Source organism: Solanum pennellii, chromosome 3, assembly GCF_001406875.1.
Source record: "Solanum pennellii chromosome 3, SPENNV200".
Classification (NCBI taxonomy): Eukaryota; Viridiplantae; Streptophyta; class Magnoliopsida; order Solanales; family Solanaceae; genus Solanum; species Solanum pennellii.
The window spans coordinates 9,916,731-9,971,695 of NC_028639.1; the positions used below are offsets into that span (position 1 = coordinate 9,916,731).

At 35.6% G+C, this 54,965-nt stretch overlaps 4 protein-coding genes across 4 annotated transcripts; 3 read left to right on the forward strand and 1 right to left on the reverse strand.

The window, feature by feature from the left end:
• Positions 1-27,307: 27,307 nt before the first annotated feature.
• On the forward strand, positions 27,308-28,319 carry LOC107013971. Its single transcript, XM_015213846.2, has one exon. The coding sequence runs from the start codon at positions 27,435-27,437 to the stop codon at positions 27,873-27,875; it is 441 nt and encodes a 146-aa protein (XP_015069332.1). The 5' UTR covers positions 27,308-27,434; the 3' UTR covers positions 27,876-28,319.
• Positions 28,320-32,140: 3,821 nt separating this feature from the next.
• LOC114076386 (jacalin-related lectin 34-like) lies at positions 32,141-32,976 on the forward strand. The gene is made up of 2 exons (XM_027915315.1): positions 32,141-32,708; positions 32,782-32,976. Exons 1-2 carry the CDS (start codon positions 32,235-32,237, stop codon positions 32,974-32,976), a joined length of 669 nt encoding a protein of 222 aa, XP_027771116.1. The 5' UTR covers positions 32,141-32,234.
• A 2,706-nt stretch (positions 32,977-35,682) lies between these two features.
• On the forward strand, positions 35,683-36,582 carry LOC107013184. Its single transcript, XM_015213159.1, has one exon. The coding sequence runs from the start codon at positions 35,683-35,685 to the stop codon at positions 36,580-36,582; it is 900 nt and encodes a 299-aa protein (XP_015068645.1).
• Positions 36,583-52,130: 15,548 nt separating this feature from the next.
• On the reverse strand, positions 52,131-52,487 carry LOC107013185 (uncharacterized mitochondrial protein AtMg00300-like). The gene has a single exon (XM_015213161.1). It carries the CDS (start codon positions 52,485-52,487, stop codon positions 52,131-52,133), a length of 357 nt encoding a protein of 118 aa, XP_015068647.1.
• Between the last annotated feature and the right edge of the window lie 2,478 nt (positions 52,488-54,965).

Genomic DNA, 54,965 nt, shown 5'->3' on the forward strand with positions numbered 1-54,965 from the left:
TATATATATATATATATATATATATATATATATCGAGTATACGTAGACCCTTCGTATAGGAAGGTTACATAGCCTTCTACTCTTATTGCACATACATATATTTAAAATGGCAAATAGTCTCAAAGATTGTCTCATTTCATACCATCTAAGCGAATCATAACAATTTGGGCATAGCCCTACATCAAACGTAAAGAAGCACATATAGGCTTATACAAGTCGTACACAATGAAAGTGGAATGAACATAAAATTCTTAGAAAACAAAGCAACTTCATAAGCAAGATATTGACATCGTCCTCGAAAAGTGAGGACCTACCCACTTTGATGATAGAGAATATCCAAGCCTTCTTCAAGTCGTCTCAAATGAGCCTTCAATGACCAGAACCTAAAATGTTTTTGGGACAAAAGTAGAAAATGGGGTTAGTACTCCACATGTACTAAGTATGAGACTATATGCATATAAAAGCAAAACATGATAAAAAGGGACATTTAGTCAAAACATGCCATTTTACCCTTTTTAAAGTCTACAAAATCAAGCAAGTCATACCAATCAACCAAACATGCTTACTAACTCAAACAAGTAATATGTATCCCAACATACTTGAACCCATGATTTGCTACAACCCTATCATTAAGGAATAACATCACAAACATGGCTAAGAGTCAACTATATCATGATAAGCAAGACAACTACCCATGAATCCTTATCAAGTCAACAAGTGCAATGAACAAGCAAAGCCCCATAACCTTACTCAATCAAGTAGCCTCAACAAGAAACCATAACCAATGTCCAACTTCACATAATATAACATTTAGATATACATTCCATCTTATTTTAACAACAAAACCCAACACATACTTATAACTGAACTAATCAACATAGAGTACTAACAATGTGCAAGTTCATCATGTACATATCATATACCATCATAACATAAACATATATAAGAGCATCCTCCAAAGAGTCCCCTCAAGGCTAACTAGTGCAATGTTTAGGTAGAGTCCCTGTCACGTATGGATTTACCCCCTAGACGTAACCGGTGTCGTCGTCCTCTTTGAGGACTATGACTAGCCTCTTAGTCTTACATCATTACATTCATAGGTCAAAAATACAGAAGAATTTAAACTTTCCTTTAACATCTACTTGGAGGTTTACATAGACCTCTACATACACAAAATATTTATTCGCATCAATTTACATAGACCCTTCATATAGGAAGGTTACATAGCCTTCTACTTTTGTTGCACATACATATACTTAATATAGTAAATAGTCTCAAAGATTTTCTCACCTAATACCATCTAAACAATCATAACAATTTGCGCATAGCCTACATCAAAAAGTAAAGAAGCCACATATAGGCTTATACAAGTCGTACACAATGAAAGTGGAATGAACATAAAAGTCTTAGAAAAAGCAAAACAACATCATAAGCAAGATATTGACAGCGTCCTCGGAAGGTGAGGACCTACCCGCTTGGATGATAGAGAATATCCAAGCCTTCTTCAAGTCGTCTCAAATGAGCCTTCAACGACCGAAAACTAAAATGCTTAGGAAAAAGGGAGAAAAATGAGGTTAGTACGCCACATGTACTAAGTATGCGACCCTATGAACATACAAGACCAAAACATGCTAAAAAGGGGCATTTAGTTAAAACATGCCATTTTACCCTTTTAAAAGTCTCATGCATAGCTAAGCAAGTCATACAATTCAACCAACATGGTTACTAACTCAAACAAGTAGAATGTATACCAACATACTTGAACTCAAGATCTACTACAACCCTATCATTAATGAATAACATCACAAGCATGAATAAGAGATAACCATATCATAATAAGCAAGACAATTACTCATGAACCCTCATCAAGTCAATAAGTGCAATGACCAAGTAATGCCCCATAACTTTACTCAATCAAGTAGCTTCAACAAGAAACCATAACCAATGCCCAACTTCACATAATCAACCTTTAAGAATGCATAATGACATACTTTAGTAATATAATCAAGTTACATGCTCCAAAGGATAATCATCATCATACAACACTATTTATATTATACATCATCATATTATCATCATTTACATCATTATCATATACATACATAATATTAAATTCCTAAAGCTCCCATCAAGGCCAACTAGTGCAAGACATAAGTAGAGTCCCATACCTCTACCTAAGCTAATATAAACCTCTCAAGTCACCTTAGTTAGTTTATACTTCATTACTTCATTTTAGTTTAGGGAACACTTGCCTTAACCGACATAGACCATATCAGCTAAATGTGGAATCCGGTGTCATAAAATCCCACACCGATGGAAGGTGGTCTACCGGCCAAGGTAAAACCTAACATAAACATAACTTTCTAAGGGATCCACTAGCAAGTATCCTATGGTGGCAACATAGTTTATGGAACTTGGGGGAATTATGGAAATATCACTCTACATCCTTTTTGTTCGTGAGGCTATCCACCCCGTGAGAACCGTAGTGAACCCTACCTTTCCTACTTGGAAAGGTGTAACTCCCTCACATACAAGATCACTCGATGCTAAGCTAAGTCCCTTTATTGAAATGTATTTAGGTCTTTATTAACAATCATAACTTAGTTTAGGTCATAGGGTCTAGCCCTTGTATAATCATCATCATCATAGCTCATTAAAAATTGCATGAGTATAGTCCTTTCATCACAATTCATATAAGTGAGGTTAACACATTTCATATCACCTCATAATAGGGCACATTGATAAACATCATTATTCTTATAACATTTACACCCTAATCAACCTCACAACCAAAGTAAAGACATTTCAATTCAATCATCATACCATCCTATCAATTCTAGAGAAGGTATACTCCAACACAAAATCATGACTTAACCACAATTAACTATAAATTGAAGTAAATATAGAGATTCTAAGACTCACCAAGTCTTCTTAACAATTCATGACCAAGGTCTTACCATCAATCCATAACTCAACCCAATTTGGGGAGTAACACCATCACACCATGATAACCAATAAAATAACAAGGTCAATTGCATCTCTATATCACAATTCAACACTAGATCATAGCTTAAGACAAGGTAATTAGGTCAATTTCACAATATACTTCATAACCTAAATCACATCTCAAGAACTAGCATAATAGACCTATAATTCATCTTAATTTTTTCGTAATAATACAATAGGATAGTAATCTAATCAATAATCAAGCCACTTGAATGATCACAATACAATATAGATTAAGATCACAACCTAGGGTTAGGGGTTTAGGATCATGTTCTTCAATTTAGACCAAATCATAAACAATTACCATAATAAAGTTAAAATACATGTTAATCTACTCAATATAACCTAAAATAATCATCAACAACTTAATTCATAACTTCAATTTCGTAATTGGATGAGACCCACATGAAAACTCAATTTTTGAAATCCATTTTGAAGGAACCCTTTGAGGAAACAACTCAAAGGTGAATAGATCCCATACCTTAAAGTTTGATGAATATTTGATGGTGAATTCGTCCCTTTCCAGCCCCCAAACCCTTCTCCTTGATAGTCTTCAATGGTGAGTTCAAGTAGAGAGAGAAAGAAGAGAGAAGGAAGAGAGTTTGTATTTGAGAGTTGTAATTAGGTTAATTGGGGTTGGGGCCTTTATATGGGAGTTAGGTTAGTTAATTAGTTTACCATTAATCCCTAACTAACCCATAAACCATTTAATTAATTTGTTGGATTAACATTTAAAATGTGCAGCAACTCAAGACCCCTCATAGACGGAACCCCGCCAACGGGCCGTTCGTGAGTCGACGGCTGCCTCCCCCTCCGTCCTACACTCCGTAGGTGAGTTAAGAGACTGTGCAGACGAGGGTCTTACTCAACTTGTCTAACTGTGGGACAAAGGTGGCATCGACGCCCCGTCAGTCCACACACGGGCCATTGACTGCCTCGTCGATGCAGACCGCTTTAGGCAGTTTTGCCTCAACTGCAAAGGTCCTCCTCAAGGGACCTTGGTTGGTCCTTGGGGAGTCGTACCCAGACGTTTCAACCATGAAACAACTCAAAAACATATTAGATACCTTTTTACTGATATTCATACATTTTCGACTCCTAAAAGCTAGTCAAATAGGCTAAGGCTTGCTAGTACCTCTTTGAACCAACTTCCGGATGTCATGGACGTTCTTGGACATTTTGGTTCTTAAACTTCATAAATGACCTATATTTATTAAAATGGACTTGTAACAGTACTTATACCTCATTAAACCTATGTTAGGATCTAAGAATCGTCTTGGATTTTCAAAGTGTTACATTATCCCCCCCTTAGGAATATTTGTCCCCGAATGACATTAAAATTCTTTTGAAGGAAGGAATAGACTAAAGACTAGCATCCCAACCAAATCAACAATATTAAATCAATATAAATCATATCATCTCAATCAAGGCAATGCAAAACTTCAATTACCAAATATAAAACTCAAACATAACTTCATGAGGCTTTTCCTTCTCACTACAACACATAAGTTCAACATACATTACATGAGCTAATTAGCACAAAGTTCAACTTATTAACATGCTACATATCATTTAATAAAGACTCACCATATCAAAATGCACTACATAACTCAAAACAAACAAAAGAAAAAATTTCAAGTTCAAAGGCATTATTCACTGTAACTTCACTGTGAAGTATTCAAAAATGCATGTTTAGCAAAACTTCACCCAAAAATCAAGACACTTCAATATCTAATCATATTTATATAATTAAAAGAATGAGTAACCTTAATTTTCAAAAATATGAGGGTAGCGGGACTTTATGTCGGCCTCGGCTTACCATGTTGCACCCTCAACTAGGTGATTCTTCCATAACACTTTTACGGAAACCACCTCTTTGTTCCTTAACTTCTTGACTTGTCTATAATGAATTTGAACCGGAACTTCCTCATAAGAGAGGTTATCCTTGACACCAAGACCCTCAATAGGAAGAATGCACTCGGGATCACTGATCCACTTCTTCAACATGGAAACATGGAAAACCGGATGAACTGAAGTCAATTCACTAGGGAGCTCCAATTCATAGGCCACCTTACCAACCCTTTGAAAAATTTCATAGGGACCCACATAACGAGGAATTGATTTTCCTTTCTTGCCAAATCTAACCACTCCTTTCATTGGCGAAATTTTCAAATACACCTTATCACCCTTTTCAAACTCCAAATCCCTTCTCCTATGATAGGCATAAGACTTTTGCAACCCGTTCCTTATGATATGAACCTTCTCTAAGGTCATATAAATCAAATCGGACCAAGAAGCAAAGGCTCACCTACTTCAAACCACCCTATAGGAGACCTACACCTTCTACCATAGAATGCTTCAAAAGAAGCTTGGAGATGGATGAATGAAAACTATTATTATAAGTAAACTCCACCAAAGGCCAATGCTTATCCCAATTCCCTTTAAAATCAATAATGCAAGCCCTAAGAATATCCTCAAGGGTTTGAATAGTACGCTCCGCTTGACCATCCATTTGGGGATGAAAAGCGGTACTCAACTTCACCTTAGTACCCAACCCTTTTTGGAACGACCTCCAAAACCTAGATGTAAATTGTGCACCCCGATCTGATATGATGGATAACGGAATACCGTGGTGACATACAATCTCATCTATGAAGATCATAGCATAATCTTCCGCCGAATAAGTAGACTTGATGAGAATTAAGCGAGCGAACTTAGTCAACCTATTCACAACCACCCATATAGAATCATATGACTTTTGAGTCCGAGGTAAACCCACTACAAAGTCCATATTGATATCTTCCCACTTCAAAGTAGGAACTTGGATCTCTTGTAGTAAGCCATTGACTTTTGATATTCGGCTTTTACTTTTTGGAAATTTGGATACTTAGCAACAAACTCCGCTATGTCCCTCTTCAAATCTTGCCACCAATATATTTCCCTTAGGTCATGGTACATTTTTGTCGAACCCGGGTGAATGGAGTAGCGGGACCCATGTGCTTCTTCAAGGATCCGGTCCCTCAACCCATCAACATCGGGAACACACAATCTCCCTTGGTACTTTAACACACCATCCCCCCAAGGAGAATGACTCATTTAAGTTACCGAGGACCGATTCTTTCAACTTCGTTAGTGTATTATCAAGGTGTTGCTTGGACTTCACCTCAACCACTAGAGATGACTCGGAGTTATGATGGATTATAGCACCCCCATTCGGAGAACCTTCCAACCTCACTCCCAACCGAGCCAACCTATGGACTTCCTTTGCTAGGTCCTTCTTGGCTTCATCAATGTGGGATACACTACCCATAGTCATACGACTTAGGGCATCCGCTACCACGTTAGCCTTGTCAGGGTGATAGAGAACACTTATGTCATAATCTTTCAACAACTCTAGCCACCTTTGTTGTCGGAGATTCAACTCCTTTTGGGTAAAGACATATTAGAGACTCTTGTGATTGGTAAAGACATCAACATGAACCCCATACAAGTAATGTCTCCATATTTTCAAGGCAAACACCACGGCCGCTAACTCAAGGTCATGAGTGGGATAGTTTCGCTCATGTACTTTAAGTTGCCTAGAGGCATAGGTTATCACCTTCCCATGTTCCATAAGCACACACCCTAAAACCACATGGGATGCATCACAATACACCACAAAACCCTTTGTACCCTCCGGTAAGGTCAACACTGGCGCGGAGGTAAGCGTATTTTTCAACATTCAAAAACTTCTCTCACATGCCTCCGACCACTCAAATTTCTTGCTCTTTTGGGTCAAAGTAGTCAAGGGAGATGCAATGGATGCAAAACCATCCACGAACCTCCGATAATAATATGCTAAACCCAAGAAACTCCTAATATCCATCGGAGTCAAAGGTCTAGGCCAATTTTTCACTACCTTCGTTTTCGTTGGATCAACTTCAACTCCTTCACTAGAGATGATATGACCAAGAAATGTCACCGACCTCAACCAAAACTCATGCTTGCTATATTTGGCAAACAATTGATGTTCTTTAAGGGTATTCAATACAAATCTCAAATGACCCATATGATCACTTTCGTTTTTCGAATATACCAAGATGTCATCAATGTAAACAATGACAAATGAATCTAGGTAATTTCGATAACCCTATTCATTAGGTACATAAATGCCGCCGGAGCATTAGTGAGACTGAAAGACATTACCAAGAACTCATAGTGCCCATACCTAGTCCGAAAGGTCGTCTTTGGTACATCCTCACCTCTCACCCTAAGTTGATGATACCCCGACTTCAAATCTCTTTTTGAAAAGTATCTCGCCCCTTGGAGTTGATCAAACAAATCGTCAATTCGAGGGAGAGGATACTTATTCTTAATAGTAACCTTGTTGAGTAGGCGGTAGTCAATACACATTCTCAAGGACCCATCTTTCTTTTTGACAAATAACACCGGAGCACCCCACGGAGAAATACTATGCCTTATAAAGCCTTTGTCAAGCAAATATTTGAGTTGAACCTTCAACTCATTCAATTCGACCGGAGACATCTGATAAAGAGAAATTTAAATGGGATTCATTTCCGATAGCAAGTCGATACCAAAACTAATTTCCCATTCGAGAGGAATACCGGGAAGGTCATTAGGGAAGACCTCCAGAAACTCACTCACTACGGGGACCGACTCAATGGGCGGAATTTCGGAGTCCAAATCTTGGACTCTTACTATGTGATATAGACAACCTTTTGAGATCATTTTACATGCCTTTAAACAAGAGATGATACGACATTTAGGATTAGAATTTTCACTCTTCCACTCAACAACGGGTTCATTTGGGAAATTAAATGTCACAACCCTTGTCCTACAATCAATAGTGGAAAAATTAGCATGTAACCAATCCATACCCAAAATGATATCTAAATCAAGCATATCTAGTTCTACTAGATCCACATTAGAAACTCTATTGGGCAATATGATAGGACAATTCCTATACACCCTTTTTGCAACAACCGATTCATCCACCGGAGTAGACACTAAAAAAGGTTCATGCAAGGTATCAGGTAATGTATCAAACTTTTTAGCTACAAGAGGTGTAACAAAAGACAAGGTAGCTGCCCGATCAAGTAAAGCATACACATCAATAACAAAGATTTTTAACATACCGGTCACCACATCGGGAGAGGTCTCTTGCTCACCCCTAGAACGAAGAGCATAGAAGCGATTCTTTTTAAAAGCATAACTCGAACCACTAGCTTGCCCACTCTTCTCTTGCCCCTTTGCATTAGGGAAATCTCGCATCTTGTGCCCAAACTTCCCATAACCAAAGCATTTGTCCGTCCCAAGGAGGCAAGCACCGTGGTGCTTCTTTCCACATTCACTACAAGTTGCCTTCTCATTTGGCGAGTTCCCACTCCTTCCCTTTTTGGATCTCGGCTTAGGCACCCTATCATCACGGGGCACAACCTCCCAATTAGCTTGGGCCGGCATAGCTTGGGCTTGAACCGTTGCGTCTTGGGCTTGAGTAGTAATGGCTTGGGCAATTTGAACAAGGATAGCCCTCATGTCACCCTCCGCCAAAGGTGGAGGATTTGCCGGATCTTGATCATCAACAACATCTTCTTCAAGTGGAGGAACTTGATCACCACGGGGAGGAGCTCCCGCATTAGCAATCTCTTCCTCAAGACTCCGAGTCGCATTCCTCCGAGTATTCATATTTCTATAACCAAAGTACAAGTTTACGGTGAAATCATATAACAAGTACACTATAGAGGCACGATGTTTGATTTCGAGGAAGAGAGTGATTCCTAAGCATCACATAGATTCCTATTCATAAGTGTGGAGAGCTTAATAATTATGAATACAAACCTACATAGACGTTGTACAGAGAGAGAGAGATATAAACTAAAAAGGTATTCAACCTCATGCTCTGATACCAAGTTTGTCACATCCGGGTTTATCCCTTAGACGTAACTGGCGGCGTCGTCCTCTTTGAGTCCTATGACTAGCCTCTTAGTCTTACATCATTACAGTCATAGGTCGGAAATATGGAAGAATTAAAAATTTCCTTTAACATCTACTTAGAGGTTTACATAGACCTCTACATACACATACTATTTATTCGTATCGTGTATACATAGACCCTTCGTATAAGAAGGTTACATAGTCTTCTACTTTTATTGGACATACATATTCTTAAAATAGTAAATAGTCTCAAAGATTGTCTCATCTCATACCATCTAAACGATCATAACAATTTGGGCATACCCTACATTAAAAGTAAAGAAGCCACATATAGGCTTATACAAGTCGTACTCAACGAAAGTGGAATGAACATAAAAGCCTTAGAAAAAGCAAAACAACTTCATAAGCAAGATATTGGCATCGTCCTCGGAAGGTGAGGACCTACCTACTTGGATGATAGAGAATATCCAAGCCTTCTTCAAGTCGTCTCAAATGAGACTTCAACGACGGAAAACTAAAATGTTTGGAAAAAAGGGAGAAAATGGGGTTAGTACGCTACATGTACTAAGTATGAGACCTATGCACATACAAGATCAAAACATGCTAAAAAGGGGCATTTAGTTATAACATGCCATTTTACCCTTTTAAAAGTCTCATGCATAGCTAAGCAAGTCATAAAATTCAACTAACATGCTTACTAACTCAAACAAGTAGAATGTATACCAACATACTTGAACTCATGATCCACTACAACCCTATCATCAAGGAATAACATCACAAGCATGAATAAGAGATAACCATATCATAATAAGCAAGACAATTACTCATGAACCCTTATCAAGTCAAAAAGTGTAATGACCAAGTAAGCCCCATAACCTTACTCAATCAAGTAGCCTCAATATGAAACCATAACCAATGCCCAACTTCACATAATCAACCTTTAAGAATGCATAATGACATACTTTAGTAATATAATCAAGTTACACGCTCCAAAGGATAATCCTCATCATACAACACTATTCATATTATACATCATCATATTATCATCATTTACATCATTATCATATACATACATAATATTAACTTCCTAAAGCTCGCATCAAGGCCAATTAGTGCAAGGCATAAGTAGAGTCTCATACCCCTACCTAAGCTAAGTTAAACCTCTCAAGTCACCTTAGTTAGTTTATACTTCATTACTTCATATTTTTTTAGGTAACACTTTCCTTAACCGACATAGACCATATCAGCTAAATGTGGAATCCGGTGTCATAAAATCCCACACCGATGGAAGGTGGTCTACCGGCCAAAGTAAAACCTAACATAAACATAACTTTCTAAGGGATCCACTAGCAAGTATCCTATGGTGGCAACATAGTTTATGGAACTTGGGGGAATTATGGAAATATCACTCTACATCCTTTTTGTTCGTGAGGCTATCCACCCCGTGAGAACCGTAGTGAACCCTACCTTTCCTACTTGGAAAGGTGTAACTCCCTCACATACAAGATCACTCGATGCTAAGCTAAGTCCCTTTATTGAAATGTATTTAGGTCTTTATTAACAATCATAACTTAGTTTAGGTCATAGGGTCTAGCCCTTGTATAATCATCATCATCATAGCTCATTAAAAATTGCATGAGTATAGTCCTTTCATCACAATTCATATAAGTGAAGTTAACAAATTTATATCACCTCATAATAGGGGACATTGATAAACATCATCATCCTTATAACATGTACACCCTAATCAACCTCACAACCAAAGTAAAGACATTTCAATTCAATCATCATACTATGCTATCAATCCTAGATAAGGTATACTCTAACACAACATCATGACTTAACCACAATAAACCATAAATAGAAGTAAAGATAGAGATTCTAAGACTCACCAAGTCTTCTTCACATTTCATGACCAAGGTCTTACCATCAACCCATAACTCAACCCAATTTGGGGAGTAACACCATCACCATGATAACCAATAGAATAACAAGGCCAATTGCATCTCTATATCACAATTCAACACTAGATCATAGCTTAAGACAAAGTAATTAGGTCAAATTCACAATATACTCCATAACCTAAATCACATTTTAAGAACTAGAATGATAGACCTATAATACATCTTAATTTATTCATAATAACACCATAGGATAGTAATCTAATCAATAACTATGCCAATTTAATGATCACAATACAATATAGATCAAGATCACAACCTAGGGTTCGGGGTTTAGGATCATGTTCTTCAACTTAGACCAAAACATCAACAATTACCATAATAAAGTTAAAATGCATGTTAATCTACTCAACATAACCTAAAGAAACCATCAAAAACTCAATTCATAACTTCAATTTCGTAATTGGATGAGACCCACATGAAAACTCAACTTATTGAAATCCATTTTGAAGGAACCCTTTGAGGAAAGAGTCTCAAATGTGATTAGATAACATACCTTAACGTTTGATGAAGATTTGTTGGTGAATTCTTCCCTTTCCATCCCCCTAACCCTTCTCCATGCTAGTTTTCAATGGTGAATTCAAGTAGAGAGAGAAAGAAGAGAGAAGGAAGAGAGTTTGTATTTAAGAGTTGTAATTAGGTTAATTGGGGTTTGGGCCTTTATGGGAGTTAAGTTAGTTAATTAGTTTACACTATATCCCTAACTAAGACCTGAACCATTTAATTAATTAATTGGATTAACATTTAACATGTGCAGCAACTCAAGACCCCTCACGGACGGAACCCCGCCAACGGGCCGTCTGTGAGTCGACGGCTGCCTCCCCCTCCGTCTTACACTCCGTAGGTAAGGGTCTTCCTCAACTTGTCTAAGTGTGGGACAATGGTGGCATCGACGCCCCGTCAATCCACACACGGGCCATTGACTGCCTCGTCGATGCAGACTGCTTCAGGTAGTTTTGCCTCAACTGCAAAGGTCCTTCTCAAAGGACCTTAGTTGGTCCTTTGGAAGTCTTACCCAAACGTTTAGACCATGAAACAACTCAAAACATATTAGATACCTTTTTACTAATTTTCATACATTTTCGACTCCTAATAGCTAGTCAAATAGGCTAAGGCACGCTAGTACCTCTTTGAACCAACTTCCAGATGTCATGGACGTTCTTGGACATTTTGGTTCTTAAACTTCATAAATGACCTATGTTTATTAAAACAGACTTAAAAACAGTATTTAGACCTCATGGCACCTATGTTAGGCTCTAAGACTCCTCTTGCATTTTCAAAGTGTTACAGTCCCATACCAATACATAGACTAAGCTAGACCCATTAGGTTATCCTAGTTAGAGTTCAAATCTTTTAATTCATTTTACCTTTTCGGAAGATGTTTCCCTAAAAACATAAACCACATGAGCTAGTGTGGAATCCTGTGTTATGAAACCCTACACCAAAAGAAGGCGGACTACTTGCCAAAGTAGTACCAAAATATAAAACGTAGCAACTACGTAGATCCACTAGCTAGTATTCCTATGGGGGCAACATAGTTTAAGAACTAGGAGATACAGTTGGGACCCTCTTTATGCTCCATGCATTGTAGTCTCCAATATAAAGAGTACTTTAGTGCTCCTACCTTCCCTATGTGAGAAGGGACACTCCTCTATCTAGTTCACTCGCTGCTAAGCTAGAGTCCTTTTTTTAAATGTCTTTAAGCCTTTAATTATCAATCATAGCTCAGTTAGGTCCTAGGGTCTACCACTTATATAATCATCATCATCAATAGCTCAATAAGAATTTTATGAGTACAAGTCCTTTCATTACAATTCATATAAGTGAGGTTAACACATTAGCATTTCATATCATAATAATGCACATTGATAGTCATCATCATCCTTATAACACATACACCTTAATCTACCTCACAACATAGTCAAGACATTTCAATTCAACATCATATCATCCTATCAATCCTAATACAAGGGTTACTCCAATATAGCATCATAACTTAACCACAATTAATCACAATTGGAAGTAAAGATAGAGATCATAAGACTTACCATGTCTCCTTCAGAATTCATGACCAAGGTCTTACCATCAACCCATAACTCAACCCAATTAGGGGAGTAACATCATCACACAATGATAACCAGTAAAATAACAAGGCTAATTGCATCTTTATAACAAAATTCAACACTAGATCATAGCTTAAGACGAGATACTTTGGCTAATTTCACAACATACTTCATAACCTAAATCACATCTCAAGAACTAGCATGATAAGACCTATAGTTCATCTTAATTTATTCATAATAACATCATAGGATAGTAATCTAATCCATAACCAAGTCAATTGAATGATCATAATACAATATAGATTAAGATCACAACCTAGGGTTAGGGGTTGAGGATCATGTTCTTCAATCTAGATCAAACCATCACCAATTACCATAATCAAGTTAAAACACATGTTAATCTATCCATTATACCCGAAAGAAAACATAAACAACTCAGTTCATAGCATCAATTTTGTAATTAGATGACACTCACATGAAAACTCAACTTTTGAAATCCATTTTGAAGGAACCCTTTGAGGAAAGAGGTCTCAAAGGTGAATAAATCTCATACCTTAACATTTGATGAAGATTTGATGGTGAAATCGTCTCTCTCCAGCCCCCAAAACCTCCCCCTAGCTTCTCTTCAATGGTGGCTTCCAAATAGAGAGAGAAAGAAGAGAGAAGGTAGAGGAATTGTTTTAGGAGTTCTCATTAGTTTAATGGGGTTGGGGACTTTATATGGGAAGGCAAAGAAGGAGAGGAAAGCACAGACGGGAAAGAAAGGGAAAGCTCCTACTCAAGTCATCGAGTGGCATATAAAACATGGAAACTGCTTTTTCAATGATATCGAAGCATTTTTGCCTGGGAGGTTAACTAACTTAACTAGGCCCCCCTTAATCCCCTAATTAACCACCTAACCCCTTAACTAATTAAATAAACCTAATTAAAACGTGCAGGAAAATTAAGACCCTTACATGCGGAACCCCGTCGAAGAGCCATCTATGAGTCGACGGTTGGTCCCCCTCCGTCCTGCACAACCGTCTTCTTGGTAACAGACTGGTGCAGACAAGGGCCTTACCATGTTGGCCAAGTGTGGGACGACGGTGGGATCGATGCCCCGTCAGTCTACACACAAACCGTCGTTCGCCCCGTCGATGCATGTTGCCCAGGCAGTGTTGCCTCAACCTGAAGGGGTCCTCCTCAAGGGCCCTTGGTTGGCCCTTGGGCAATCGTATACGGACGTTTCGACCATGAAACATCTCTAACACGTGTCACCCACATTTTCACCAAATTTCATTAATTTGCGACTCTTAATAGCTAGTCAAATAGGCTAAGACACGCTAGTACCTCTTTGAACCAACTTACGAACTTCATGGACTTTTTTGGACGTTTTGGTTTTTAAACTTTCTAAATGACATATATTCATTAAAATAGGTCTTAAAACAGTGATTAGATCTTATGAAACCTATGTTAGGCTCTAAGACTCATCTTGGATTTTCAAAGTGTTACATTACCCCCCACCCCCCTTAGGAACATTCGTCCCCGAATGGCACTAAATTCTTTTGAAGGAAGAAATACAGTCAAGACTAGCAACCTAACAAATCAACAATATCAAATCGACATAAATCATATCATTTCAACAAGGCAATTCAAAAACTCTAATTATCACACATAAGGCTCAAATACTTCATCACATAACAATATGAGCTCAACATGAGATACATGAGTCAATTAGAATCAAGTTCAACCTATCAAGGTGACATACATTATTTCATAAAGACTCACCATGTCAAAATGCACTACATAACTCAAAACAAGTCAAAAGCAAAAATTTCAAGTTCAAGGCATTATTCACTGTAACTTCACTGTGAAGTTTCCAAAAATGCACATTTAGCAAAACTTTACCAAAAAATCAAGAAACTTCAATTTCTAGTCATATTTATATTATTAGAAAGAACGACTAACCTTAATTATCAAAAACATGAGGGTAACGGGACTTCATGTCGGCCTTGGCCTCCCATGTTGCACCCTCAACTAGGTGATTCTTCCATAACACCTTTGCGGAAACCACTTCTTTATTCCTTAACTTCTTGACTTTTATATCAAGAATTTGAGTCGGAACTTCCTCACAAGAGAGGTTATCCTTGACACCAAGACCCTCAATAGGAAGAATAGACTTGGGATCACCAATACACTTTTTTCAACATAGAAACATGGAAAACCGGATAAACCGAAGCCAATTCACTAGGGAGTTTCAATTAATAGTCAACTTTACCAACCCTTTGCAAGATTTCATAGGGACCCACATAACAGGACTCAACTTCCCTTTCTTGCCAAATCTAACCACCCCTTTCATTGGTGAAATTTTCAAATACACATTATCACCTTCTTCAAACTTCAAATCCCTTCTCCTATGATCGGCATAAGACTTTTGCCGACTATAGTCCGTTTGAAACCGGTTCCTTATGATTTGAACCTTTTCAAAAGTCTTATAAACCAAACCGGGACCAAGAAGTGAAGGCTCACCCACTTCAAACCACCCTATAGGAGACTTACACCTCCTACCATACAAGGCTTCGTAGGGAGCCATGGAGATGGACGAATTAAAGCTATTATTATAAACAAAATCCACCAAAGGCAAATGCTTATACCATTTCCCCTTGAAATCAATTACGCAAGCCCATATCCTTAAGGGTTTGAATAGTGCGTTCTTCTTGACCATCCGTTTAAGGATGAAAAGCGGTGCTCAACTTCACTTTAGTACCCAACCCTTTTTGGAATGACCTCCAAAACCTAGATGTGAATTGTGCACCCTAATCCGATATGATGGATAACGAAATACCATGGTGACACACAATCTCATCTACGAAGATCCTAGCATAATCTTCCACCGAATAAGTAGACTTGACGGGAATAAAGCAAGCGGACTTAGTCAACCTATCCACAACCACTCATATAGAATCATATGACCTTTGAGTCCGAGGTAATCCCACTACAAAGTCCATATTGATGTCTTCCCACTTCCAAGTAGGAATTTGGATCTCTTGTAGTAAGCCACCCGACTTTTGATGTTCGACTTTTACTTGTTGGCAATTTGGACATTTAGCGAGAAACTCCGCTATAACCTTCTTCGTACTTTCCCACCAATAAATTTCTCTATGGTCATGGTACATTTTTGTCGAACCCAGAACCGGTCCTTCAACCCATCTACCTTGGGAACATATAATCTCCCTTGGCATCTTAAAATACCATCCCCCCTCTAAGGAAAATGCCTCATTAAGCTTGCCGAGGACCGTTTCCGTATACTCCATCAATGATTTGTCAAGGTGTTGCTTGGACTTCACCTCAACTACCAATGATGACTCGAAGTTATCATGAACCATGAAGCCACCATTCGAAGAATCTTCTAATCTCACCCCCAACCTAGCAAACCTATGAACATCCCTCACTAGGTCTTTCTTGGCTTCATCCATGTGGGATACACTACCCGTAGTCATACGACTTAGGGAATCCGCAACCACATTAGCCTTGCCGGGATGATAGAGGACACTTATGTAATAATCTTTCAACAATTCTAACCACCTTCTTCGTCGGAGATTCTACTTCTTTTAGGTAAACACATATTGTAGACTCTTATGGTCGGTAAAGATGTCATCATGTACACCGTACAAGTAATGCCTCCATATTTTTAACGAAAACACCACGCCCGCTAACTCAAGGTTGCCTAGAAGCATAGGTTATCACCTTCCCATGTTGCATAAGAACACACCCCAAAACCACTCGGGATGCGTCACAATACACAACAAAACCCTTGGTACCCTCCGGTAAAGTCAACATCGGAGTGGAAGTGAGCCTATCTTTCAATAATTAGAAACTTTTCTCACATGCCTCCGACCACTCAAATTTCTTACTATTTTGGGTCAAAATAGTTAGTGGAGATGCAATGGACGCAAAACCATCCACGAACCTCCGATAATAACCCGCTAGACTCAAGAAACTCCTAATGTCGGTTGGAGTCAATGGTCTAAGCCAATTATTCACCGCCTCCATTTTCCTTAGGTCTAACTCAACTCCTTCATTAGAGATGATATTCCCAAGAAATGCCACCGACCTCAACCAAAACTCACACTTTCTATATTTTGAAAACAATTTGATGTTCCTTAAGGGTTCGCAATACCACTCTCAAATGACCCATATGATCACCCTCATTCTTCGAATATACCAAGATGACGTCAATGAAGACAATGATAAATGAATCTAGGTTATTTTGAAACACTCTATTCATTAGGTCCATAAATGCCGCCGGAGTATTAGTGAGACCAAAAGACATTTCTAAGAACTCATAATGACCATATCTAGTTCGAAATGCTGTCGTTGGAATATCCTTATCTCTCACCCTAAGTTGGTGATATCCCGACCTTAAGTCAATTTTTGAAAAGTAGCTTGCCCCTTGGAGTTTGTAAAAAAAGTCATCAATCCGAAAAAGAGGATACTTATTCTTAATGGTGACTTTATTGAGTTGGCGGTAGTCAATATACATTCTTAAGGACCCATCCTTCTTCTTCACAAATAAAACCGGAGCACCCCATGGAGAAATACTAGGTCTTATGAAGCCTTTGTCTAGTAAATCTTTGAGTTGAGCCTTCAACTCTTTCGATTCGGCCGGAGCCATCCGATAAGGAGGAATTGAAATGGGATTTGTATCCGGTAGCAAATAAGATACTAAAATTAATTTCCCGTTCGAGAGGAATACCGGGAATGTAATTAGGAAAAACCTCCGGTAATTCACTCACTACGGAGACCGACTCAATAGGAGGAATTTTGGAGTCTAGATCTTGGACTCTTACAATATGGTATAGACAACCTTTAGAGATCATTTTTTTTGCATGTTTTTAGACAAGATATGATACGACCTCTAGGAATAGAGTTTTCCCCCTTCCAGTGTACAACGAGTTCATTTGGAAAGTTAAACTTCACCACCCTTGTCCTACAATCAATAGAACCAAAGCAAGCATGCAACCAATCCATACCCAATATAACATCAAAATCAAGCATATCGAGTTCTACTAGTTCAACATAAGAAACTCTATTGTGCAACATTATAGGACAATTTTTTATACACCCTTTCTGCAACAATCGACTCACCCATCGGAGTAGACACTATAAAAGGTTCATGCAAAATATCAGGTAAAATATCAAACTTTTTGTCTACTAGAGGAGTAACAAAGGATAAAGTAGCAGCGGGATCAAGTAAGGCATATACATCAATAGAGAAGACTTTCAACACACCGGTCACTATGTCGGGAGAAGTCTCTTGCTCACCCCTAGAGCGGAGAGCATAGAAGCGGTTCTTCTTTGGAGCATCACTAGAACCACTTGCTTGATCTTGACCACTACCCTTGTCTTGACTCCTCATATTAGGACAATCCCTCACCTTTTTCCCACTCTTGCCACAACAAAAGCAATTATCCGTCCCCTTAAGGCAATCACCATTGTGCTTCTTGCCACACTTTCCACAAGTTGGATTCTCGGTTGGTGACTTAGTATCTTTTCCCTTCTTGAACTTAGGGTTAGAAACCCTATCACCACTAGCCTTTGGGAAATTGGAAGGGACTTGACTTGAAACCTGCTTCTTAAATCTAGGCTTGTCTTGTATCTCAAGCCTATTCTTTGAAGAACCTCCATCAAAAGATCTTGACCTCTTAGCATCATTACTCTTCCTCCTAGACCTTGCCTCTTCCACATGCTTGGCATGCACCATAAGATGAGAAATGTTCATGCTGTCGTGTAACATAGCCGAATGACACTCCTCTTGCAAATCATGTGACACCTCCGTCACAAAGCGACTCATTTCGTCTCTAGGATCGAAAACCAAATAAGGAGCATATTTTGACAATTTAGTGAATTTCAAAGAGTATTCATGAACACTTATACCTCATTGGAGAAGGTTGATGAAATCTACCACTTTGGCCTCTCTCATTTCCCTAGGAAAAAACCAATCAAGAAAAGCCTTCTTGAAGATTTCCCAAGTCAAACGACCACCTCTCAAGGTCCTATTGTCCCTCCATTGCACAAACCATGCTTGAGCCACGCCCTTGAGTCTATATGTGGTCAACTCGGCCTTTTCGCTCGTGGATAACCCCATAGCCAAAAGTATCTTATAGACTTCATCGATGAATTCTTGGGGGTCTTCCTCAACCTTAGACCCGTAGAAAGTAGGAGGATTCATCCGAGTGAAATCCCTTAGACGTGAAGCCATAATAGTGACTTTTTGGTCAGGACGGGGCACAACCTTCCGGTTTGCTTGGGTCGTCATAGCTTGGGCTTGAGTCGTGGCCGCTTGTGCTCGAGTGGTGATAGCTTGGGCCATTTGAAGAAGAGCAGTCCTTATATTCTCATCAGTCAAAGAGGGCGATTGACCGGTGCATGCTCCATGTTAGCATGTTCTTCAAGTGGAGAAACTTGATCACCATGGGGAGGAGCACCCGCATTGGCAATTTCCTCTTCAAGTCCAAGCCGCATTCCTTCGAGTGTTCATTCTTCCTATAGGCACAACAATAAGATTAGATGCAAAAGCACACCATATGTATACTCTAATGGCACGATATAGGATTTCCAAGAGAAAGAGTGATTCCTAAGCATCACATGGGTTCCTATTCATACGTGTGGCGCGCTTCACAATTATGAATACAAACTACATAGACGTTGTAGAGAGAGAGAGAGACATAACTCAACGATATTCAACCTGGCTCTGATACCAAGTTTGTCACATCCGGGTTTACCCCATAGACGTAACCAGTGTCATCATCTTCTTTGAGGACTAAGACTAGCCCCTTAGTCTCATGTCATTACATTCATAGGTTTAAATTTGCAGAAAATTTTAAAACTTTCATTACATATACTTGGAGGTTTACATAGACCTCTACATACACGTAATATATATATATCAAGTATACATAGGCCCTTCGTATAGGAAGGTTACATAGCCTTCTACTTTTATTGCACATACATATATTTAAAATAGCAAATAGTCTCAAAGATTGTCTCATCTCATACCATCTAAACGATCATAACAATCTGGGCATAGCCCTACATCAAAGGTAAAGAAGCCACATATAGGCTTATACAAGTCGTACTCAATGAAAGTGGAATGAACATAAAAGTCTTAGAAAATAAAGCAACTTCATAAGAAAGATATTGGCATCGTCCTCGGAAAGTGAGGACCTACCCACTTGGATGATAGAGAATATCCAAGCCTTCTTCAAGTCGTCTCAAATGAGCCTTCAACGATCGGAACATAAAATATTTGGGAAAAAGGAAGAAAATGAGGTTACTACTCCACATGTACTAAGTATGAGACCATATGCACATATAAGAGAAAACATGCTAAAAAGGGACATTTGGTCAAAGCATGCCATTTTACCTTTTTTAAAGTCTAATGCAAAATCAAGCAAGTCAGACCAATCAACCAAACATGCTTACTAAATCAAACAAGTAATATGTATCCCAACATACTTGAACCCATGATTTGCTACAACACTATCATTAAGGAATAACATCACAAGCATGGCTAAGAGTCAACTAGATCATGATAAGCAAGACACCATGAATCCTTATCAAGTCAACAAGTGCAATGAACAAGCAAAGCCCCATAACCTTACTCAATCAAGTAGCCTCAACAAGAAACCATAACCAATGTCCAACTTCACATAATATAACATTTAGATATACATTCCATCTTATTTTAACAACATAACCCAACACATACTTATAACTGAACTAATCAACATATAGTATTAACAATGTGCAAGTTCATCATGTACATATCATATATCATCATAACATAAACATATACAAGAACATCCTCCTAAGACTCCCCTCAAGGCTAACTAGTGCAATGCTTAGGTAGAGTCCCATACCCCTATCTAGACTAAGCTAGACCCCTTAGGTTATCCTAGTTAGAGTTCAAATCCTTTAATTCATTTTACCTTTTGGGAAAATCTTACCCTTACCGAAAGAAGGCAGACTACTTGTCATGGTAGTACCAAAATATAAAATATAGCAACTACGTAGATCCACTAGCTAGTATTCCTATGGGGGCAACATAGTTCAAGAACTAGGAGATATAGTTGGGACCCTCTTTATGCTCCATGCATTGTAGTCTCCAATATAAAGAGTTTTTTAGTGCTCCTACCTTCCCTATGTGGGAAGGGACACTCCTCAATCTAGTTCACTCGCTGCTAAGCTAGAGTCCCTTTTCTAAATGTCATTAAGCCTTTAATTATCAATCATAGCTTAGTTTAGGTCCTAGGGTCTACCCCTTGCATAATCATCATCATTAAAAGCTCAATAAGAATTGTATGAGTACAAGTCCTTTTATTACAATTCATATAAATGAGGTTAACACATTAGCATTTCATATCATAATAATGCACATTGATAGTCACCACCATCCTTATAACACATACACATTAACCAACCTCACAACATAGTCAAGACATTTCAATTCAACATCATACCATCCTATCAATCCTAATATAAGGCTTATTCCAATATAGCATCATGACTTAACCACAATTAATCACAATTAGAAGTAACAATAGAGATCATAAGACTTACCAAGTCTCCTTCAGAATTCATGACCAAGGTCTTACCGTCAACCCGTAACTCAACCCAATTAGGGGAGTAACATCATCACACAATGATAACCAATAAGATAACAAGGTCAATTGCATCTCTATAACAAAATTCAACACTAGATCATAGCTTAAGACAAGATACTTAGGCCAATATCACAATATACTTCATAACCTAAATCACATCTCAAGAACTAGCATGATATACCTATAATTCATCTTAATTTATTCATAATTAACACCATAGGATAGTAATCTAATCAATAACCAAGTCGATTGAATGATCATAATACAATATAAATCAAGATCACAACCTAGGGTTCGGGGTTGAGGATCATGTTCTTCAATCTAGATCAAAGAATCACCAATTACCATAATCAAGTTAAAATACATGTTAATCTATCCATTATACCATAAGTAAAATATAAACAACCCATTTCACAACATCAATTTCGTAATCGGATGAAACCCACATGAAAACTCAACTTTAGAAATCCATTTTGAAGGAACCCTTTGAGGAAAAAGGTCTCAAAGGTGAATAGATCCCATACCTTAATGATGTTTGATAAAGAATTTATGGTGAAATCGTCCCTTTCCAGTCCCCAAAACCTCCCCCTAGCTTGTCTTCAATGGTGGCTTCCAAATAGAGAGAGAAAGAAGAGAGAAGGTAGAGGAATTGTTTTAGGAGTTCTCATTAGTTTAATGGGGTTGGGGACTTTATATGGGAGGTTAACTAACTTAATAAGGCCCCATTTTATCCCATAACCTAACCCCTTACCTAATTAAATGAACCTAATTAAAACGTGAAGGAAAATCAAGACTCTCACAGACGGAACCCCGTCGACGGCCGTCTGTGAGTCGATGGTTGGTCCCCTTCCGTCCTGCACAACCGTCTTTTTGGTCAGAGACTGGTGAAGGCGAGGGCCTTCCCATGTTGTCTAAGTGTGGGAAGACGGTGGCATCGACACCCCGTCAGTCCACACATGAACCGTCGTTCGCCCCGTCGATGCACACTGCCCAGACAATGTTGCCTCAACCTGCTGGGGTCCTCCTCAAGGGCCCTTGGTTTGCCTTTGGGGAGTCGTACCCGGAAGTTTCGACCATGAAACATATATAGCACGTGTCACCCACATTTTCACCAAATTTCATTAATTTCCGACTCTTAAAAGCTAGTCAAATAGGCAAAGGCACGCTAGTACTTCTTTGAACCAACTTTCGAATGTCATGGACGTTCTTGGACGTTTTGGTTTCTAAGCTTCCTAAATGACCTATGTTCATTAAAATAGGTTTTAAAACAATAATTAGACCCTATGAAACCTATGTTAGGCTCTAAGACTCGTCTTGGATTTTCAAAGTGTTACAATGGTTGATTGAGTTATCGAGGAATTCTATCACCTTGTGAGATGAGCTTACCACGACATTCAATTCAAGGATATTTCCCTAGTCGATGATGATGAAACTCAGGGATAACATTCAAGGTTTCAAGAGATTGGAGGGTGAACTCATCCATGAAACATGATTGAGGTTTAAGAAACTCCTACTTCAATGCATGACTTATGGACTATCAAATAATTTGCTGCTCCTATATTTCTACTAGAGTCTTAATTCGGTAAATAAAGGAGTAACTGATCTATTGATTCCTCTCTAGAATTCTCTACATGTTCTAGGATATTAAAAAGTATTCTTAAAATATCTAAAGGGTTTTCGTAAGTTTTAGGTCTAGCTCGCCCATGTGGATCGATCGAATTCGATCTGTTTTATGTATTATCCAATTGATTTGGATTCTTTTAAAATGATAGAGCAGAACAATTACAACCTCTCCTTAAAAGACTCCAAGTGGATCATTTTGGATTGAATGTGAAAAAGTGCAGGAGAGGAAAACGTGAGAAATAACATAGAAAAAGAAAAATCTAGCGATCCTAGACAAATCAATCAACACAAAAAGGAGACTTCTAGTTTGTGAACAAAGATCTTTGTTTCTAGTGATTCAAAGAGGGACTTGCGTGCAATCCTGTCAAAGAAGCAAAATCAACGACTTCCTCTGCAAATTACAAGGTACATATTTCAATGTTAGTTTGCCTTATAATTCTTTCAGTTTCTAGAGTTTTCTCAAGGAAATTCTCTAGGGAGTTCTAGAGTGTTCTACTAACCTCCCCACAACTTTAGATTCTTTCCCCTTATTTTAGTGTCAAATTTGAACTGTGAAGTGGTAGAACATGACAAATGGCTACCAAATTTCAAAAATCAAAATATAAAGTATAAAGAAGTAGAAGACCAATGAAAAATGTAGAGTGAATAACCCATATTAATTGTTAAAGAAAGAGATATAGCTTCATATGAGGAAGAAAATATATAGATTCGTGTGAGGAGTAAATGAAAAGAGTTGTAGTTCGCCCATGTGTGGGCGAACTAACTTTAGAGTTATAGCTTCATATGAGGAAGAAAATATATAGATTCGTGTGAGGAGTATATGAAAAGAATTGTAGTTCACCCACTACCTTTAGAGTTTGTGTAATATTATTTTGGACGGATTTAAAGTTAACGGGATGATGATGTTAAAAGATGCATATAGTTATAGTCCGCTCATAAATGAAAGAACTATCCGTTTTGATGTATATTTTTGGAAAATGTCTCTTTTGATATTTAGGGTTCAAAAAGTGTGTTGGACTCCTTATCTGACTATGTGGGGTGCACTTTTTTTTGGTTCTCACTATTGAAGAAAGTCAAAATATGGTTAAAAGTTGAAGTTGCCAACTCGATCCCTAGTCTTAGACTGATCTAGCCACATATATAATCTATCAGAAGAAGGAAATGTCATTACACAGTTTTATTAAAAATTGAAATGTTCATTCTAAGTTTTTTTTTTAAAAAAAAAGAATTATTATGTGTTTTGTGAATGCATGTGAACTTTGAAACAGTGTGGGATATAATTTTACTCTCTCCGTGTTTCAGAAATAATAAATTAATTTAACTTGATAGTTTGAAAAAATAAATAAAGACTTTTTAATTTTGTGAATTAAATTAAAGTTAAGTGAAATGTATTCAAATGTCTTTTGATCTTATGACCCTTAAATATGTCATATGGAAAACTGAAATTAAAGTGTTAAAAAAAATCAATCTTTTTTTAAACAAAATAGAAAAGAAGTAAGTCATTCTTTTCTAAACAAAGAGAGTAATTTATGACTTGTGTATGTCTTTTTCATTTAATTTTGAAGTAGTTTATCGTAGAATTTGATGTAGTGCGGATTGTATGTGTTTGCTGCAGTTTGATTAATTATTGACTACATCTTTTAGATTAATTTAGCTAATTATTTTATTTCTTTATTGAATTAAATAAATTAATTATTAAAAGTTAAAAATAATTTAATACCAATTTATAATTTTAAAAATATAATAAACTCAATAAACATTTAAAAATTAAATTAGTTACATATAAAAACTTAAATTCGTCTCTCTGTGTCGGAGAAAGACCCCAAGGTTTAAAATTTAAGTGACAGACCTTGTGAGTTTTGGATAATAGATCCTAAAGTTCCAATCACATACTTTATGTACATTAATTTTATGTTAAAACCAAATATATTAGGATTTGGAAATATTAATTATCAAACATATTAATTATTATCAATTTTGTCCACCTTTATATTAAATTGATTTGCACTCTTTCATATATTGTCGAAAGAGAATTTTTCATTTTTATTAAAAATAACAAAATATATTAACAAAACAAAAGCAAGAAAGAATAACATGAATATTCAATCGCTTAACTTTAAGCAACAATAATTAGAAAATGGAGCTGACTTATCAAGTCTTGAATTGTACTTTTCTTCATTTGTCTCCTTGTACACATCGAAGACTAGATGCATGCATGTCGATAAATTTGTAGATACATGCATGAAAATTGGTATTTTTTTAACGAATCTTCGAATTAATCAAAATTTTAATATGAAATTAGAAGAGGTTTTTTCTGTTTTTGAATGTTAGTTGAATGCATGAAATAAAATAGCAACTTCTATGTCAACTTAATAAGGTCTTTAGCTTTATTTACACTCTAAAAATAGTCTTCTCGAAGGAAGAAAAATTGTCCAAGTCGTATCATAACTCAAAAAATCTTAATCTCTTACTAATGTAAGTCATAAAATTCTCTTCAATAATATTCTCTCCACGTCGAAACCTTTTTTCTGAACCGAAACATACACATTAATTCGTGGATTGGCAATTTTCAGCTTTCTAAATATAGTGAAAATCATTTATATTTGTCAACATCAATAGAGGCGTATCCAGGAGGGGGTCAAGGGTTCACATGAACCCATGCTCCCCTCCCGAAATCATATATAGTAGTATGATATTTTTTAAAAAATATTTATATATAGATGTGTTAACTGACACTTGGAATTATCATATAATGTTGTGCGATGATGATTGATTGCACTTCTCTAAGTGAGGCTAGGAATTTAAATCTTTTATGTATCTTGTTTTATTTTTCTTTCTAAAATTGTATAATGCTAAGTGGTTTGGATAGATAAAAAATAATTTTGGACCTATAATTTTAAAATTTTATTGATTTTCAGTCATAAGAACCTAAATGTTAAATTAACCAAATCTATAGCTTACATCAACATTTTTCTCTAATAGCACACCTATCATCTCAAAAACTTAGATATGTCTCCGTCTCCTTTTATCTTACTTGAGTTTTTCAAATGCCTACTTTAATCTTATATTATTAACCTTTAAACATTTCTAGATAGTAGCTGAAAAAGCTTACTAATGTATTCATGCTAGTTGAAATAATTGGAATCTGGAATCCCCATTTTGGGGGAATTACCATTTGGAATCTTGTGCTTCAAATACAACAATAGATTGATTGTCCCATTTGTTGCCACGAAGTACTTTAGATATACAACTTTTAAACATAAAAATGTCATTCGTTCTTAAAGGGACTTGGAAACAAAAACTTACAAAAACATATAGAAAACCAAGGGCGGACTTAATTCAATATATATTACTAATTTATAGAAATATTTGATTGTGAATCAATTATTATTGTATACTTGGTCTATTTTAATTTATTAATCTAATTTTAACTTGACACCAAATTTAACAAATTAAAGTACTTAAAAAGAAATATTTTTGGATGTTGTTTTCTTAAAACTAACACACTATACAGCCTGGCACTAATTATATTACAGGTTGGCAAGGCGCTGCCCATTAATACCAATTACAAAAATTAACGTCAAAGTAAAATCTCATTAATAGTACATACAAGATAATTTGTATTCGGGTAATTCGATATTTTTCAAATTTATGATTAAATATTATAATAAAATACTTTTGTCAATATGTTATCGTTATTAAGGAACATGTAAATGGAAAATGGAAAAGTTAAAATAAACTAACAAAATAGTTGAATAGTATGTCTAAGAAGACATCGTAACCCTGTTAAATTATTATTTTCTTTGTTTAAATTTATTTATTTGACTTTTTTAATTGACTCAAAAAATTTAAAAAATGAGTTAAAATTAAAAATACATTAAAATGAGTTTTTAATCCTAGACATATCATTAAAAAATTTAAGAATCAATCAACAGAAATATTATAATAAAATAATCACTATAAAATTCAGTAATTGATTATTATTTTGTCCCATTGTTACGTACATAATTGCGGTGGCTTTTTAGTACTACTTTACTCAATCCATTCTCACCTCCTATTTATACTCACTCCCCTTCTTGCTTCTCTCCTACTTTTAACTCTATCCCTTTTATTCTTCTCATAAAATTAAATTCATCCTCTACTATATAATAACACAAATCAACTAACCAAATCATACAATTTTTAGCGATAATAAATTGAAAATGGGTATATGCAATTCATGTGAATCTACATCTGTTGCGACCGCGAAAATAATACTACAAGACGGAAGATTACAAGAGTTTTCTTATCCAATAAAAGCTTGGTATCTCTTACAAAAAGATCCAACTATTTTCATCTGTAACTCCGATGAAATGGAATTGGGAGATAAGATTTCCGCCATAAATGCAGAAGAAGAACTTCAATTGGGTCAATTGTATTTCGCTATGCCTTTGAAGAGGCTAAGAAGTAGACTTGGGGCTGAAGAAATGGCAGCATTAGCTGTGAAGGCGAGTTCTGCATTGAAGAGAACTAGTAGTAGTAATAAACCGTTTGTATTTTCTCAACAAAAGAATTGTGATAGAGTGACAAGGAACGGCGATGGTGGTGATAGTGGGAGAAGAAGAGGAAAAAAGACGGTGAAGTTGAGTGTAATACCAGAATAGGGTGAAAAAATTATATTTGAATAACCTTTTGTTATGTTAGGCAAATGTTACCGTGGCTAAGAAGGGTGAAATAGTATTTTGCTTAGCAAAATAGGCCTATGGCGATTGACCATTCAGTTATTGATCCAAATCAGGTAAAAAAAAAATAAAAAAAGATGTGTTTTGAAAAGATGAAAGTTGGAGCTATTGACCTTGAAAAATGTGCAAAGAGACTTTCAAAACAATCTTAGTTTCTCATACAAGAGTTGATCTGAGTCATCCCATTGGGAATCAAAGAAAGGAGCAGGGAAATGTTGTACAGTAGTGAAAGATTTTCATTCAACTTTAAGTACTGTTCATTTTATTTTGTACATAGTTGGTTTTATAAATAAGTTAAGATTCAAAAGCTATTTATTTGGGTGATTCAAAATTGTTCTTCTTTATCTGAATCATATTTAAGAATTTGCTGCTATAATTAACGTCTATCGATAGCAAGGATTGTATCATAATTTTTAAAATTTTACGATTTGTTAAAGCTATCGGATAATGAAATGTACAATTACCATTAATTACTGTAAATTTAATACACGATTAGTATATATACATATATGGAAATCTTAGTTTGGAGTATTTTGGTTCGCAATTTAGTTTTTGCATATTTGCATAAATGGAGTTGGTTGCTCACAAAAATTAAATCTACTTTTTTTTGGTGTAAATGTATTGAACAAGATTAATTAAATAATTAATATGAATGGGATGATTTATTTTAACCATTTGGGAAGTCAATGGAAGGAGCAGAACATATGAATGTGTACTTGCAAGCCCCATAAGACATACTGACAAAAAAATACTTATGAATTGTCATTTCCCCCAACAAATTTCATTATAATTATGTAATTATTTACTTTTTATAACACATTTATTTGAGCAGCTAAGCTGCGTGGTGTATACTCTCTATTTTTATTTTAGAAGAAGGCCAAATACATACGCAGGTCCTTAAAGTTGTTCACGTTTTTCCCCCCAGGTACCTCAACTAACCAAGATTCCTATTAAATCCTTTAATTCCCTACAATTTGATCCTTTTAAATATTCTTAGCTGATTTGGAGCCAAATTTCAATAAATTATTTTTGGTAATTAGGAGCGTGAGATGAACCTTTCCCACGTGGAAATTTTGACCAATACACTCCAACCTAATTACACATCAGTGCCACATATTAAGTCATCAAACCTAAAAATCAATTTCCTCCCATAACACTTCTAACCCGTTTCTAAACGAGAAAACCCTAAGAATCTCTCCCTTTCAATGACTTTTACAGCTGAAATTCTTAGATTTTAAAGTGATTTCGAGTGTTTTGTTGAAGGAATCATCGAAGATTGCAGACGATTTTGGAGTTCATTCGCGATTTTCGAGTTACCGAGTGTAAGGTAAGTTCATTCCCTAATTTCTATGTAATTTTTATTGTTGTAGTGGTTGTGTGTTTTTAATATATGTGTTTAGTCTGTGTTTTTTATTGATATATACTGGATTTTAGTATCAATGTGGTTGTTGTTGTTAATATCTGGATAAAGTTAGGATTTTTTTTTATTGTTCATAACGTGTCAGAAAAATTTGGGGCCTTGTTTCAGGGAATCTTATGGACGCCATTATTATAACTCGTTTTCATCATGGTGGTAAGTTTATTCAGGACAAAACTGGAATTACTTATAAAGGGGAAGCCGAGGTGGAATATGTTAATATCGACAAGGACCACTTCTCAATAATCGAGTTACTTTTTTACACTAAACAATTGGGGTATATTACTATTGGTGGGTTCTGTGTTAAAGACTCCACAAAAAATGGCTTTATTGAGGTGGACACTGATTTCACTTTAGTAAATCTCATCAAAGACCTAAAAGGTGGTGACTTTTTTAGACAATTATGTAAAGCATGTGGTGGATGATGTAGAAGTGGTCACAACGGGTTTGTTTTGTGGGTCTGTCGTTGAAGAAGACTTAGAAGATATAAATGTGACTGCAAGTGAAGGGTTGAATCATGAGGCTGAATCTGAAAATGTTAATGTGGAAGTTGAGCCAGGAGATATATCAGATCTAGATGTGGAATGGACTGAATCAAATGAAGAAAGTAGTGATGACTCTCAAGAGGATGCTATTCCTGATGTGGATGACTCTGAGGTTGATGAAGAATTAAGATCTCTTAGAAATGAAAGGAGAAACAAAGTGAAAAAGAAAAAACCTACTCAAACTGAGGAAATAAAGCTTGGAACAGCTGGTGTTGATAGAGGCTTTAAAGACATAGGAAGGAATAAGGCTGCTAGATACACTGGAAGACTAGGGGGTGATGAGCAATATATAGATAGCTCAGAATTGGACAGTGAAGACAGTAGGGATGAATTGGATTCATAATTTGTGAAGGGTGTTGATTTACCAAGAAGAAGAAAAAGTAAAAAGGTAAGATTTGATCCTGATTGTGTTGTAGCAATTTTTGAGCTTGGTATGGTATTTGAAAGTGCTGAACAATTTAGAAAAGCTGTTGCAGACTATTCTTGTGAATATTAAACAACGTTAAAATTGAAGCCTAATGACAAAAAAAGAGTTAGAGTTAAATGTGAGGACAAGAAATGTAAATGGTTACTGTTTGCTAGTACAGATAAAGATTCTGGTGATTTTGTTGTCAAAAATTATTATCTTGTGCATGTAGGTCCTCAATCAACCAAGAACAAGTTGTGCACATCTAAGTTTGTTGCAGAAAAGTTCTAGGATGAAATTACCTGTCAACCATATATAAGATTATGGGAAATTCAGGAATTGGTGAGAAAAAAATTTGGGTTGTATGTTGGAAGAACTGTTTGTCATAGGGCAAAAAAGAGGATTATCAAGGAGTTCTTAGGCGACTGGAAGATGGAATTTTCAAGATTGTGTGATTATGCAGACATGATTAAACATACTAATCCTGGTACTTCCTGTTAGGTGAGGACAGATAGAGAGTCTCAGCCAGGAAAAACTTTGTTTGTTTACTTCTATGTTTGCTTTGATGCATTGAAGAGGGGTTGGTTGGAAGGATGCAGAAAAATTATTGATTTTGATGGATGTTTTCTGAAGGGTTCTTGCAAGGGAGAATTGTTGGTTGCTGTTGGATGAAATGGAAATCAACAGATGTTTCCAATCGTATGGGCTGTTGTTGACACAGAGACAAAACATAGTTGGAGTTTTTTTCTCAAGTACTTGATAGAAGATCTGAACTTAGGCACAGGACATGGACTGACTGTTATGTCAGACATGCAGAAGGTTAGATGTTTTTTGTATTGTATCTTGTTCTATTATTTTTTTTCTTGTGTTGCTAATACTTTTCAATATTTGTGCTACAACTGTTTACATAGGGCCTTGTACCAACTTTTTGTGAGTTGCTACCAGATAGTGAGCAGAGAAGGTGTGCTAGACATATCTGGTCCAACTGGCATCAATAATGGAGTGGTGAAGAAAGAAGGAAACAGTTGTGGAGATGTGCTAAGTCAAGTTTTGAAGTGAAATTTGAAGATGAGATGGATAAACTCAACAAATTAGGTAATAAAATTTGTGAGGACTTGTTGCATTATGAAAAAACTACTTGGTGCAAAGCATATTTTAAAGAGCATTCTAAGTGTGACATTGTTGAAAACAATATGTGTGAAACTTTTGATTCTTGGATACTAGTTACTAGACATAAGGCTATCATAACTATGTTAGAGGAGATTAGTCACAAGATAATGGACAGAAATATTGCAATAAGGAAATTTGCTTAAACTTGGATCTCAGATATCTCTCCTATGGCTAGACTAGTACTAGAAGAGAACAAAGATCTTGCTAGATTTTGTGAAGTTAGATTCAATGGTGATATTGGGTATGAAATCTTAGATGGTCAATACAGACATATTGTTTATATAAGGAAGAAGACATGTACATGTAGAACATGGCAATTGAGGGGCATACCATGTCAACATGCTGTGCTTGCATATCAGCACAAAGGCATAGAACCTGAACATGAAGTGGTACATTGGTATAGGAAAGAGACTTTTTTGAAGGCTTATAACCATTTTCTACAGCCAATACCAAACATGAAAATGTGGCCTCACACTAGTGGTGTAGTGATTGAACATCCTGAACCAAAAGTCATGCCTGGTAGGCCACCAAAGTGCAGAAGAAAGGTAAAGAATGAGCCTAGAAAAAAGTATGGGAAGTTATCCAAAAGAGGAGTAAAAATGACATGTTCCCTGTGTCATCAAGTAGGCCACAACAAAAAATGTTGTCCAACATTGGTAAGTTATTATTCTCTTCTAATACATTTACAATAAGCTTCAATTATTTACAATAATCAATTATTATTACTGTATTAATAGGCTGAAATGGGACAACCTGGAGGCTACCCAAACAGGCAACCAAGCTCAATCCAACCACCATTGTCTAGCCAACCATTAAGCTTAAGTCAGCCACCATTGTTTAGCCAACCATCAAGCTCAAGTCAGCCACCAGTATTTAATCATCAAGGCAGTTCTATGTGTTTTGATTCTTCAGCTGTTAGAAGAGAGCAACAACCTGATAAATGCAGAGGCACATGCAGAGGCAGAGGCACTGGGAGAGGCACTAGGAGAGGTACTGACAGAGGAACTAGTAGAGGCACTGGTAGAGGCACTGGGAGAGGTACTGGCACTACCAGAGAAATAGGAAGAGGCACTGGTAGAGACATTGGAGGTGTATCAAGTCAGCAACCTGATCAACCAAGGGATGTGGAAGCTTCAATATCAACAGGAAGACAAAAGAGGACCAAGACTATAGGATTTGGCATCTATACAAATGCAAGTGGTAGTCAAACCTTTAATGTAAGTGTATACATAATTTTGTTCATTTATTACTCTACTATATAAAGTCTCATTTTAAGATATTTCTATGCAGCCTGGTACTTCAGGAGAAAAAGTTATCAATCCGAGAGTTTATAAGGATGCATCTCCAACAAATATTGATATTGATTATAAGCCTCGAGGACTCAAGTGGAATGGTGGAGATGCTGTCACTGGTTCACAGTTGCAACTTATCACTCAGTCAAGGAAAAACAAGCGTGGAACATCTAGTGCACCAAAGAATGCCTAATTTATGTAGAAAAATCACTTTTTGGTTGTGTAATTAGCAGCAGAAATTTGTATTGACTACTTTGAAACTTGGAGTTCACTAGAGCAAATTAATGGCATGAATGATCAATTTTTACTGCTTTTGAGGCACAAATTATCTTCATTCCTTCAATTAAATCATTACAATAAAAACACAAGGCATTTACAATAGAAAAATCGATCAAAATTGCCCATAAAGAACACTAGAATCTACCATACATACTTTTATGAAGGAATCTAATAGAAGACAAATGAATCAACTAAGATTATTTTGTTACACAAATCCAAGTAGCCAATATCACCCATACGATGATGCATATCATCCACATTTTTCTTGATCGATTCCTCTCCAATTCATATATTTTGACTCTTTTCAACAAACCCCATATCACCCTCCTAGCTTGAGCAGGCATTTCATCATCATACCATCGATAATATTCACATCCACCTCGTGCCTACAAAATTAAAGAAAAAAATTGAATTATAAATAAGGTGATTCTTACTATATTGGACAAAAAAAAATGAATTTGATTTACCTTTAAAGTTTTGCAACAAAGGAACCTACGTCCAGGATTGGATTGCGTCCATGAGGTCTTCATTTCCACAACGTTCCCACATTTACATAGTACCTTCGCAGTTGAAGAAGAAGAAATCGATGAAGAAGATAAATTCGACATTGGAACTTGATGATTAAGAAGAAATCAATGAAAAAGAGATATAATATAATGAGCTAAAGAGGAGAAATAATGATGAAGAGAAACAAAAGAGGAGAAATAAGGGAAGAATGGGAGAAATTAGGGTTAAAAGGGGGAAGAAGATCGTTGGTGTGTGGTTCAAGATCCACATCAGCGCTTTTAAAGCGTCTGCACGCGCTTAAAGGACGTGAGATCACGTTTGACTCCACATCAGCCAAGAATATTTAAAAGGATCAAATTATAAGGGGTTAAAGGATTTAATAGGAATCTTGGTTAGTTGAGGTACCTGGGGGAAAAGCGCGAACAACTTTAGGGACATGCGTATGTATTTGGCCTTAAAAGAATATCAAGTGACACTTCATGTGTATAATTATTTTCAATTATGGAAAACTAAAATAATTATTAGGTTAAAATAAGGGGGAAAGGGTGATAAATTTTTTGGATAAAATCTAAATCAGGTCATTTATAGAAATTTATGGGTGACTTGTTGTTAGGAATCACGTAGTTTTAATATAAAATTACAATATATCGCTCTTTAATTTGTAATTATATTAATTTGTAAAAAATAATACAAACCATATACATAATATATTACTCAGAGACATTAAAGAGTATTTGGATACATTATAACATAAATCGTATACATAATATGTAACTCAGATACATTAAAAACTAGCTCGGATACATTATAGAATAAATCAGATATAAAATATATAGCTCGAATAAATTAAATATTGACTCAAATACATTAATATGTAGCTCAGATGCATTAAAGAAATAAGAGATTTTAAAAGTTTTTAGAAATAGAAGGAGATATTTGAAATAAAGAAAACATAAGACGTACATTTTAGTAATTTTTCCTACATATACTAAATCAGTATGACCGTTGCCAGCTTGAAAATTGGTCTGTTCAAAAAGATGAAATGATGTAAAGAAAATTCAAACTATTGGATACAGTCAACCATATACATGCATAAGACGCAGTTATCTTTGATCAAATATACATATGATATGAGAAGCTAAGAGAATAGTAATTTTCCAACTTAATTAGATGAACTGTAGAAGGAAATGATCAAACTTAAAGTGTGAATTTTCTGAATATGCTTAGAAAGAAAAACATTTGCTGCCAAAAATATTCAGAAACCGTCACCAAATAAAAAAAAATACTAAAGTTCCATCCAAGTATAACATATAAGTTCTCCATAAATAAATAAAATGGTGAAGAAAATTGAAGTCCTTAGATTTAGATTTATAAAAGAACAATCTAAATGAACGATTCTCTTGGTTTCTATTTCCTCATCATGGTGGAACATATCGGGTGTGTTTGGTAAGGTGGAAAACATTTTTCAATCTTCACTTCACATGTTTGGTTTGGTAAAATGTTTTGGAAAATATTTTCCAAATTGATTCATTTTCTAAAAATTTAAGGAAAATAACTTAACTTTAAAACTTAAGGAAAACAATTTCTAAAACCACCTTCCTGTTGTAAATCCATTGTATATGTGGATGATCCATTAGAGTTATCCAACAATTAATTGGATTCATGTATTAGTCTTTCCAATGTGATAAGATTTCAAGGTGATATGAACCTTGATGATAACTATGTATAATTCCAAGGTGACCTTTGACTATGATATCTGAACACTATAAATAGAGATATCATTCACCATTGTATGACATACTTGAATAAGAAAATTCTCTCCTTTATCTTATAATTCTTGTCTTTTTCTTCTTATATTCTGAGCTTTCTTTACAACACGTTATCAGCACGAAGTTGCTACTTGCAAAAGTATTATATAAATATTTTTATTTAGTTCACATATTCTCTCATAATTTTATTATGTCGAATTTATCCTAACTTGAGTTTGTGGCATTAGATATTTCTGGAAAGTCTTTCATAGGTACTCAATGCTGAGATTCATTTGGCTGCTAAAGGTCTTGATGCCACTATTACTTAGGGAAATGAAGCATCGAGTCAAGATAAGGTGAAGGCTATGATTTTCCTTCGTCATCATCTTGATGAGGGCCTGAAGATTGAATATCTGACGGTAAAAGATCCACTTGAATCGTGGACTGATTTAAAGGGGATATATGACCACCTAAAGGCAACAGTGTTGCCAAGAGCTCGTTATGAGTGGATGCATTTACGGTTTCAAGATTTTAAGACCGTAATTGAATACAACTCTGTTGTATTCAGGATAACCTCCCAGTTAAAATTATGTGGGGAGACTATAAAAGATGAGGACATGTTGAAAAAGACAGTTACTACTTTCCATGCCTCAAATGTGATATTGCAGCAGCAATATCGTGAAAAGGGTTTTCAGAAATATTCTGAACTAATCTCATGTCTTTTGGTGGCTAAGCAACATAATGCTCTTTTATTGAAAAATCATGAAGCTCGTCCCACTGGAGCTGCTCCATTATCGGAGGCAAATGTGGTGGAAGCACATGATCAATCTGAAGTAAAAAGAGATGATCATTGGGGCTATAATAATGCACGGGGACGTGGCAAAGATAAAAGACGATACACTAATCGTCAAGGTGGTGGTCATAATAAAAGGGAGAACAACATAAGTTCTCAAAATAACCCCTCAAAAAATAATTGTCGTCGTTGTGGCATGAAAGACCATTGGAAGAATGAATGTCGCACACATGAGCATTTTGTAAGGCTCTATCAAAATTCCTTTAAAAAGAAAGGAAATAAAAGTGGTGCTTCCTCTTCCAATGCTCGAGCTGAGTCACATATGACTCTTAAAGATGATGATAAGCCGGGAACATCTCAGAAATATGATAAGGATGTTGAAGCAAATTTGGCTTTAAAGGATGATGTTTTTGATGGCCTTGGTGACATTACTCATATGGAAGTTGATGACTTCTTTGGAGATCGAAACTGATGTTTGATCTTTTAGCTGGGGAATGAAGTCTGTTAATATTTTACATAATATTTTACTTATGTATTTTTAATTATTATGTTATTCATGTTGAAGTATTTAAATTTCCGTTGTTAATTTTGTTTCTTCCTTCTTTTGATGTATTTTATTTTAATGAAAATTAATAGAAATCCCCAGTTGTCAGTTGGATTCAAGATGAGTAATGGAGATGTATGCCTTCTTGATAGTGCTACAACGCATACAATATTAAAAGAAAAGAAATACTTTTCTAATTTGGTTATGAAAATTCATATGTCAACACAATATCAGGTAGTACAAAATTAATTGAGGGCTCTGGAAGAGCGACCTTATTACTACCTAGAGGGACAATATTAAGTATTGATAATGCATTATATTGTAGTAAGTCTCAAAGAAACTTATTAAGTTTCAAAGTTATTCGCCAAAATGGCTATCATGTTGAGACGGCTAATGAAAGAAAGGTTGAATACCTTTACATTACTACAATAAATGTAGAGACGAAAATTGTGCATGAAAAATTACCTACATTTTCTTCTGGGTTGTACTATACAAGTATAAGTACAGTTGAATCACATGCCGTAGTAAGCAAAAGGTTTACTAATTTTAATGATTTTATCAGTTAGCATGACCGGTTGGGCCATCCCGGATTTAATATGATGCGCAAAATCATTGAGAATTCACATGGGCACACCTTAAAGAGCCCAAATATCCTTCAATCAAAGGAATTCTCTTGTGCTTCTTGTTCTCAAGGAAAGTTGATCATTAAACCATCAACAATTAAGGTTGGAATTGAATCCCTTGCATTTATGGAACGTATACACGGTGATATATGTGGACCAGTTCAACCTGCATGTGGACCCTTTAATATTATATGGTCTTGATAGATGCTTCTACAATATGGTCACATGTGTGTTTATTATCAAATCGCAACATGGCTTTTGCGAGATTGCTGGCTCAAATAGTAAGATTGAAAGCACAATTTCCAGACTATACAATAAAGACAATCCGTCTAGATAATGCTGGTGAGTTTACATCTCAGGCATTTAATGATTATTGTATGTCTACTGGGATAACAGTTGAACATCCAGTTGCGCATGTTCACACTCAAAACGGTCTAGCAGAATCATTGATTAAACGTCTGCAATTGATAGCTAGACCATTACTAATGAGAACAAAGTTATCTGTGTCTATGTGGGGGCATGCTATTTTGCATGCAGCAACACTTGTGCGCATAAGGCCGACCAATTATTATGAATTCTCCCCATTACAATTGACTTTTTGTCAAGATCCAAACATTTCCCATCTTAGAGTTTTTGGATGTGCGGTGTATGTCCCAATTGCTCCACCACAACGCACAGAGATGGGGCCCCAAAGAAAGTTGGGGATATATGTTGGGTATGAATCTCCTTCAATCATAAAATATTTGGAGCCTATGACTGGAGATTTTTTTAAGGCAAGATTTGCTGATTGTCATTTTGATGAATCAATATACCCAACATTAGGGGGAGAACATAAGTCGTTGGGAAAGAGATAAATTGAAATTTATCATCTCTATCTCATCTGAATCCTCGAACAAACCAATGTGAGCAAGAAGTTCAAAGAATAATTTATTTGCAGAACATTGGAAATCAGCTACCAGATGCATTTACTAATCTTCCAAGGATTACTAAATCGCATATTCCAGCTGTTAATGCTCCAGTTCGAGTTGATATCCCGACGGGACAAATTGTTAAGGCAAATGAGTCTAGATCACATTTGAAGCGTGGTAGACCAATTGGTTCCAAGGATAAAAATTCTCGAAAGAGAAAAGGAATAAATGATCAAGATGATCATGGGTTGAAAGAAATTTCTCAAGATGAGACACAAGTCATAACACATGATGAGGAGGAGGTTCGAACTTCTGAAAACAATGAAATTTCAATGAATTATGTCTCGACGAGAAAGTTGTGGAACCGAAATAATGTTGTGATTGATAACATATTTGCCTATAATGTTGCTATTGAATAATGCAACAAGATGAAAATTTTGAGCCAAAATCTGTTCACGAATGTAGACAGAGAAATGATTGGCCAAAATGGAAGGATGCAATTCAAGCTGAATTGGCTTTACTAGAAAAACGTGAAGTTTTCGGACCAATAATCCGAACACCTGAAGGTATCAAGCCAGTGGGGTACAAATGGGTTTTTGTACGAAAAAGAAATGAGAAAGGTGAAGTCGTGAGATATAAGGCCCGACTCGTTGCTCAAAATTTTTCTCAAAGACCTGGCATTGATTATATGGAGACATATTCTCCAGTGGTAGATGCAATCACCTTCAGATATCTCATAAATCTGGAAGTTCATGAAAAACTTGAAATGCGTCTAATGGATGTTGTCACAGCCTATCTATATGGCTCATTGGACCACAACATTTTCATGAAAATTCCTGAAGCATTCAAAGTGCCTGAAGCATACAAAGATTCAAGAGAAACTTGTTCAATAAAGCTTCAGAAATCTCTGTATGGATTGAAACAATCAGGAAGGATGTGGTACAATCATCTGAGTGAATATTTGTTAAAGAAAGGGTACAAAAATGACCCGATTTGTCCCTGCATTTTCATTAAACGGTCGGGGTCTGAATTCGTTATAATAGCTGTGTATGTTGATGATTTGAACATCATTGGCACTCGTAAAGAGCTTTTGGAAACTGTTGAGTTTCTGAAAAAAGAATTTGAAATGAAAGATCTCGGCAAGACAAAATTTTGTCTTGGCCTACAGATTGAGAATTTGTCAAATGGAATACTTGTTCATCAATCAACGTACACAGAAAAGATACTAAAACATTTTTACATGGATAACTCACATCCATTGAGTACTCCAATGGTGGTAAGATCTCTTGACATTAATACAGATCCATTTCGACCTCAAGAGAATGATGAAGAGCTTCTTGCTGATGAAACTCCTTATCTTAGTGCGATCGGGGCACTAATGTACCTTGCTAACAATACTCGACCAGATATCTGTTTTGTAGTAAGTCTACTGGCAAGATTCAGTTCCTCCCCAACAAAAAGACATTGGAATGGTCTTAAACACATACTTCGATATCTTCGGGGGACCATGGACATGGGTTTATTCTATTCCAATGAATTCAAGTCAGAACTGATTGGTTATGCAGATGCAGGATATTTATCTGATCCGCATAAAGCTCGATCACAAACAGGCTATTTGTTTACATGTGGAGACACGCCAATATCTTGGCGATCAATGAAGCAAACGTTGGTAGCCACTTCTTCAAATCATGCAGTAATAATAGCCATCCATGAAGCAAGTCGAGAGTGCGTCTGGCTGAGATTAATGACCCATCATATTCAGGAAATGTGTGAATTTTCTTTGAAAAAGAATATACCAACCACAATGTAAGAAGATAATGCTGCATGTATAGCTCAATTGAAAGGAGGATACATCAAAAGAGACCGGACAAAGCATATCTCACCAGAGTTCTTTTTCACACATGATCTTCAACAAAATGGTGAGATAGAAGTTCAACAAATTCGTTCAAGTGATAATCTTGTTGATTTATTCACTAAGGCATTGCCAACATCAACGTTTGAGAAGTTGAGATACAAGACTGGAATGCGCTGTCTCCGAGATATCAAGTAAAGTTTTCATCAGGGGGAGCGAAATACGCATTGTACTCTTTTCCTTAACTATGGTTTTGTCCTAAGTTGGATTTTCCTGGTAATGTTTTTAACGAGGCAACATTCAAAGCGTATTATGAGATATGTGTACTCTTTTTCCTTCACAAGGCTTTTTCCCACTGGGTTTTTCCTAGTAAGGTTTTAACGAGGCAACATTCAAAGCGTATTATGAGATATGTGTACTCTTTTTCCTTCACAAGGCTTTTTCCCACTGGGTTTTTCCTAGTAAGGTTTTAACGAGGCACATAATCTATGGATATCCAAGGGGGAGTGTTGTAAATCCATTGTATATGTGGATGATCCATTAGAGTTATCCAACAATTAATTGAATTCATGTATAAGTGTTTCCAATGTGATAAGATTTCAAGGTGATATGAACCTTGATGATAACTATGTATAATTCCAAGGTGACCTTTGACTATGATATCTCAACACTATAAATAGAGATATCATTCACCATTGTATGACATACTTGAACAAGAAAATTCTCTCCTCTATCTTATATTTCTTGTCTTTTTCTTCTTATATTCTTATCTTTCTTTACAACACTTCCAAGTTTAAATTACAATTTTTTTTATTGAAAAACTCAATTTATTTTGTCTTACCCTCAACCCCCCTTCCCCCCTCAAAAAAAAAATGTAATTTTCTTTTTTTAAAAAATTTTCAATTTCAAAAATTATTTTCTACTCTAGTAAAAATAAAAATATTTTTCATTCATAAATCAAAAACTAAACATCATTTCCGAAAAATATTTTCTACTCACAAACCAAACATGAGAAATAAATAAAAAATATACTTGTTTTCAAGAAAAATATTTTCCTTCATACCAAACACACCCATAGGGTCACAATTTCCGTTCTGTCTTTGCTACAGTGGATCTTGTGTATGGTTTTAGCATTTACAACTTTCACTCCCTTGTAGTTCTGTTCATTAAATTTGCGAATAAGAAAGAAATGTACAAAATTATCAGAAGCAATATTTAAAAACCCAATGGAATGTGCAAATATTGTTAACTTTCACTTTCATACTCAAAATTTATTTCAAAAGGTGGTTTCATTATTGATCGACTCTTCGAATATAGAAGCTGAAGTACCTTTGTAAAGGGAATGATTCTTTATTTAGGATCTAGACAATGTGATATCAAACAAACATTACCATACAAAGTATTGAATAGTACCAAAGCTAATACATTCTCTAATACCTTTAACCAAACAATCCTTAAATATCATCATCTCTAATTGCCGTCACCCATAATTAATAAATCATCTCTATTATTTAGCCATCAATGTGCTCAAATAGATACTTTAATTTATAATATGTGCAAAATACCTAAACACGTTATCTATTAGAAGTAATCATATTTAAATACTTTTAGAGAACATATATAAAAGAAACAAATGTTTGTATCGAAGGAGACATCACAAGTACACCTGAATTCTTTGTTCCAACTGAGGAGGAGTTGTAGTCCCAAACTCAACCTTTTCTATCTCAAACAAACAATATATGGAGAGTGTTCAGGGTACCTAATTTAAAAAGCAAGTGAACCACATTCAACTAAACAAACTGAATTAAGTTTGAGTGATTTCACCTATTGTACAAATATTTCCTTTATTTCAGGAAAAAAATTTAACAAATGAATAGTCTCGAGTCTCAATTTCAACGTTTAAGATCACTAATGTAGACAATATATGAAGAGATTCTATCTTGGTATGATCATAACACAAAGTTAAACGGGAACTAAGATAATCATTCGTTCATTATATATGGCTAGCCACCATTCACTGTTTCTAGTTGTTAGCCTTAGGCCGGGATTTTGCACCAGTACCAATATGTTTTCGAGTCGCACTGATTAAGATATTATGGAAACGTTTAGTAATCTTAATTAATCAACTAGACTTAGTCCCGTATTTTTTCTTGGTGAAAGCATATGTTATAGAAAGACAAATCACATTAAATGAGTGAAAAACAAGAGTTTGAAATCAAAAAAAAATAATGAAGGATCTTAGAATTATAACTGAATGAAACTTCCCCTGTTTTCCATATTTCATTTTTGTATGTTCTTAAATATCACTCTAATCTTAAAGGAGAACAGTACTCAAAGATCTGTATCATTAGTTATTCATCATTTTTCACAATGGAAAGATAAAAACCTGCCATCATAAACCAAGTTCAACATTTACATCAATTATCTCATTTTATCGATTTCTAAGAATCATCACAAACTTACCTTTACATGTACTATAATAAGAACTTAAAACAGTTTAATCTTTCAACCATATTAATCCACGGGCAAACTAAGAAAATATAAATGCAACAAAGACACGGAATAAACATAGAAAAATAAAGGTCAAATTGATACCAAAGTTCAGAAAATAAAAACAAAAGAGATTTATTTATATGGCAGTGACGAACAACTAATTATATCCAGTTACCTCGGACATAATTTTTTTTTCTGACGGAAGTTTTTCTCTGTAATTCAATTAGTAAACACAATTTGTTATTCTGATTTTGATTTTGAGTCCCGATTCCACTCCAATAGTCTCTTGCAAGAAATCACTCACCTTCAAGATACTTTCTCCAACCCGCATAAATATTTCAAAACAAAAAACACATAAAAAGTAAATCAAAACAGTACCTCAAGGGAAAAAACAAAAAAATCCAAAAAATTGTATGATACCGAACAAAAATTATCTCCAAAGTCATCAAATGTGAAATTTCACCACCAAATTGTCTCAAATTATCCTGCTCGACACACTCCTGAACCTGAATCCTGGAGAATAAGAGAGAGACAGAGATTGGGAAAACATAAGAATAGAAATATTGCAAATATTTTCTGCCGATCAATAATGAGTGTGCTCCTCTATCAACCCTTCACTTAAATACTAAGTTCTTATCGACAATAGGGTCTAAAGTCATGACGCACACTTAACTCATACATCACATATGTTGCGCTCTTTAGCAACTACAGCAAAGTGCTAGGGGTAACTTTGAGACATTAACTAAGCCAATAAAAATAGAAACAAAGAATTAACTAAAAAAAAAATAGGACAAACTTGATTTGTCTGCTTGGGAATTCACATACATAATCCAATGCAACAACCACTTCAAATGCAAAATCCATAGAGTATAACTTTTTATTACTCTATAGATAAAATGATCACATGAGGCCATATAAATAGCTCTTGTGTTTTAAAACTGAAGGGCTAAGTGAACTTTTGAAGCTCCATTACCATACCAAAGGCAAAGGGTATAATATCCATGTTTCCACAAGAAAAAGGATCAAACTTTCACCCATCTAGCTCTAGTCCATCTCATAACACACAACTACATGTTGATCTAGAACAACAATGTCATTTCATCTTATACAAGACAATATTACATTCGCTACACGTAACTATATGTCCATTCATTGCCGAAAAGTAGTACGCCTACTACACTAATACTGAAAGCGTAGATCTCAATCCATCCTGATAAAAAGCAAACAAAGGTCCAGTTGCAAAATATTTCTTGAATTTGTAAGTCAACTACTACTATTACACCCCAATTTTCTCACAAGCAAGTTCAAGGTTAACTACGTAGATGCTCACTACTCACTACCCATATTGCTCCATTTAAGCATAAAGCATGTTGATGCACCAAGTTTGTTTTTTTTTTGGATCAAACAACCTAAGCAATGTGTGCATATCAAAAATGATCACTTTAACTTTTAATTGGACAAACAATCTAGTCTAAAGCGGCAAAAGATTGGCATGATATAAACACTAAAATGAATTACATAAATAATACTATAATTAAATAACTCATGAGCAAGTTTCCAAAAGACACTTAGCTCACATATTTTCACAAATATATAAATGCAGACAATTCAAAGCGAATATTATATATAAAAGGGATGACAAAAGATACAAATAATAAGAGACATACCATTCATATATAGCCAAAATTGGATACCAAAATTTGAATTCGGTGCAATTGGAACAAAATCAAAACTCAAATGTTGATGAAATTTTCAAACCAAAAATTAAACAACATAAGGTTAAAGAATACGATAAGCATACATATACCGTTGAGAACTGCGGAATGTGCTTCTACTTCAATCTCTGTCTCATCTTTCGGCGCTTCCTCTTCAAACCTCATCATATGCTTTTCTTGCACCGTAAGAAAACAAAAAAAATAAAAATAAAAAATGATGAAATTGAGCATAAAAGACTTACAAAATGAGTGAAAATGGACAAATACGGTGCTACGAAATTCATGTTATCTTAGCTCTCATTCTGAATTGGTGACGGTCGGAAATTATTTCTAATCCTCCAAAAAATTACCATAGAGATCAATTATCATTGTTGACCGCTTACCTGATAAAATATGGTACACTCTTTGTAGTAAAGAATAAAGTAGTACATGTGTGAGTAATGATAGAGTACTAAATGTGTTTCGAAGGAAATAACCTTTACCAACTTACCCCAAATCCATCAACTTTAAGAACAATGTGATTTGCTTTTCGATACATTTTCAAAGTACCATACATGTTTATCCCTTTCTTGTAATTTCTCTATTGCAATTTGAAGAATGTATCAATAAATCAGGATAAAATTATTTGCATGCATATGGAATAATTGAAAACCCATCCAAAAAAACTTATAGAACAAATGAATTAACAGATATGCAAAAGACAAACCTATATATATAATATATATATATATATATATATATATATATATATATACTTTTAAGATAGTGGCATATTATTCAAGGATGATATCAATTTTGATTGAAATTCGCGGCTTTCTTTGACCAACGGAGACTCCACAATGACCTTTACCGTCGATTATAGTTTTCAAAGCTCCTTTCGCTCCAGTTTATCTTAGCAACTACAGCAAGCTGACTCGCAACTCTCTCGTGTATATGGTATCCCAAATATATGTGAATCACTCAAGATACATACAAATATATGTATCTATGTTTATCTAGTGTGATTCACATGTGTTTGAGATACATACAAAGATATGTATCTAGTGTGATTCATATGTGTCTGAGATACATACTAATCTCGCCTCTCTCTCTCTTTATGCATTTGATAGCAAAAATACATGTATCTAAGCATAAGAACGTAAATAATTATAAATAAGTGATGTTTTATTTTTAAAAAAAAATTAGAATGATTTTAAGAGTCACCACTTATTTTTAAAGGAAAATTAAGAAAACTATTTATTTTTTCAAAAGATTAAAACAGAAATCTAATGAATATATAAAAAAGGGAGTTCGGGGTGTAGAAAATACAGTATAGAAAGGAAAAAGAATGTTGACTATTATTGTTGTATTTTTCCGTATAAAGCTACGACTGCACAATACCTTCTATATAGGCTATTGGCAAGTTACAATTTAGGAGAGTTCTACTTGAATTCTGCTTTTGTAAGTTGACTCCTACTAGTAGTACACAACAAGACTTATAGTCCTAATGCAATACATATATAGGAACGTTGATTATTATTGTTGTATTTTTCTGTATAAAGCTACTGCACAATACCTCCTTATATAGGCTATTGACAGGTTACAATTTAGGAGAGTTGTACTTGAATTATACTTTTGTAAGTTGACTCCTACTAGTAGTACACAACAAGACTTATAGTCCTAATTCAATACATATATACACTCTCCTAATGCTAACACAACTCTGCTCCTTTGTGCTAGTCTCTAACACTTCACCTCAAGCTAGTGAGAGGTGGATCAACCACTCCCAGCTTGCTTCAAAAGGCTGCAAATTGTTGCTTTGTAAGTGCCTTGGTGTGTATGTAAGCTAGCTGATCTTGTGATTGAACAAAATGTGTTATGAGATTTCCCCTTGCCACCTTTTCTCGAACAAAATGATAGTTCATCTCCACATGTTTAGTCCTAGCATGTAATACTGGATTCACAATCATGTAAAGTGCACTAAGATTATCACAGAACAATATTGGAGCTGTAGTAAGTGTGACAATCTTTGAGAATATAGGTGATCCATGTAATCTCAGTTGCAGTGGAGGCTAGTGCTCTATATTCAGCTTTAGAACTTGACCTGGCGACTGTATGTTGTTAACTTGATGCANTTGAAATTCGCGGCTTTCTTTGACCAACGGAGACTCCACAATGACCTTTACCGTCGATTATAGTTTTCAAAGCTCCTTTCGCTCCAGTTTATCTTAGCAACTACAGCAAGCTGACTCGCAACTCTCTCGTGTATATGGTATCCCAAATATATGTGAATCACTCAAGATACATACAAATATATGTATCTATGTTTATCTAGTGTGATTCACATGTGTTTGAGATACATACAAAGATATGTATCTAGTGTGATTCATATGTGTCTGAGATACATACTAATCTCGCCTCTCTCTCTCTTTATGCATTTGATAGCAAAAATACATGTATCTAAGCATAAGAACGTAAATAATTATAAATAAGTGATGTTTTATTTTTAAAAAAAAATTAGAATGATTTTAAGAGTCACCACTTATTTTTAAAGGAAAATTAAGAAAACTATTTATTTTTTCAAAAGATTAAAACAGAAATCTAATGAATATATAAAAAAGGGAGTTCGGGGTGTAGAAAATACAGTATAGAAAGGAAAAAGAATGTTGACTATTATTGTTGTATTTTTCCGTATAAAGCTACGACTGCACAATACCTTCTATATAGGCTATTGGCAAGTTACAATTTAGGAGAGTTCTACTTGAATTCTGCTTTTGTAAGTTGACTCCTACTAGTAGTACACAACAAGACTTATAGTCCTAATGCAATACATATATAGGAACGTTGATTATTATTGTTGTATTTTTCTGTATAAAGCTACTGCACAATACCTCCTTATATAGGCTATTGACAGGTTACAATTTAGGAGAGTTGTACTTGAATTATACTTTTGTAAGTTGACTCCTACTAGTAGTACACAACAAGACTTATAGTCCTAATTCAATACATATATACACTCTCCTAATGCTAACACAACTCTGCTCCTTTGTGCTAGTCTCTAACACTTCACCTCAAGCTAGTGAGAGGTGGATCAACCACTCCCAGCTTGCTTCAAAAGGCTGCAAATTGTTGCTTTGTAAGTGCCTTGGTGTGTATGTAAGCTAGCTGATCTTGTGATTGAACAAAATGTGTTATGAGATTTCCCCTTGCCACCTTTTCTCGAACAAAATGATAGTTCATCTCCACATGTTTAGTCCTAGCATGTAATACTGGATTCACAATCATGTAAAGTGCACTAAGATTATCACAGAACAATATTGGAGCTGTAGTAAGTGTGACAATCTTTGAGAATATAGGTGATCCATGTAATCTCAGTTGCAGTGGAGGCTAGTGCTCTATATTCAGCTTTAGAACTTGACCTGGCGACTGTATGTTGTTAACTTGATGCACATGAAATGCAGTTAGTTCCTAAGTATATTGTATAACCTGTAGTTGATCTTCTTGTTGTAGAACAACCTCCCCAATATACGCCACAGTTATCCATACAACCTTAGAAGTGACTTTGCAATTAGCCTAAGTCCAAATTGAACTATCCCTCTGACATATCTAAGAATCCTCTTTACAGCGTGAAAGTGCTCAATGTTTGGACTCTGCATGAACTGACTTGTGAGATTCACTGCATGAGTTACACCTTGCCAAATCAGTGTGAGATACTGCATGTTACGACCCGATTTGAAGACTAAACCGTTTCGAAGCCGATTTCGCAACTTTGGCAATTTTTGTTAAGTTTTTGGAAAAATTTATAATTTAGGGAGTCACCACTGAATCTTTTAGGAAAAATTAAGAAAACCATTTGAAAAGGAATTTTAAAAGAAAACATTTAAATAAACCCGAGTCGAGTACGTGTTCAAATAATTCTCTAAGTAAGGGTTTAGGCACCTTAGAGAATTCGCTAACACGCGGTTTACCGACGAATTTTAAAGTTGACTAATTTTTAAAAGAATAAAACTTAGATTACTTAAAAATCTTATTTATTTATTATTATTAATTTTGAAAATGAAAAATCTTTTGATACTTGTACATTTGTACTATCCCAAATAATGAAACAATCCAAATATTAAAGTATCAAAAGTAAAATTCTAACTTAACAATTTATCCGGGTCAAGCTTTTGAGTCAAATAATCAATACAATCACTTAAACATGGATTTGAAAGCTAAATACCAACTATGAAAGAATATGGGTAATTCTCAAGTTAGTCTTGAAGCTTAGATTGCCCAACTCAAAAGAGGTTTGAAAATTTGAATACTTGAAGCAAAATAAGTAACAAAATAGCGATGTCATTAAAAAACCTCCAAAGGATTCATCTAAGTTAATAAGAAGGGTTAAGTGTCATAATAACAAGCAAGATAGACAAGTAATAGAAAGAAAAATTTGGACTTCTAGTCCAAATTCAGGTGTGTTGCCTCCTTCTCTTCTTTGTTGCATCTGCATTTTTTAGATTTGAGCCCTTAAATTTCTTGGACTTAGGTCGAAATTCCACCTTCCAATCCTTTGGGACTAGTGCTGAATCCTTGTTGCTATGCTGCTGCTATTGATTTGGGTTTTAATCCAACAATATTAGCTCCTTTTTTGCGACTTGAAAGAGATTGACTCAGAGAGAATCGAATGTAAAGGGATTGGGATTCCAGGTGGACTCAAACAAGATAGTTCATACAAAGAAAAGGAGGAAAATAAAGATTAGCAAGATGATCAAGTTATGAAATAATTGTTGCGGAAGTCGAATATATAGAGAGTGATGGAATCACAACTACTATATCTAAAGGTAGCTAATAAATAGTAAATGAGACAACAATAAAAAGAACACCAAGAATTAACGAGGTTCGACAAACTTTTGTTTTCTTTTGCCTACTCCTCTGACACAACCAACCAATGTTTATCTCACTCCAAAAAGAGTACAAGTGAAATTCTACAAGAGAGAAAGAAGAACAAATGCCTTAGGAGATAAGAAGGCAAGTGAGAGGTGTGTTACAAATGAATTAGGAGCTACCTATTTATAGGAGTGGATTCTTCCTATTGATGTCATCCATGACATCATAATATGTCAAAATGTCAAGATTTACCTTGTGAAATCAATTTATTGTTCACCTAAATTTCACCTACAAAAAGGTGCTATCTTGACTTTTCTACCAATGAAGAATTATCATCCTAACTACCATATCTTCTCATTAATCCATTTTTGAATCTTGTCAAATTTATCAAATCTCCACCTTGGCAAAATTCTTCATTTCCAACTTTCTCTCAAAAACAATTTTGATTGTGTCTTCAACCTCAATCTTCAATGTTTAACAATGTTTATCAAGTTCAAACGATGTTGAAATTTGACCACAGTCACCACTTTTGTCAAAATATCAGGAGGATTATCTATAGTATGAATTTTCTGCATTATGACTCCACCATCTTCTATGATGTCTCGTATGAAATGATATCGGACATCAATGTGCTTCGTTCTTGCATGATAAACTTGGTTCTTTGCTACTTGAGTAGCACTCTGACTGTCACAAAATATTGTGATTTCTTTTTGTCCAATACCAAGCTCTCTAAGTAATCCTTGAAGCCAAATTGCTTCCTTCGCAGCCTCTGTAATTGCCATGTACTCTGCCTCAGTGGTAGACAAAGCAACTGTTGACTGCAAAGTAGACTTCCAACTAACTGGTGCATTTGCAATAGTGAAAGCATAACTAGTAGTTGATCTTCGTTTGTCCAAATCACCTGAATAATCTGAGTCACAATATCCAATAAGATATTGACTATCTTTCTGCTCGAAAACCAAACCAACATCGACGGTATTATGAATATATCGTAGAATCCATTTTAAAGCCTGCCAATGGTCCTTTCTAGGATTGTGTATGTACCTGCTTACAACTCCAACAACGTGTGAAATATCTGGCCTTGTGCAAACCATCACATACATCAAGCTACCAATAGCATTCACGTATGGTACTCTTGACATATATTCTCATTTAGCTTCATTCTTAGGTGACATAACATTACTAAGCTTAAAATGACGAGCAAGAGGAGTGCTAACCGAATTCGTTTTTTCTTTCATACCGAATCGATTTAGTACTCTCTTCAAATATTCTTTCTGAGATAAATAGTGTTTCTTTGAATGTCGATCTCTTTTTATCTCCATGCCAAGAATCTTCTTTGCCTCACCTAAATCCTTCATCTCATACTCCTTTCTTAGTTGAATTTTTAGCTTCTCAATTTTCTCTTGACTTTTAGAAGCTATAAACATATCATAAACATATAGGAGGAGACATATAAAAAAATTATCTTCAAGCTTGTGCAAATACACACAATGATCGTATTTGCTTCTTATGTACCTTTGCTGCAACATAAACTTGTCAAATTGTTTGTACCATTGTCTAGAAGATTGTTTCAATCCGTACAATGATTTTTCAAGTTTGCACACCAAATTTTATTTTCCATCAACTTTGAATCCTTCTGGCTGAGTCATATAGATTTCCTCTTCCAAGTCTCCATGTAAAAATGCAGTTTTTACATCCAACTGAACTAGTTCCAAATTTAACTGCGCTACCAAAGTCAACAAACCTCTAATGCAGGAGTGTTTCACAACTGGAGAAAACACCTCATTATAATCAATTCCCTCCTTTTGAGCATATCCNAAATTCAACTGTGCTACCAAAGCGAACGAAATTCTAATGGAGGAGTGTTTCACAACTAGATAGAATACCTCATTATAATCAATTCCCTCCTTTTGAGCATATTCTTTGGCCACCAATCTTGCTTTGTAGCGAACATCTTCTTGGTTAGGAAATCATTCTTTCTTTGCAAATACCCTTTTGCACCCAATTGCTTTCTTGCCCTCCGGGAGATTGGCCAATCTCAATGAATGATTCTGATGAAGGGACTGCATTTCTTCATCCATGGCAATCCTCCACTTATCTTCTTGTGAACGTTGGACTGCGTCTTTATAAGTGGTAGGAATGTCGTCGGCTGCAATTTACTTAACACAAACCACCATATCTGTGAGTCGAGCACATTTTCTTATTGTCCTTTTTGGCTTGCTGGTTCCTATTGATTCAAGTTGTGGTTGAGGTTCTTGAGATGGAACCTCCTCTTCGACTGACTCTCCTTTAAGGGGAAAATCTTCTGTTGTTTCCTCGTTTGATCCATGTGTTGGTAAAATTATCTTTCCCTCAAACTCCACCTGCGTTGAAGGACCATCTATTTGTTTTGGCTTCTTCAAGTGTTACCTTGTTTGTCAAGGAACATTCATCAAAGGTAACATCCCTGCTAAAAATAACTTTTCTTGTCCCTAAACACCATAAACGGTATCCTTTGACTCCAAAAGTATTTTCCATAAATAAAACATTCTTTGCTCTTGGGTCCAATTTCGAATCTCTTACATGATAATATGCAATTGAGACAAATACATATAAATAACCATAATCTTCAGCAGGTTTTCCATACCATTTTTTAAATGGTGTCTTCCCACCAATAGCAGCAGCTGTTAGATGATTAATGAGGTGGCAGACATATGTTATTGCTTCAGCCCAAAATTTTTTATCCCAAGACAACATTGGACAATATGCACCAAACCTTCTCCAGCAAAGTTTGGTTCATGCGTTTTGCCACTCCATTCTGTTGTGGTGTATTTCTGACAGTGAAATGCCTGACGATGCCATTTTCCTCACAAATTTTCTGAAAAAGATCATTTTTTGTATCCTCCACCATTGTCTGTGCGAAGACACTTTGAGTTTCTATCATCGCCTTCCATTTGAGAAAAATTCCCAATACTTCATCTTTTGTTTTCATCATATACACCCACAATCTTCGGGAAAAGTCATCAACAAAGGTTACAAAATAGTGTTTCCCACCTAGTTAAGGTGTTTTGGAAGCACCCCAAATATCTGAATGAACATAATCCAAAATATCTTTAGTATTATGGATAGTTGTTCCAAATATAACCCTTGTTTTCTTTCCCTTTATACAATGCTCACAAAACTCCAAGTTGCAAGTTTTTACTCCTTTTAGCAATCCTTGATCTGATAAAGTTTTCAAGGATTTTCCTCCAGCATGTCCCAAGCGCATACGCGATAGCTTGGTCATTTCTGCCTCCTTCTCGTCATTGGATGTTGTTGTCACTGTCCCAATAATTGTACTACCTTGATAGTGGTACATGTTATTATTTCTTCGAATTTCCTTCATTACCACCAATGCACCATAGCATATTTTCATCACGCCATTATCTGCAATGACTTTGAACCCCTTTGACTCTAGGGATCCAACAAAAATGAAATTTTTCTTCAAATCTGGTACATATCGAACATCTGTTAATGTTCTACTTGATCAATCATGGTTCCTTAATCGGATTGAACCAACACCATATGCAGTAAGAGGATTATTATTTGCAGTGAGAATAACTTCACATTCTCCTTCTTGTAAATCAACAAACCAGTCCCAATCGGGACATATATGATAGCTAGAACCTGAGTCCATCAACCATACATTAGATGATTTGGATGAATCTGTCGTAACTAGTGAATAATCGAAGTCATCACAATCAGCCACATTTGAATCCATGACAGCCTTCCCATTATTTGGTTTGGCTTTGCTATTCAACTTTGGGCAGTCTTTTTTCGAGTGCCCTTTTTCTCGGCAAAAGACACATTTATCTTTGCTGAGTCTGGATCTTGACTTGGATCTTCTTTTCTTCGTTCTCATATTATTCTGAGAACGACCTCTCGCAATCAATGCTTCTGCTTCTCCGCCTTTTTTTCTCTCTTTCTTTGCTTATAACTATATAAGGCAGAACAAACTTCTTTGATAGATACTTCATCATTCCCATGTAGTAGAGTCGTTTAAAGATGCTCGAACTCATAGGGAAGTGAACTTAACAACATTAAGGCCATATCTCCATCCGTAAAAGTCACATCCATATTTCGCAAATCTGTCGCCAACTTATTAAATCTAGTGATATGATCATTCATTGTGCTACCAGGAATATAAGTGAAGCGTCACAGTCTTCTTTTCATGTAAAGTTTATTTTGACTGTTTTTATTCAAGAATTTTTCCTCCAATGAATTCCATAATTTATTTGCAGATTTTTCTTTCTTGTGTGGATACTTTTGTTCTCTTGTAAGGTAAGATCGAATGGTACCGCAAGCAACACGGTTTATAATATTCCAATCTTCTTCTCCTACACCGTCTGGTTTCTTTTCTTCAATGGAAATATCTAGCCCTTGTTGAAAAAGAACATCAAGGACCTTACCTTGCCACATTCCGAAATTTCCTAACCCGTCGAAAATTTCAACTGCAAATTTCGCATTTGACACATTTTTTGTCATAAGCGAAGATGCCAATGATGACGTATTATTGACACTTGATGTGGACTCATCATTTTTCTTATCCCCCATTTTACTAAAAATATTATTTATTATCTAACAATGCAGTGACCAAAGTAAATCTTTTTCTGATGTGGAAGTTTTGACTATGCTGCAACCACAAAGCATACTCAGATAATATCTCGGCTCTGATACCAATTGTTGCGGAAGCCGAATATATAGAGAGTGATGGAATCACAACTACTGTATCTAAAGGTAGCTAATAAATAGTAAATGAGACAATGATGTACCGTGGTTTCACGGTATTTTTAATGCTTTTTCCTTAAGTTTAGTGTGTGTCCAAAAGCCTTTTTGTATTGATTTTTATATAAGTTTCTCCTTATTTGCAGGAAATCTGTCCAAAGATGAACGCGGAAGTTTTTGAGCGAGAAATGCAGAAGAGACCACCTACGGAGCTTTTGACGGTCCGTAGGTGACATCGTAGTGAGGAGAGAAGCTGCTGAAGGAAGATGGAGAAGTCTGACCTAGTGTAGGCTTACGGAAGTCCATGACGGACCGTCATAGCCACGACGGTCCGTCCTGCTGGTTCGTCGTAATGATCAGAGAGTAGTCCCAGTACCCAAATTCTAAGAAGTTAAAGTATTATGGAACGGAGACCCTCGACGGACCGTCGTGCTTGGAACGGTCCGTCATACCTATTCGTTGAGGGTAATGAAGAAACCAGCTAAAGAATTTGTGAAGTATGGGACGACGGAGGCCATGACGGCCTGTCGTGACCACGACGGTCCGTCACGAGGTCCATCGACTGAGACGCATTTTGACAGATTTTCAGTAATTAGAATTCTTCTTTTATTAGGTTTTTGTTTTTATTATAAATAGTTCGAAAAACCTCGTTTTTGGGGTTAGACTTTTTGATAGTTAGACTTTTGGATAATATTTAGTTCTCTTATTCAAGTATTGAAGGATTAATTTCAGCAATTGTTACACTTTTTCTGGAATTGATTGTTGGTGCTTTTGTTGATTAATCAAGTGAATTTCTGGATTTTATTCTTTCTCATTAAAGTAAATGCATGAATTCTTATATTAAATTTATGAATAGTGTGATTATGACAATGGGTAACTAAACTCCATAACTAGGGTTGTGGGAACCATGGGTGAATAATGTCTTGCATGTATTGATAATTCTTTCGTTTAGAAGTCTTTTTAACAGATGGCCAACATTAGAACTCGCCTTAACGCTACTTGCCGGACCAAGGAGGTAGATAATAGAAAAAGAATTATCAACATAGATTTAGTGTACACTATCTAATAGGCTAGTGTCGATTGGTACGAAGTAATAACTTAGTCAAATATCGAATACAATGCTTAATAT

Excerpts from the sequence above, each read along its gene's own strand:
- LOC107013185 (XM_015213161.1), bottom strand. The coding sequence starts at position 52,487 with ATGAAAATATGCTATGGTGCATTGGTGGTAATGAAGGAAATTCGAAGA.
- LOC107013971 (XM_015213846.2), top strand. The coding sequence starts at position 27,435 with ATGGGTATATGCAATTCATGTGAATCTACATCTGTTGCGACCGCGAAA.
- LOC114076386 (XM_027915315.1), top strand. The coding sequence starts at position 32,235 with ATGGGACAACCTGGAGGCTACCCAAACAGGCAACCAAGCTCAATCCAA. Across the intron at positions 32,709-32,781 it reads GTGGTAGTCAAACCTTTAAT|CCTGGTACTTCAGGAGAAAA; the intron begins GTAAGTGTATAC and ends ATTTCTATGCAG.
- LOC107013184 (XM_015213159.1), top strand. The coding sequence starts at position 35,683 with ATGATTTTCCTTCGTCATCATCTTGATGAGGGCCTGAAGATTGAATAT.